The 72,089-nt window shown below is 36.2% G+C and overlaps 1 protein-coding gene across 4 annotated transcripts; it reads left to right on the plus strand.

Annotated features, from left to right (window-relative positions):
- Window positions 1-29,795: 29,795 nt before the first annotated feature.
- On the plus strand, window positions 29,796-57,832 carry LOC131150399 (uncharacterized). 4 transcript variants are annotated; one of them, XM_058101103.1, is made up of 6 exons: window positions 29,796-30,266; window positions 42,009-42,197; window positions 43,480-43,596; window positions 43,752-43,901; window positions 56,458-56,516; window positions 57,405-57,832. In XM_058101103.1, the coding sequence occupies exons 1-6, from the start codon at window positions 30,012-30,014 to the stop codon at window positions 57,538-57,540; spliced, it is 906 nt and encodes a 301-aa protein (XP_057957086.1). In that variant the 5' UTR covers window positions 29,796-30,011; the 3' UTR covers window positions 57,541-57,832. The 4 variants fall into 4 exon arrangements, with proteins under 4 accessions (XP_057957086.1, XP_057957087.1, XP_057957089.1 ...); XM_058101104.1 differs by having other exon boundaries at window positions 29,798-30,266; window positions 57,300-57,832; XM_058101106.1 differs by lacking the exon at window positions 29,796-30,266 and adding an exon at window positions 39,954-40,009 and having other exon boundaries at window positions 41,981-42,197; window positions 57,300-57,832.
- Window positions 57,833-72,089: the final 14,257 nt, after the last annotated feature.

The raw sequence follows: 72,089 nt of genomic DNA on the forward strand, positions 1-72,089 counted from the left end.
GGAGTGTGAATTAAAAGTAAAACTCTCCGATACCATAAATACCATAACCCACTTTAATAAGGGAAAATCGGGTGATTCTATTAATAATGAAAATTAACCATACAGCGGAAGGAAAACACTTCAATCACATTACCATAGTTCTAACTATTCCCAAGTACACATATACAACTATCTGTCAATATATTACAACCCAAAAATTACAAACATAATAGCTGGTGTCTTACCAACTCGGTCTACCACTCCCAAAAGTCTACTCCTAGCCTTGTTGTAAGCTAGGCACTATTTCCTGTAGGACCTAAAAATGAGATGGATAATGGGGTGAGACACTTCTCAGTAAGACGAACTAAGTTATTATCAGTGTGTGGCCAACATGAGTTTTCATGCGAACATACTTCTTTCATTATTTAACTGTATTTGGAATGACATTTTAAAATTGTACTGAACTGTATATCTGAAAATACATAATTTCTTAATAATATACTATTGGCTCAATATAGTCCATTCATAGTAAATTTGCCCATATATGCATAAAAGAAACACCCTGTACTCTAAAACTAGCATCGTCATGCTTTTTCATCGACATGCTTTCCTAATGACATGCTTCCCCCCACAACGGTTTATGTGGCCCGAAGGTTGGACTTAGCATATGACCGACCGACCATAGTTAAGTCAGAAAAAGGTAGTAAGTATGATTATGCGTATCCTATACCCGAAACTATGTTAGGAGGGTCACCCGGAACTGCATCGAGAGGGGTCCCCCGGAACTGCCTTGGGAGTAGTACTATACCCATGCCACAAATCGACTATCCTACATCACACTTTCATCCCAGTGTGATTGCACTCACTGGCCAAAACATAGCTACAATACCGTGCTCATCATAACATCTGATGTCTCAGGGTTCTTAAATCACATATGGCAATTTACATAATAACAACTATAATTATGAATTCATTTTCATAAACTGCATAAAACATTAGCTGATCATTATTCTAAAAAATAACTGTCATACACTATCACGGTATAAAACCAGCATATCATAAACCAGCATTCAACCGTCATAACAAATCTTAGCTTATAACCGCCATATTACATCTCGGCTGATAGCCGTCATATCATACTGTATCATAACTGTATAAATATTCTGTTCATCTATGTCATTTTAAACTGTTCTCATGGTACACAATTTTTATCTGATAAATCATAAATATAAATAATTGTCTGGGAAACATACAAGTTACTGAAAATAAAGGTGTGAACATCTCCAGGGTTTAATTTAACTCAAACTATATATTTTACTGAAAATAGGAGATGTTCAATTCATTTACGTTAGTTTTCCTCAAAAACATATAAAAGTCAAAACAACCATTTTCGTATGCTTGATTCATTCAGAAAATCATGGATATTGTTTCTATACACACATACTTCAATTCAAACAGTTCATATTTCAAAAATAACTGACATAACCTAATGTCCTTACCTATTCTTGAAGGAAACTGCCTAAAACCTTTAGAACACAAAACCCTATCCGCTTGAATCTGTCAAAGATTAACGGACTACATACCGAGAAGAGAAGGAGAAAGGATCGTGGAGCACCCAAAAGTGATCTAGGAGGCTTAGGAGGGAGAGAGTGATGAGAGAGAGAGAGAGAGAGAGAGAGAGAGAGAGAGAGAGAGAGAGAGAGTAAGTGAGCATGGAATGAAAAAATAATATAAGAACTTAACTTATAGAATCTAGCCCGTATGAAACGGTCGACGGTTTGGCAACTTGCCAAACCAAAAACGCCCTTATTGTAATGACCTCAAAATTACTACCATTTATATACATATATACATATATATACTATTACTTTGATACCCATTGTAATAACCCTGAAAATAGCTATACAAGATTAGTGGGGTGACTCCCAAAAAAAATTAAAAAAATTTAAAAAATAAAAAAGTAAAATAAAATTAATTAATTAGATTTAAAAAAAGAAAAAAATAATAACAAAAAAATAATTAAAATTTATTTTTATTTTTATTAATAAAATATATTAGTATTAATATTAATTAAATATATTATTATTATTATTATTATTATTATTATTATTATTATTATTATCCTGAAGCTTAGAAGCTTCAAGATCTTCTCCTTCTTCTTTTCTTTTCTTTTCTTTCTTCTGCCTGCGCGACAGACTCTCTTTCTCTCTCCTCTCATTCTCTCTCCCTCTCTCCTCGATTTCGTAGCAGATTTTCGCCTGATCCAAAATCGGAAGATACCGTTGCACTCCATTCTCCATTGCCGTCATTTCCATCGAAGCGGATCGGTGGTAAGAGCGGCGTAAACGTATCTCCTAGGGTAAGTCAATTTCTCATTTTTCTTTAATTTTTTGCAAATTATAAGCTCAATTGACAAATAGACACCACCACGAGAATCTAAGGATGATTCTCTACAAGTTTAGCGAGACGGAATTCTCGTGGGGTCGTCGTGGGCAAAACCTCAAATTTAGGGTACGGGGGTTATTAAGGGGCTTATTTTCAATTAATTAGGATTAATTTAAAAATGCTAAAATGTTGAGCATCTGGAGTTGAAGTAGGATTTCTAGAATTTAGGGATCGGGTGAGCGCCGCGAGTGTAATTTTGGGACCTGCAAACAAAATTCAAAAAATTAAGTGGGGCTGTTAAATGTTAGTTTAAATATTAATTTGAGGTATATGGAGCCTAGGGAAGGTTAGATGGGTATTATTTTGGAGAAATAGATTAATGAATCTGGAAAAAATGCAAATTGCAGGAGTTGAATTTCGAGCGCTAAGGGCGTAGGATTTGGGGTTCTAGCGAGACTTTTAGTAAATCAGGTAAGGGAAATAAATTATAGTAGTATTTTTAGAATTACTATTTGAGTTAATATGTGAAAACGAGCATATGATATTTTGTCTGAAAATTATTATGATATAAATATCAGATAAATTGTGTGGTATTTGAGTAATTTTAAATTGTGATATTTTGGAGTGTGAAATATAATGATGAGTAATTTTTAAGAAAATATTGAAATGAGAATTATTGATGTGATTGGTGAAAAATAATGAAATATGATATTTATATGTGAGTTGAAATGTTTTTCCTGAAAGATGAGATTTTGTGAATTTCTGATATTGGAAAATAATGAAATGTGGTATTTATTTGTGAGTGGAAATTATTTGCATGAGAAATAAGTTTGTACAAATTATTGATATGAGTATTTTGGGGAAAATGTGAAAAACATGTGAAATATGATATATGTTATTATGAGATGATGAAATGTGCACAGAAAATGGTAAGAATATTTATATTGAACTGAATTGTGATATACTGGAATATGATTGATGAAATGTCAATACCGCATAATGATTGCGAGTATGTGGTAGTAAACCCTGTTGGATGGTTATGATATTGAGCACGGTACCGTTGCTAGTGGTGTTAGTGCAACCACATAGACTCTTGGAGTGTGTGGCGTGACAGTCGACTGAGCCATTTTGTAGGGTTGTGGGCTCCCTGAGTCCAGATCAGGGCTATAGGCTGGCTAGTCGTACTACAGATGCGATATGTGATATGATATTTGATCCAACCGGGTCGGCCAACCGCGGTTAGATCTAACCTTCGGGCCGCACAACCTTGACCATGGGGGGAAGCATGACATGGATAGAAAGATCCTCAAGGTGGCTATGAGTTACAAACACGATGTTGGTATTTGATACCAAGGATACTCATGAGCCGGAAAGTAAAATGAAAATGGAAAGTGAAAGAATGATAAAATTGGCTAAAATGAGAAATGAAAGAAAGAATGAAAATTGAGAAATAAAGAATGATAAAATTGAGAAATGGAACCGTGTGAGTTAATAATATAAATAATTGAGGCGAAGTGAAACTCTCCGCCTGAGGGCTTACTGAGTAAGGTGAGTGCCCTGATAGGTATCAGATGTGGCCATACCCGGCTGCATAACGTGTTAGGGCAGAGGGAAGCTACTTGTATGGGCGAATAATCTTCCCCATTCTCAGGAACTTCACAGGTAAAAATGTGTTGGGATGATTGATTTTGAGAAATGATTTTAAAGCTTATAAAAGCTTGTGTTGTATATCTATATGACTATGAGAATATATTTGTCAGTGTATTTTCTTAGATGTAATGTTATTTTGAAAAGTAAAGTGTATTATAATTGTACTCATATGGCCACACAATGTAAATAATTTATTCCTTCTTACAATGTGTCTCACCCAAATTATCTAAATTTTTCAGGGAACATGGATAGATCAGGCGATAGTCTGTGACCATTGGGAGCTGAGACCCTGATACACAGGGTGAGTTTCTGGACTAGGGGAGGTGTAATTCTCCTAGTGTTGAGTAGTTTTTGAGTTTGTGATAATGATGTATATGTGCGTATGTAGATACTCTGGGTATTGTATTCTGAATGATGTAAATACACTGTCTTCCGCTATTAGGTTTTATAAATAAAATGACTTTTTACTCGGTACCTAATGTAGGTCGGGTCGTACGAATGATAGTAGAATTGATGACGTGGCCGATTTATGAATGAATATTTATTTATTATTGATCGAAAAAAAAATTGTATGAAAAAATCGGGGCATCGCACCCATTATATTATTTACTATAATATCTCGGACCCAAGGTGATACCGAGGATAACTGTTCAAAAAATGTACCTCCTAAGCAGCAGAAAACATGAAAATACATTAACCTTATTTACAATACCAAAATTTCAGTAATTTCCAAAATATTCATATACATCTCCCAAAAACAAACACAATGCCCTAGGGGCATGCCCAAAAATACGACTCCTAGCTCAAAAACTTACCCTATAGTTAGGGCAAAACAAAGGTTCTTTTTATCTCAGAGCACGCTCCGCACGCCTATCTAGAACGCCTGAAATATTTGAAATACTAGGGTGAGACACCTCTCAGTAAGATGGAATAAATTACATCCAGTGTGTGGCAAATGAGTTTCTCATTAATAACATAATTATTAATTTAACAGTAATTGTGATAACATTTAAATGTAATTCAAATTATAACTCACACCTATGCCTTTTAAAAAAAAATCTTTCTATTTGAACATACTTATACTGTAATAGGTAGATCTTGTTCTCTATAAAACTATATACATATATTTATATAACTGTGAAAGCTTCCCTGAATGGATAACTGTATGCATGAATTAAACTTGCATGCTCGGGCTGTGCGGCCCGTGGGCGGGACTTAACACTAGCTGGCCTACCAGGCTAAGTCAAACTATAACCTCTGTAGTACGATTGGCCTCTTCAACCTGGACCGTCTATCAGGGAGCCTGCATCTCTCCTCTAGGAACAATCGACTGTTCATTTCCACACTCTATCTAAGATGTGTGGTTGCACTCTATGCTGTGTTTACTACGATACCGTGCTCTGTAATCTGTACTTCCAGCGCCCCAACCCTTACGTGGGCCCGAGGTGCTACTTTAGTGACGTCTAAGTACCTAATACCATCATATCATACACGATATGCAGCGGAATAAATGAAACAATCTCAATATACTATTACTGGAGTCTAAATCAACATATATATCAAGATTTTGTCAATACACAAATTACATCCCAAAAATGAGTTCACATACTCGGTCTATATGACCAGTGATACAAGCCCGAAGGCATACTATAATAACTACTCACATTCGAGTTCTTGAGGAAACTCACAAAAAGTAACTAAACTAATCTCCACTCCTTAAATCCCGCTAAACTCGATCTTTGGGATTCCTTGAAAAGATATGTTGTACAATAGGGTGAGACACCTCTTAGTAAGGAAGATTAGGTTAATGACAGTGTGTGTCGCAGCATGCTTTTCAGTGTATACTAGAATCATACTTCTCTCTTTTACTGAACATAGTATGCCTACTCATTTCTCTTTTCTCATAACATATATCAATATTGGAAAACATTTACATCATTACATAAATGTACAGATATGCATAAAAGATACTCTTTATAACTACTTACCATGTATAAACCCCTGTGGTCAGGTTTGTGGGGCCCGAAGGCTGGACAAAAATTCAGGGGATTAACCTATGCCAAGTCAACTCACTCCCTGCATTACACCGACGACAAACTTCCACAAATCACTTGCGAGTCCGATTTCCCCACCACTTCCTAGAAGGGTACTTCCTCTACCAAGGGTAATCAGCTAGGACCACCCAGCACCACACGCTCATAGATGTGGGCGCACGTGGTCATATGGTGAAACTTTCTCTCTAGAAACGGTACCGCGCTCGCAACACTGGGTTCATAGGTTTTTGAAAGCATATCATGCAATTTAAGTAAATAAAACTATACTTTAAAACTCATTTCACAAAACCCAGCCACTCGTCGTTTAACACCACTCGAGCCTCTGCCCTCTCATAAAGTAAAATTTCGGGCCTCGACCTCTCTGTTACAACTTAGCCGTTTAATACAAACTCCAACCTCAAAATAAACTCTATTACTTATAAAACCGACCTTAGTCATTTAATACAAACTCGACCTCGGCCCTCACATAAGTTCCTGCATTTCTCAAAACAATTCCAGTATTTTCGCAAACAGTTCAGTATTCCACAAACATATCCATCCTAGTATTTCCATAATTATCAAAATAATATTCACCTGTATAGCCCGTAGGCAACCATGAAAACATTGTATAAATGGTTTGTAGAAACAAATCGATCTTTCCACCGTTCATTTCTACTCAAAATGTCATATAGTATATCCTAGTTTAAAAACAAGCTTTTTGAATGATTGGTTTTCAAAAGAACAACTGAAAACACAAGCATACTCACACCATAAACATTTCTATCAGTTCAAAAATGATAAAACATTGCATTAAACATAATCCCCTTACTTGATTTTGAAACAAAAACCGAAATGCTCGAAAACCAAATCCTGACCCTTTTCACCAAATTAAAAATCTAATCCGCTAGAACTGTAGATCCTAGCTCCCTGATCCTCGCAGTATCTTTTGATTATTGAAACAAACGGCGAAGGGCGAAGAACTGTAGAGAGAGAGAGAGAGAGAGAGAGAGAGAGAGAGAATTTTGGGTTTCTTAACCTTTAAGCAATGAAAAATGATATTTATAGGCCTTTTGACTCGGTCAGACTCATCGAAGAATTGGTCCCTTGTTGACGAGCCATAGGATGTTGTTCGTCGCCGAACCTCCTCCCTTGTTGACGAACCCAAGCCTGATATTTTTCCTGTCGACCAGGATCTCTTCGTTGACGAGACTCTGAATTTCAGCGACAAAGTACTGAAGGGCTTTTTTATACTTTTCTTATTTTTATGGGATCGGGTCTCTACAATCTCCCCTTATAAGAATTTCATCCTCAAAATTTGCTAACTGATACCGAACATACTCTAACTTACAACTCAATTCTACAGAAAAGTCGGTAGCCACCCATATAGCGGCTCTGACCCAAGTTTATTGCATACCCTCGCTTATGGCAGAGGAATACCGTGGATACATCATGAGGTCTCATTACATCACACTCTTATACTAACCTCTCTCTCAAATACACGAAAGTAACTAGTAACCACACAACCTACCTTACTTGTCTAGAGCTAACCCTCTCTGAAGAGTTGTGGGTACTTTTGGCGTATCTCTACCTCTAACTCCCAAGAAGCCTCCTCTACTGTGTGGTTCCGCCACAGTACTTTCACTAAAGGTATCTCTTTAGTACACAACTGTTGTACCTTCTGATCCAGAATCTGAACCAGTACCTCCTCATATGATAATGTGTCCCCCATCTCTAGAGGTTCATAACTGAGCATATGTGAAGGGTCTGGCGCGTACTTCCTCAATATGGATACGTGAAACACGTCATGAACTCTGGATAGCGCTAGGGACAACGCCACCCGGTAAGCAACTGGACTTATCCTCTCTAGAATCTCAAATGGCCCGATGTACTGAGGGCTCAACTTCCCTTTCTTCCCAAACCTTATCACCCATTTCATCGGGGCAATCTTCAGGAATATCTTATCCTCGATCTCAAACTCTAACTCCTGTTGGCGAGTATTCGCATAACTCTTCTGCCGACTCTGAGCTGCTCTAACCTTTTTTCTGATAAGCTCAACCTTTGTGGAGGCTTGCTAGATCAGTTCCGGTCTCAACACCTGCCACTTTCCTACCTCATCATAGTATAACGAAGATCGACACCGACAACCATACAATGCTTCATATGGTGTCATCTCTATATTGGCCTAGTAGCTATTATTATATGCAAACTCTATGAGTGGTAGATACCAAATCCAACTGCCCCCAAAGTTTAGCACACACGCCCACAACATATCTTGTAAGGTCTGAACGGTCCGCTCTGATTGTCCATCCGTCTGCGGGTGAAACGATGTGCTAAAAATGAGCTACAATCCCAAGGCATCCGGCAAACCCTTCCAGAATCGAGAGGTAAAGCATGGGTCTCGGTATGAAACTATAGAAACAGGGACGCCATGAAGCCGCACTATCTTCTGCACATATAACTCTGCCAACTTATTCATGGAATAGCTGACTCTAATAGGAATGAAATGTGCAATCTTCGTGAGCCGATCCACTATAACCCAGATGGCATTTTGCCCATGCAGCGCTGCAGGTAGCCTCGATATAAAATCCATCGAGATGTGCTCCCACTTCCACTTGGGAATGTCAAGTGGCTGTAGTGGTCCTGCTGGCCTCTAATGTTCTGCCTTAACCTACCGACAGGTCAGGCATTACTCCATAAATCTAGCAATTTCCCTCTTCATGTTACTCCACCAGAATGATTCTCGCAAGTCTTTATACATCTTTGTACTTCTTGGATAAATAGTATAGAGAGAGCGATGAGCCTCCTCTGGAATGACCCATTTAATATTGGCGTCATTCAGTACACAAATTCGGGTATGGAGTCTCAACATCCCATCAGCAGAGACATTGAAATCTGGTTTCAATCCATTCTGCACTCCTTCCCTGACCTCTACCAGTTCTGCGTCTTCCTTCTGTGCTGTTTTGATTCTCTTTCACAAGGTTGGCTAAAGAACTAAACTAGCGATAAACGCCTGTGGATCTTCATCCACCAACTCTACCCTCAACCTCCCCAGATCCATTATGATCTAATGTTGTAGGACAACTGCTGAAATTGACGCGCTCATTGACTTCTAGCTCAAAGCGTCAGCCACCACATTAGGTTTTCCTGGGGGTAACTAATGGTACAGTCGTAGTCTTTAATCAGCTCGAGCCATCTACGTTGCCTCATATTCAGCTCCTGGGTGAAGAAGTATTCGAGGCTCTCATAGTCAGTAAAGATCTCGCACTTTTCACCGTAAAGGTAGTGCCGCCAGATCTTCAGTGCAAACACCACTGCTGCCAATTCTAAATCATGCATAGAGTAGTTCTTCCCGTACTCCTTGAGTTAGAGAGAAGCATAAGCGATAACTTTACCCTACCGCATCAAAACACACCCGAGTCCTTTTTGGGATGTGTCACTATAAATCACGTAACTACCATTGTAACGACCTCAAAATTCTTATCATTTTTTTAAATATATACAATAAACATTCCTATGCAGCGGAAATACAAATCATAAAACCATTTATACATAAACTGTACAATACCAGAATTCAAAATATACAGACCATACAAAAATGTCCCTCCAGTGTCATCTATCCAAAAACATACACCACTGTGACAAAAACTCACCCTATAACCAGGGTGATCTGAGCTATACTCTATTCGCGAGCCTGATCTGCTCGCCTCACTGGCTCACCTGAAAAATGTTAGAGTAATGGGGTGAGTCGATGCTCAGTAAGTGGAAATATGCTATCACTAGTGTGTGGCAACTAAGTTAAGGATGCTCTTAAAAATAATAACTGAACTGCAATGAAATAAATCATCTGTAAAACATATCTTTCTTTCACAATTTAAAACATATTGTATCATTTATTTTTCTACTTTTCATACTGGTAATATCATACTATACTCATCATATATTGTAAAATTGTAAACATATATATATATATATACTTTTATCCCTAGGACTCTGTACGTCATGATTTGACCTCTCATGACAGGGTTGTGCGGCCCGTAGGCGGGACTCTATCTGGTTGGCCCTCCAGATAAGTCATCATACTCTACACTACCTCAGCCCAGCCATACTGCATCCTCTCCTAAGCTCGGGACTGGCTACTACCTCGTCAAACCGGCCCCCTCAACCCAATGTACCGGGGAGCTGCATACTCTTCGAGCACGGCTGACGGTGCCCACATACTATCTGAGATATGTGGTTGCACTCTATCTGTATCTAGCAACGGTACCATGCTCTATAATCTGTATCTGTCTGTGTATCTTTCCTCAGGGATCTGATTCTATATACATATATACATATATACTCTTTTACTGTTTTTATCATGTTTCCAAAATTACCGTAACGCTATCTTTATGTACTATATATATATACTGTAAAACTGTATACTATATCTGTAGCATCTTAATGCTACCTTTGTATCTCTGTCTGTATATTACGGTAATAGGAAACATGGCATACTAAATTCTGTATAAAGCTGTGGTATAAATACCGATATGAATATTACTAAATACATGTATATGTATATGTATATATATATATATATATATATATATGTATGTATATCTCTATTTCAAGAAACTATTCTTATAAAACTGTAAATGCATGTACATTCTCTATATAATCTCTGTGAATATATATACATATATATCTACATCTGTATATTCTGTATAATTTCGTATATTAAGAAAAACCATATAAATTGTACGTACTGTCTACTTCCATGCATTCCGTATAGTATGATATATATATATATATATATATATATACATTATTAAAGCTATATAAATTGCTTCATTTCATGAAAATCACTTAGGCCACACAATCATTTAAACTTATATTCTAAAACAAATACTGTTTCAAACTTACATTCTGAAAATTCTGTATAGTAAAATGGTGTAGTTATGCATCTATAAAATCTCTAATATCATTACAAAAACTCCTAGCATAGCATATTTCCCTTAGCTCAACTTTGAAAAGCCCTTATAAAAATCTAGCTCTATACCCGTAGGATTCCTAACTCAACATCCTGAAAACACAATGTTTCAGAATAAAACATCAGTATTTCCTAGTTTACATCATTTCCTATAACTGCCAGAAAGTCAAAAACTCAATAAAAGACCTTACCCTAAATTTGGGATGAAATCCAACTTCGTTTGCTCGACGATCCGCTCCGACAAACTTGTAGAAAATTCCACCAGGAGCGTCGTGGTAGCTTCGGATCGTCGATTCGGCGATTGGTGGGGCTGGAAAAGAAGAGAGAAGGAGAGAGAGTCGTAGGAGAGAGAGAGAGAGAGAGAAAGAGAGAGAGGCGCAGTGAAAATGAGAAATATCTCGTCATTCCACTATTTATAGGGTCAGGTTCGTCGACGAGACACGTCACCTCATCGACGAGCCCTTCACAAAATTCGTCGACGAGACCCTATGTTCGTCGACGAAATTCAAAGCAACCTAAACTGTCTCTCGGTACTTTCTCGTTGACGAAGTCTTGTGTTCTTCGACGAAATACTTAAAGACTTCGTCGAAGAAACCCTGTGTTCGTCGACAAAACTTGGCAACTTCCCTTCTATTTTTGCTTTCATTTCTCTCTCTCTTAATATTTAAATATTATTATTGTTCCGGGTCGTTACAACCATTCCCTGATGGAATGGTCAACACTGGGGTCGTGACTAGAAGTTGCTTCAATTCCTGAAAGCTCTGCTCACAATCACAAGTCCATTCAAACCTTCTATTCTTTTTCATAAGATGTGTTAACGAACCTGACAACCTAGAAAAGCCCTCAATAAAACGGCGGTAGTACCCTACCAGACCTAAGAAACTTCTAACCTTATGAACGTTCTCGGTCTCGCCCAGTTTACTACTACCTCTACTTTGCCCGTGTCTACTAATACTCCTTCTTTGGACAGTACATGTCCCAAAAATACAACCTACTCAAGCCAGAATTTGCATTTCCTAAATTTAGCAAACAACTTCTTCTCTCTAAGTACCTAAAGTACTAGCCTCAAATGAGTTTCGTGCTCTACATGACTCCTTGAATAGATCAGGATGTCATCTATAAATATTATCACAAACTGATCCAAGTACTTGTGGAATACTCGGTTCATCAGGTCCATGAATGCTGCAGGTGCATTCGTCAAACCAAACGGCATAATAAAAAATTCATGATGGCCGTACCGAGTTCAAAAGGTCATCTTCGATATGTCATCTGACCTCACCTTCAGTTGGTGATACCCGGATCGCAAATCGATCTTAAAGAAAACCCAAGTTCCCTTCAATTGGTCAAACAGGTCATCAATATGTGGTAACAGGTATTTGTTCTTTATAGTTACCTTGTTTATCTCTCTGTAGTCGATGCACATCCTCATCGACCCATCCTTCTTCTCTACGAACAACACTGGTGCTCCCCAAGGTGATACACTCGGTCTAATGAAGCCGTTATCTAGAAATTCTTGCAATTGCTCCTTTAACTCCTTTAGCTCTGCTGGAGCCATTTTATACGGCGCCTTGGAGATTGGTGTCGTCCCTAGTGCTATCTCAATAGCGAACTCCATTTTCTGATCTGGAGGCAACCTTGGTAAGTCCTTGGTAAAGACATCGGGAAACTCCCGTATCACTGGAATATCCACCAACTTCAGTCCTTCCTTTGGTATTACTTTCACACATGTCAGATACCCTTGGCAATCGTCCAAAAGTAACTTCTTTGCCTGCACCGCTGAGAGAATCTGTGGTGCAGAGTGCACACACGACCCTACAAATTTAAACTCTTCCTCCCTTGGAGGTCTAAACACTACCTCCTTCTTTTGGCACTCTATGCTCGCATAACTGGATGCTAAGTAGTCCATCCCTAAGATAATATCGAATCCCTATATCTCCAGAACAATGAGACTAGTAGACAACTTCTTCCCCTAAATCTCTGTCGGATGGTATTTAACCACCTTACTGCACACAATAACCGACCCCGTCGACGTAGCCACTCCTAACTTAACCCCTAACAACTGGATCTCAATGCCACATACTCTAGCAAATCTCCGAGATACAAATAAGTGGGTCGCACTTGAGTCAAATAGTACAATAGCATTATGTGACATAAATAAAATTGTACCTATCACCACATTGTCGACGTTCTCTGCATTGCCCGATGTCAAAGAGTACACCTGCGCTTGCGCGGTGCCCCTTTGATGACCTCCACTAGTTGCCTAACTACTTCCTCCATACTGCTGCTGCAAAGGTGCGTGGTTTAGTACCGCACAACAATCCCGTATTCGGTGCCCCATACTACCACACTGGTAGCAACCCGAAAAAACCAGCCCTGCACTCGTTTGTATGCATCTTATTACATTTAGGGCAGTTAGGTCGCCAGGAATTCCCCTAAGGAATTTGAGGTTCTGACACTTGTTGTTGGCCCGATGAACTGCCCGACCGCTTCCAATGGCTCTGACTAGTACTGGACTGATAAGTCTAAGATAAAGGCCTCTTCTTCTGACTTGCCTCTCTTTTCCCTTCCTGTATGTTGGCTTCAGCCGCCATGGCTCTGTCTACCAGCTTTGTAAAGCCCTGGACCATCAACGCCGCCACTTGCAAGTGTTTGGCGTGCCTCAGTCCTCTCTCGAACATTCAAGCCTTCCGCGGCTCATTCGAGACCATATGTGGAGCAAATCGGAATAACTCCACAAATCTAGCTGCATACTGCTGCACCACTATGGATCCCTGTGTCAAACGTAGGAACTCCTCCACCTTTACCTCTTTGGTGGCAACGGGGAGGTATCTATTGAAGAAGACCTCCTTAAATCGGCTCCAGGTAACCGATACGTACCCTGGACACTGCTCCTTTACCAGTTTTTCCGATCGCCACCATCTCTTTGTCTCCCCCACCAGTTTGAAGGCAAAAAAGCATACCTTCTGTTCCTCCGTGCACTCCAACACTTCCAACAGCTCCTTCATCTCCTGTACCCAGTCCTTCGCCGCAATTAGGTTCGGTCCTTCTGAGAATGCCGGCGAATTCATCCGCAAGAATTGCTAGAACGTGCAACCTCTATCAGGCACTGGCTGGCTCCATTCCCCGGAATCTCTCTGAGACTCCCTCTTGGCCTGCCGTGCCCTATTACGCAGTATGGACAAAGCCTCAACATCATCACTGCTGGAGGTATCCACGTGATTGTTCCCTTTAGTCATGACTCCCTTTCCTCTAGAATCCATCCTGAATATAGGATATGACCCGATTTAAAAATTCCACATTTATCATGGTTAAAACAAATATGGAATGGCTAACAGATATAATACATAAGTCTATAGTTTAAAGGACCCACATGTACATTTCTACTGCAAGACTTCCAAAATACCTAGACATATGCTAATATGATGCACATACTTTCTGAGTCCAATCCTTCAACCTAGAACCAAAACCATCAATGGATTTACCATGGTTTTCCTGAAATCATCATTCCTAGAAAAGAACAGAAGATTGTTGACAGAATTCCGTTTCCAAGCCTCTAGATTAAAACCCAACCTATCTTATTCCTTCTCATTCTTAACTTATCTCAACCTATGTTCTGGTAATTAACACTAGCCGTCAAAGTCTGCAGAACCTAGCAAACCTAGGCTTTGATACCACCTATAGCGCCTCGACCCAACACGTGGGCCTAGGGTGCTACTTTAGTAACATCTGAGTACCTGATACCATCATATCATACACAATATACAACAGAATAAATGAAACAATCTCAACATACTATTACCAGAGTTTAAATCAACATATATATCAAGGTTCTGTCAATACACATATTACATCCCAAAAATGAGTTCACATACTCGGTCCATATTGTAACAACCTGAATAATAATATTATTTGAATAATAAAGAAGTAAGGGAAATTATCAGGGCTTTGTTGACGAACACAGGGGATTTTTTGACGAAGGCATAAGAGGACCTCATCGACGAAGACAAGATTCGTCGATGAGAAGATACCGAGAGAGTTTTTTTGGGATAGACTGAAATTCTTCGACGAGGAAAGGAGTTTGTCGATGAAATTATTGAAGGACTCGTCGATGAGGTGACGTGTCTCATCGACAAATCCTACCCTATAAATAGTGAGAACTTATATTTTTATCTAATTTCAGCGCCTCTCTCTCTCTCTCTCTCTCTCTCTCTCTCTCTCTCTCCTTTCTATCTCCTACGGTCTCTCTCCCTTCTCTCTTCGATTATGGCCCCATCAGTTGCCGGATCGACGATCTGAAGCCACCACGACGTTCCTAGCGGAGTTCTCTTCGAGTATGCCGGAGCGGATCGTTGGTGAAACGAAGTTGGAATTCATCCCAAATCCAGGGTAAGGTTTTTTATTCAGTTTTTGGCTTTCTGGCAGTTATAGGAAATGATGTAGGCAAAGAAATACTGATATTATGTTCTGAAAAATGTTGTTTTCAGGGTGTTGTGTAGGAAGCCCTGCGGGTGTTAGGCCAATATACCATGGGGACTTTCCAGTAGTCAGGTAAGGGAAATATGCTATGCTAGGTAATTTTTAAATGATTTCTAGTATAGAATATATATTTTTACCGGTTTATTATTCACGGTAGGACATTATACAGTTTATTAAATTATGAATATTATGTATTAAAGTATTGTGTGGCTTGAGAATATGAAAATAGTACGAAAGTATGTTTTGCAGTTTTCAGTACCATGATTATATAGTTTTCAGTATTATGATTATACAGTTCCCAGTACCATGACTTATAGATTACAGTTCAGTTCAGAAATATAGTTGACACAATTACAGTTTATTTCATTGTCATGGTTATTACAGTTATTTCATAATCATAGTAAATCAAATAGTTGTATATAGAGATATATTATATAGGAACAGACCCTGTTGGACCATATAGTTACAGAGCACGGTATCATAGCTACAGATATTTCAGTTATGAGTGCAACCACCTATTCAAATAATACGTGGTAGTAGGTCGATCGTATAGTGCCCTAGAAGTGGACAGGCTCCCCATCAGATATGGGTTGAGGAGGGCAGATCAGACCGAGGGAGTATAGTGATTTACTTTGGTCATCCATCTAGTGTAGATCCCGCCTACGGGCTGCACAACCCTGTCATGAGAGGTTAGAAGTATTTTGAATAGTAACCTAAAATATTGATATGTTAAGCAACACGAAAATGGTGGTGGTTTTTATTACTTGTACAGTATTTTCATATTCAGTTATATACGTTTATACAGAAACAGATTTTCATGGTATTGTACTCATTTGCCACACATTAGCAACAACATATTTCGTCTTATTGAGTGTTGGCTCATCCCAATTGATTTAACATTTTTCAGGTGACCCAGGTAGGCAAGCAGACCAGGCTAGCAGATAGAGGGGCTACTGTACTGCCCAATCAGTAGATAGTGAGTATGTTTTTGGAGTATTTTTGTATAGCCTCAGCCCAGTTGAGGTTATCTTGGGGAACAGTTGTACATGTATATTTTGGGAAACAAATTAGCACTCTGGTACTGTATATAACTACATATGGTTATGTTTGTTTGATTTCTGCTTCTTACTGCTTAGGTTGATGATTGGGTTTAGTCCAGTATGGTATCATAGAATTTTAAATATTATAGTACAAAAAAAAAAACCCATTTAAATAGCAGGTTGTTACACATATGACCAGCGATACAAGCCCGAAGGCATACTATAATAACTACTCATATCCGAGTTCTTGAAAACACTCACAAAAAGTAACTAAACTAATCTCCACTCCCTGGATCCCAATAAACTCGATTTCTGGGATTCCCTGAAAAAGATATGTTGTACAACGGGGTGAGACACCTCTCGGTAAGGAAGATTAGGTTAATGATAATGTGTGTGGCAGCATGCTTTTCAGTGTATATTAGAATCATACTTCTCTCTTTTACTGAATATAGTATGCCTACTCATTTCTCTTTTCTCATAACATATATCAATACTGGAAAACATTTACATCATTACATAAATGTACAAATAAGCATAAAAGATACACCTTGGAACTACTCGCATTGTATAAACCCTCGTGGTCAGGGTTGTGCGGCCTAAAGGCTAGACAAAAATCTGGGGGATCAACCCAAGCCAAGTCAACTCACTACCTGCATTACGCTGATGGCAAGCTTCTACAAATCATTTGCCGGTCCGATTGCCCCACCACTTCCTAGAAGGGTACTTCCTCTACCAAGGGCAATCAGCTAAAACCACCCAACACCACACGCTCATAGATGTGGGCGCACGCACTCAGATCTTTCTCTCTAGCAACGGTATCATGCTCACAACACTGGGTTCACAGGTTTCCTAAAGCATATTGTGCAATTTAAGTAAATAAAACTATACATTAAAACTCATTTCACAAAACTCGGCCACTCGCCGTTTAACACCGCATGCGCCTCCACCCTTTTATGAAGTAAAATTTTAGGCTTTGGCCCCTCTGTTACAACTCAGCCATTTAATACAAACTCCAACCTCAAAATAAACTCCGTTACTTATAAAACCCAGCCTCGGTCTAAAATTAGGATAGCTTCCCGAGAGGGGGGTGAATTGGAATTTTAAAATTATTTCAATTTTAATTCTTTATTTTATATCAACAATCACAACAAGTAAATATAAAAACAATTCAACCACAACCAATCAAAAACTTAATCTTTGTCTCAATAGCCCTGTAATGAATTGTAAAGCACACTGAATTTATGTAAGCCCTGTATTTATTCCAAACTCACAATTCTTCTTTGTGTTTAGCTTTTAAACAAACTTTCAGATTAATAAGTTTAGGTTGATCAACCAACGTAGTCCCTTTCGATTTCCGCAATCAATGCTGATCAAGCCAAAAACAAATTATCCTCCGGTCTATTTAACAACTATACACTCAGAATCAACAATATAAAAACATACACGTAGGTTATATGTATTGCTAAAAAAGTAAAGAGTAAGGAAGAAGAAAGACAAAAGATTTCACTAGGTTCCGCTTATACACAGCCTACGTCCTCGCCTTTGGCAAACCACCAAAGGATTCACTAGTTCAGTTCCGTTGATGGGCGGAACAATACCGATTACAAACACTCTTTCCGTTAGGCTAGAGCCTACCTCTCCAAACGATATTCCCTCGTTTGTTCCAATGATTCTACAGCCCTGAATCGTCTATGAATAAGAACCAAGATAAAGAAGATTTTGTGTACAAGAAAACACTCTCACAGCAGAGTAGGTTAGCACAACATTCAGCACAATAATACTTCAAAGTAATTCAAATATAAAAGAATACTCAATATATATCACCAAGTATCTTCCAAAACTTGAAAGATTTCGACTTTGAAAGCTTTACTTCGGAGTTTGAATCAGTAGCAATTCAGTAATTGAACACAAGAGAGTTTGAGAGCCTTTGAGAACTTTGATTGCTTGAAAAATTTCTTGGTGTATCAAACCTTTGAAGTTTGGGGCTATTTATAGATGTTTAAATGTAATTCCTTACCCCCAAAGTTTCCTTGAAGTAGTTTCCAAGTTTTTCAAAATAATAGTCCAAAAACTTCATTTAAAAATCTTCCCATTGAGAGTTTTTAAGCCAATGTTGGAGTGGCAGTTGCCTGCCATGACTTGGCAGTCACCTATTATAGAACAAACTCACAACACAGAACACTAGCAGTCACCTACCAGAACTAAGGCAGTCACCTGGCATTACCACCCAGGCGCCTGGCATGTTCAGGCAGTCGCTTGGCATTACCACCCAGGCGCCTGGCATGTTCAGGCAGTCGCCTGTCATGCTACTATCTCTTTGAAAAATTCTTCACTTAATTTGGTAGTCGCCTGCCACAATAGGACAGTCGCCTGGCCCTTCTATTTTTCAAAAACTTTTCTTTTTCAAAACCCTTTCTTTTTATTGATTATAAAAGTTTTCTTTAGGGTTTTCTCAAAAATATATTTTTGAATTTCTTGAGAGCTTCAAATCAATTTATACTTGAAATTAACTTGAAGTACTTACATTCAGAATATCCTTAAAAAAAATTCAATCCTTTTATCTTCAATCTTGTTCTTCCATCATCTTTGAGTTTTCGATCTTTTCTTTGAGCTTTCACCGAGTTATCTTTAATGCTCATGCTCTTCAAAATCTCTTTTTAGTCCATAAGCTTTATCATCCTCTTGAGCTTTGTCACTTCCTTTAAGCTTTTCCTTTTTCGTGAAAAACTTTCACTTGAACCACATTAAATATATCATGATTTGTTATCATCAAAATAAGAATTGTAAGTCTTATTAGGCTAACAATCTCCCCCTTTTTGATGATGACAAATCGAGAGAAAAAATAATAAGAATTAATACTCATGGCTCCCCATTTCAACAAGCATGATACATTAGAGCAAAAATAATAAGAATGAATACTCATGGCTCCCCTTTTGAACAAGCATGATACATTTTCATAGGTATATACAAGATATGATCCATAAATGATCCATCCATTCATAGTTTTACATACAAAATATGATCCATATCCATACAAGTTTTACAAATCATGGCATCACACATTTTTGCACTCCCTTCTCTCAAACATCTCCCCCTTTGGACATCAATCAAAAAGGAGAAGAGATAATAAAAAAATAGAGAAGTGCTGCAATACATAGTACTTATAGAGCATAAAGAACATACTATTCGGTAAAGCATTAAAACTTGAAAAGATAATACATAGATGAAACACATCAATCAGAGGCTTCCATAGATCCAATTTCATCGTCTTCTTCTTCTTCTTCACCAGATTCATCATCACTTGATGGAGTAGAGCTGATATCCATTGGAGATTTGCCTTTAGAGGAGCTGGCCAAATGTTTTTCAATCTTGTCAACTCTCTGAACAAGGCTTGAACAATGAGTTTCTACATTAGAAACCTTCTCCCTTAGAGTACCAAGTTCAGATTGCATTCCATCACTAAAGGTCGTATAGTGATTAAAAAATGGAACGAACCAAGAAGGAGTTTCAGGGTCAAGTTGAACTGAAGATGCTGGTATGGAAGACTGAGGTGGTGGTGCAGATGATACATGACGATGTCCCTTATAAAACCATCCTTGAGGAGAGTTTTTATATCCCATACGTTTAAGAATAGTATCAGAAAAGATATCGTAATGGGTTTTTCTAGTGAAGTTAAATGATGGTGTAAGAACATTGAAATAAGCAAAGATCATATTTAACATTCCAGCATATGGTAGAACAACACGAGGAGCATCAACTTTCATAATAATTCATTTGATAATTAAGCTTGGAAGATCCAACTTTATCCCTTTAAGAATACACCACATTATAAAACAATACAAGAATGAAATATGATCATGAGAACCAGAACGTGGTAGGATATTGTATGTAATGAGTTTGTGTAGAATTAGGGCTTGTAGATTGAGCTGTTTGTAAAGAGGTGGATGCCCAAAATTAACAGGTGTATCAGTCATAACTAGAGGCAAAAATTCCTTTGGAGTGAATCCCTGGGACATAATCCATTGTTTCTCAACAATGTGGACCTCAAAATCTCCTGGCTTGATTCGATGAATTTTTCCCAAAGATATGGGAGTAAGATGAATATTTTACCCAAGAAGATTTGTTTTGATCCCATTTTCACATCTTTCCATATTTGCATAGAAAATCCAAACCACGTTGGGATAATATCCTTTAGCTTGATATGTAATAAACCGATCCCATCCAATATTCTTAAAAAGTTCCATAATTTTAGGAAAATCCGTATTGAAGAATGTATCATCAAGAACTTTACTTAAATTGGGTTCGGCTGAAGCAATTTGGTTCCGATAAAGTTGCTTAGCATGTGGAGTTACTAACCATTTCTCTGCTTCATCATTATTGATCCTTGTCGAAGACGAAGATCCCTTGATACCAACTGATTTTGCCCGTGGCATGTTTGTATGGAAGAGAAAAACAGAGAAACCCTAGGTTATTATTGCGATTTGGTGAGGAGGGAAGGTTAGAGGCTTGGTTTCAAGCTGATTTGGACGAGGTGTTTGTATGGAAAAGAGTAGGAAAGAAAATTTTCCGAGAGAAATATGAAGGAGTAGGCGCCTGGTGGAAGTTAAAATGACTTAAGAAGGGTTTTAAACCCTACCCTCCATGAGGCAGTCACCTGCTAGAATGAGGCAAGCGCCTGTCAATGTATAATGTGAAAAGTTAGTAGCCTAGCAGTCTCCTGGCACTTTGGTGGCAGTCACCTGCCAAGCAGAAAAATAGTTAGTTCACTTCACGACTATGTAACTACCCAATTCTCTTCTAATGAATATGAATCGCTCTTCAAATAGAGGTTTTGTGAATATATCCGCTAATTGGTCATTTGTATTTACAAATTCTAGCATTATATCTTCGTTTTGCACATGATCTCTCAAGAAATGATGTCTTATGTCAATATGTTTTGTTTTTTGAGTGAGATACCAGATTTTTTGAAAAATTAATGGCACTTGTGTTGTCACATTTTATAGGAATAGTTTGATATTGAATTTTGAAATCTTTTAGTTGTTATTTCATATACAATGTTTGAGCACAGCAACTTCCTGCTGCTATATATTCTGCTTCTGTTGTGGATAATGCTACAGAGTTTTGTTTCTTTGAAGACCATGAAACTAAAGAGTGTCCTAGAAAATGACACATTCCACTTGTGCTTATTCTATCTATTTTACATCCAGCAAAGTCTGCATCTGAATAGCTAATCATTTCAAATTCAATTTCCTTTGGATACCATAAACCTAGTTCAAGTGTGCCTAATAGATATCTATGGATTCTTTTGACTGCTGTTTGATGTGATTCCTTAGGAGCTAATTGGAACCTAGCACACATACATACGCTAAACATAATATTCGATCTACTTGCTGTCAAATAAAGTAAGCTTCCTATCATACCTCGATAATGCTTAGTATCTACTTGTTTCCCTTTTTCATCTTTGTCAAGACTAGTTGAAGTACTCATAGGAGTTCCTATAGGTTTGCTTTCTTCCATATCAAACTTTTTTAACATATCTTTAATATATTTGGTTTGATTTATGAAAGTTTCATTTTTTGCTTGTTTGATTTGTAATCCTAGAAAGTAATTTAACTCTCTCATCATACTCATCTCAAATTCTTCTTGCATAGACTTAGCAAATTCATTATGTAAATCCTCATTAGTTGCTCCAAAAATAAAATCATCAACATAAATTTGTATTATAAGCATGTCTTTGTTTTTGGTTTTTATAAACAAAGTACTATCTATCTTTCCCCTTGAAAAATTGTTTTGAATTAGAAACTTGCTTAGCCTTTCATACCAAGCTCTAAGAGCTTGTTTTAAACCATATAAAGCTTTAGTTAACTTAAATACATGATCTGAATTTTTTGAATTTTCAAAACTTGGAGGTTCTTTTACATATACTTCTTCATTTATATATCCATTTAAGAAAGCACTTTTTACATCCATTTGATATAATTTGAAGTCCTTATAGGCTGCATAAGCTAAGAGCATCCTAATTGCTTTCATTCTTGCTACGGGGGCAAAGGTTTCATCATAATCGATACCTTCTTCTTGATTATATCCTTGTGCTACTAGCCTAACTTTATTTCTTACAACAACTCCATTTTCATCTTTTTTATTTCTAAACACCCATTTAGTTCTTATGATTGATTTGTCTTTGGGTTAGGTATAAGTTCTCATACTTGATTTCTTTCAAATTGATTTAGTTCCTCTTGCATAGCTATAATCCAAGATTCATCTTTTAAAGCTTCTTTAATATTCTTGGGTTCTTCTTGAGATAAAAAGGCATAATGGTTGCAAATATTTTTCAATGAGGCTCGAGTGGTTATTCCTTTTGAAGTATCTCCAAGTATTTGTTCTTTTGGATGAATTTTAGAATATTTCCATTCTTTAGGTAGTTCTAGATTTTCTACAATGTTTTCATTTGAAGTCTCATTAAAATTTTCTTCCTTTATTTCAAGATCTTCTTATTTTTGTGGCATATCTTCTTTTTCATCATTCTTAATTTTATTTTCATAAATGTTTGATTCATCAAATGTTATGTGTATTGATTCAATGATAGTAAGAGTTCTCCTATTATAAACCCTATAGGCTTTGCTATTTGTAGAGTAGCCTAAAAAGATACCTTCATCAGATTTTACATCAAACTTTTCTAAATCATCTTTAGTGTTAAGGACGAAACATTTGCATCCGAATACATGAAAGTAAGAGATATTAGGCTTTCTTCCTTTCCATAATTCATATGGTGTTTTATCTATACTTGATCTTATAGATACCCTATTTATAATATAACATGTTGTGCTTACAGCTTCAGCCCAAAAGTATTTTGGTAAGTTATTTTCGTTTATCATTGTTCTTGCCATTTCTTATAGGGTTCCATTTATTCTTTCTATAACTCCATTTTGTTGTAGAGTTCTAAGTGCTGAGAAATTATGGTTTATACCATATTCATTACAGAATTTATCAACCTCTTTGTTTCTAAACTCCCTACCTTGGTCACTTCTAAAACTTGTTACATTATAGCCTTTCTTATTTTGTAATTTCTTACATAAGGTGATTAGCATGTCACAAGCTTCATCTTTATTAGTTAGGAATAATACCTAAGTAAATCTTGAAAAATCATCCACTATTATAAAAGCATATTGTTTTCCTCCTAGGCTTACGGTTCTAGTTGGGCCGAATAAGTCTAGGTGTAATAGTTCTAGTGGTCTTTTAGTAGATATTTACTTTTTCTTTTTAAAGCTGGTTTTAACTTGCTTTCCCTTTTAGCATGCGTCACATATCTTGTCTTCTATGAATTTGGTATTTGGTAATCCTTTTACAAGATTTTTCTTTGATAATTTGGATAATAAGTCCATGCTAGCATGTCCTAATTTCCTATGTCATAGCCAACTTATGTCATTCATGGTTGCCAAACAAGTTACGTTTTGTTTTGTTAGATTCTCAAGATTTATACAATAAACATTATTTATCCTAAAAGCTATAAATAAGATTTTATTTTCTTTGGAATTCTGAATAACACATTTTTCTTTCTTAAAGGTTATTTCAAACCCTTTGTCACTCAATTGGCTTATGCTTAAAAGATTGTGTTTTAAACCTTCTACCAATAATACATTATCAATAGTAATAAAAGGTTCTTTACCTATTCTTCCGATGCCAATGATCTTACCTTTGGCATTATCGCCGAAGGTGACATATCCTCCATCTTTTTGTTTTAGTGATGAAAACTTGGTTTTATCGCCGGTCATGTGTCTTGAACACCCGCTGTCCAAGTACCACTTGTCCGTTGATGATGTTGTCCTAAAACATTCATGTGTCTTGAACACCTGCTGTCCAAGTACCACTTGTCCGTTGATGATGTTGTCCTAAAACATACCTACAATGAAGGATTGATTATGTTAGTTTTTGGAACCCAAATCCTTTTTAACTTTCTTTGTTTTGTTGTTCGATCCATTATTGACTTTCTATTCTCCTTGTATTTTAACATACTTCCTTTTTAGTGGGCAATCAAACATTACATGACCTTTGGTCTTACACATATAGCAAGTAGTGTGTTCATGTTTGTTGTGTGAGGAAGTGCTAGCATAGTGCTTGGCTTCCTTTACAAAATATCCCATGTATAATTTCTTATTCTTTTTGTTTGTTTTACCATTGTAACCGATTCCTTCTTTATTCCCATGTAGCCTTTGTTGTCTAATCATTTTTTCAAAATTATCTTTCCCTTTTGTAAAATTATATATAATTTGCTCTTTATCTTCTACTAATTTCTTTAGTTCATTTATTTCTTGATCCTTTCTATTCAAGTTTTCTTTATGGGTTTTGTCTAATTCTTGAGTTACTTTACTTACTTCTTCCTTTAACTTCTCAATACAAGAATATTTTTCTTTTTCAATGGTTTTAAATGATTCAAGTTGCTTCAAAAGTTCTTTATTTTGATCTTTCAAGGTTATATTTCTTTTGGAAATTTTTATAAATCATTTATGTAAGGAAAATAATTCAGCTTGTAATTCTTTGTATGAGGGCATACTATCACATGACTCGTCATAAGATTCATTGCTAGATTCGGTTGAAGAGTAGTAGGAATTTACCTCTTCATCATTCGCCATGAAGCAAACGTTTGCCATCTCTTGTCCACTTGATTCGTTTTCAGCTTCGCTGGAGCTTGAGTCATCTCAAGTAGCTTTCATAGCTTCCTTCTTTTTCTTCTTGTCTTTCTTGAGCAAAGGGCAGTTCGATTTGATATGTCCTGGTTTCTTATAATGATAGCATATAAGAGGTTTATTTTTACTTTTATTTTCTTTTCTACTTGATTCTACCTTTTCAATTTTTCTTTTGTTGAACTTCTTAGGAAATCTTTTATTCCTTCTATAAAACTTTCCTAATCTCTTCGTGATGAATGCTAATTCTTATTTATCTAAGTCACTTGATTCACTTTCTTCTTCACTTGAACTGTGGCTTGATGCTTTTAGTGCAATAGATTTCTTATGCTTTGGTTCAGGATTTTTTTTCTTTTAGAGCCATTTCATAGGTAAGAAGTGATCCTATGAGTTCATTTAAGGAGGTGGTCTTAAGGTTTCTTCCTTCGGTAATTGTTGTAGCCTTAGGTTCCCATATGGAGGGAAGGCCTCTCAAAATTTTCCTAATCATTTCGTAGGTGGTATAAGTTTTTCCTAAGGCACTTAAGGAATTAATTATGTGGGTGAATCTTGTGTACATACTTGATATGGATTCATCTGAATTCATTTTGAATGCTTCATATTCGCTTGTTAACATATCTATTCTATTGTCCCTAACATCAATAGTTCCTTCATATGTAACTTCTAATTTGTCCCATATTTCTTTAACTGTTTTACAAGCCATGACCCTATTGAATTCGTTAGCGTCTAAAGCCCAATACAAAACATTTATAGCACTCGAGTTTATTTGAAGCATTATATAATCTGAATCAATCATATCCTTTTTCTCTTTTGGAATATGTTTTCCATATATTATTTTGGTGGGAACAAGGTCTCCATCCACAACTACTTCCCATGCTTTCCAATCCATGTGTTGGAGGTAGATTTACATTCTCTTTTTCCAAAAGGTGTAGTTGTGTCCACAAAAAGATTGGTGGACGAGTTGAGGATTGACCCTCTCCAAAAGGAGCTACTTTTATGTTAGCCATTTAGATCTTTTTATAGCTTCTTGTTAGGAATTTGCTATAATTAGGCTCTGGTACCAATTGAAATTAGGATAGCTTCCCAAGAAGGGGGGTGAATTGGAATTTTAAAATTATTTCAATTTTAATTCTTTATTTTATATCAACAATCACAACAAGTAAATATAAAAACAATTCAACCACAACCAATCAAAAACTCAATCTTTGTCTCAAAAGCCCTGTAATGAATTGTAAAGCACACTGAATTTATGTAAGCCCTGTATTTATTCCAAACTCACAATTCTTCTTTGTGTGTAGCTTTTAAACAAATTTTCATATTAATAAGTTTAGGTTGATCAACCAACGTAGTTCATTTCGGTTTCCGCAATCAATGTTGATCAAGCCAAAAACAAATTATCCTCTGGTCTATTTAACAACTATACACTCAGAATCAACAATATAAAAACATACACACAGGTTATATGTATTGTTGAAAAAGTAAAGAGTAAGGAAGAAGAGAGACACAAGATTTTACAAAGTTTCGCTTATACCTAACCTATGTCCTCGCCTTTGGCAAACCACCAAAGGATTCACTAGTTCAGTTCCGTTGATGGGCGGAACAATACCGATTACAAACACTTTTTTTGTTAGGCTAGAGCCTGCCTCTTCAAACGATATTCCCTTGTTTGGTCCAACGATTTTATAGCCCTGAATCGTCTATGAATAAGAACCATGATAAAGAAGATTTTGTGTACAAGAAAACACTCTCACAGCAGAGTAGGTTAGTACAACATTCAGCACAATAATACTTCAAAGTAATTCAAATTTAAAAGAATTTGAAGCTTAATACTCAATATAAATTACCAAGTATCTTCCAAAACTTGAAAGATTCTGACTTTGAAAGCTTTACTTCGGAGTTTGAATTAGTAGCAATTCAGTAGTTGAACGCAAGAGAGTTTGAGAGCCATTGAGAACTTTGATTGCTTGAAAAATTTCTTGGTGTATCAAACCTTTGAAGTTTGGGGCTATTTATAGATGTGTAAATGTAATTCCTTACCTCCAAAGTTTCCTTGATGTAGTTTCTAAGTTTTTCAAAATAATAGTGTCCAAAAACTTTATTTAAAAAATCTTCCCATTGAGAGTTTTTAAGCCAATGTTTGAGTGGTAGTCGCCTACCACGACTTGGCAGTCGCTTGTCATAGAACAAACTCACTACACAGAACACTGGCAGTCACCTGCCAGAACTAAGGCAGTCACCTGGCATGACCACCCAAGCGCCTGACATGTTTAGGCAGTCGCCTGTCATGCTACTATCTCTTTGAAAAATCTTTCACTTAATTTGGCAGTCGCCTGCCACAATAGGACAGTCGCCTGGCCCTTCTGGTTTTCAAAAACTTTTCTTTTCAAAACCCTTTCTTTTCATTGATTATAAAAGTTTTCTTTAGAGTTTTCTCAAAAATATATATTTGAATTTCTTGAGGGCTTCAAATCAATTTATACTTGAAATTAACTTGAAGTACTTATATTCAGAATATCCTTAAAAAAAATTTAATCCTTTGATCTTCAATCTTGTTCTTCCATCATCTTTGAGTTTTCAATCTTTTCTTTGAACTTTCACCAGGTTATCTTTAATCCTCATGCTCTTCAAAATCTCTTTTTAATCCATAAGCTTTATCATCCTCTTAAACTTTGTCAATTCCTTTAAGCTTTGCCTTTTTCCTAAAAAACTTTCACTTGAACCACATTAAACATATCATGATTTGTTATCATCGAAATAAGAATTGTAAGTCTTATTAGGCCAACACGATCATTTAATACAAACTCAATCTCAACCCTCTCATAAGTTCCTGCATTTCTCAAAACAATTCTAGTATTTTTGCAAACAGATCAGTACTGCACAAACATATCCATCATGGTATTTCCATAATTCTCAAAATAATATTCACCTACCACACAGTTTTCAATATTAAAAACATAGCTCGTAGGCAACTATGAAAACACTGTATAAATGGTTTGTAGAAACAAACCGATCTTTCCACTGTTCATGTCTACTTAAAATATCATATAGTATATCCTAGTTTAAAAGCAAGCTTTTTGAATGGTTGGTTTTCAAAAGAATAACTGAAAACATAAACATACTCACACCATAAACATTTCTATCTGTTAAAAAACAATAAAACACTGGCATAATCCCCTTACTTGATTTCGAAACAGTAATCGAAATGCTCGAGAACCAAATCCTGACTCTTTTCACCAAATTGAAAATCCAATCCGTTAGAATTGTAGATCCTAACTCCCTAATCCTCGCAGTATCTTTCGATTGTCAAAACGGGTGACGAACGACGAAGGACTGTAAAGAGAGAGAGTGAACTCACCGGTTCTAGAGAGAGAGAGAGAAAAAAAAAAAATTTTGGGTTTAACCTTGAAGCAATGAAAAATGATATTTATAAGCCTTTTGACTCGGTCAGGCTCGTCGACAAATTGGTCCCTCGTCAACGAGCCATAAGAGGTTGTTCGTTGTCGAACCTCCTCCCTCATCGACGAGCCATAGGAGGTTGTTCGTCGCCGAACCTCCTCCCTCGTCGACGAACCCAAGCCTGATATTTTTCCTGTCGTTTAGGATCTATTCGTCGACGAGAACATTGGCCTCGTCGACGAGGTCTACAAAATCCTCTTTTTTATACTTTTCTTATTTTTACGGGTTCTGATCTCTACAATCTTCCATTCTTATAAGAATTTTATCCTCGAAATTTGCTAACTGATACCAAATGTATTCTAATTTACAACTTAGTTCTACAGAAAAGTCGGCAGCCACCCACATAACGGCTCCGACCTAAGTTTATTACATACCCTCGCTTATGGTGGAGGAATACCGTGGATACAACATAAGGTCTCATTACATAACACTCTTATACTAACCTCTCTCTCAAATACACGAAAGTAACTAGTAACCACACAACCTACCTTACCTATCTGGAACTAACCCTCTCTAAAGAGTTGTGGGTACTTTTGGCGTATCTCAGCCTTTAACTACCAAGAAGCCTCTTCTACTGCGTGGTTTCGCCACAGTACTTTCACTAAAGGTATTTCTTTAGTACGCAACTGTTGTACCTTCTTATCCAGAATTTGAACTGGTACCTCCTCATATAATAATGTGTCCCCGATTTCCAAAGTTCATAACTGAGCACGTGCGAAGGGTTTGATGCGTACTTTTTCAGCACGGATACGTGAAACATGTCATGAACTTTGGATAGTGTTGGGGGCAACACCATCCGGTAAGCAACTGGACCTATCGTCCAGAATCTCAAATGGCCCGATATATTGAGGGCTCAACTTCCTTTTTTTTTCAAACCTTATCACCCCTTTCATCAGGGCAATCTTCAGGAATATTTTATGCCCGATCTCAAACTCTAACTTCCGTCGATGAGTATTCGCATGACTCTTCTACCAATTAGTGAGGAGTAATGAAGCACACACATCGGGTTGCTGCTCCTTGCTAGTTGTAATAATAAAGAAAACTTGGAAAAGGAAACAAAAAGAAAAGCAAATGAAAAGGCAGCATTTTCCTCGGCACATATAGCTGCTCCCAGCTAGTTGTAATAATAAAGAAAACTCGGAAAAGGAAACAAAAAGAAAAGCAAATGAAAAGGCAGCATTTTCCTCGGCACACATAGCTGCCCCCACGCTCTCTCTCTCTCTCTCTCTCCTCAAGGAAAAATAATCAAAAGATTGTGAAAAGGAAAAAGAAGGGCATAGAAAGGAGGGGAAAAGCTGCCCGGAAGAATTGAGGTGGGTGGGAAGACTAAAGGGTAAGAAGAATGACAATACCCTTGAGGCTTCTGTTGCCTCTCAGTCTCACCACCGCACCCTTTTGCTGTTCTTCATCTTCTCCACACTTTCTTCCCTCTAAATCCTCAATCAGTTTCCAATTGGGAAACCCTAATCACGCATCCTCTTATCCCAATCCCTTCAACCCTAAGCCTCCTTCCGCTTTTTCGTTTTCTTCTCATCTTGTGTATGTTGGAAAAAGAACGTCTTCCCACAACCACTCCAGTTTCTCATTTTCACATAAGGTATCTCTATCTCTATCTCTATCTCTATCTCTATCTCTCTCTCTCTCCCTCTATATATATATATATATATATTATAATCTCCAACAATATTATGTAACGAGTGTATTTTTTCAGATATATTTGTGGCATATTATAAAGCTCGATGCTTGTTCTGGATAAATACTTTTTGAAACTTACAACATGAACAAAAATGTCATTTGATGCAGCTGTGTTTGAGCTTGCAATATTTTTAGGTCACCTAAGTCTCAGTTTTCAATCTATTTTCAGAATATATGTATGAGATGTTTGTTTTTATAACATCTGGACTCTGGAGAATATGAACTTCAACAAGGATGTGAAAAATGCAATGTTTTCCTTCTAAATATATGCTGTTGCGTCCAATCCCACAGAACTGCTAAAGTTGGAGCATATTTGTTGTTTGTTGGAGCTTTTTGACCTATGAAAAAAGGGCTTGGATGACATTCTTTGATTCCTTATTAGTCATGTGAGAGTGGTTTTAAAATTCTACCTTGGCAGAGTTGGTTGGAAAATGTGGTACACATTAGTAGATGGAGAAAACTAAAAACTGGATCCTTGAGCTGGAATGTAACCAAGAGCACATTTTACCTGGGTTCTTTTGCCTTCCACAAATGTTTTTAAAATTGTATATGTGGATATATATTTTGATTATTTTCATATTTGATTGATAAGGGATTGGTGAGAGGGCTTAGCATGGGTAGGCAGGGGGTTATCGTCTTACACCTTCAATTTGCAGATGACACTGCTTTTTTTAGATGATCATAGAGAATCTTGTATGTTCTTACTCTCCTTCATCTTTTTGAGTGAATTATGATTAATTTGGGGAAGAGTGGGATCTATTAATCTTAGTTCTAATAGGTCTAGGAAGTTGGCATGTTTAGCTGGGCATGGTATTCTGGAGTGGCCGTAAACTTATTTGGGTGGCCTTTGAGTTGTAATCCTAGGTTGGTGGGTTTTTGGGATTTAGTGGTGGAAGATTGCTTTATTTTCCCTAGATGGTCATGCTTCTTTCATTTAGTCTCGTATTTCTTTAGTCTTTATTACTTGTCTATCTTTAGAATTCCTATTGGGCAGCTAGGAAAAATTGAGGAAGTAATGAGAGATTCCTTCAATCTAGGGTTGGAGAGTAGAGGGATCAATTGGTTAGTTGGGAGACTATGTGTAGGTCTAAGTCGGAAAAGGGTCCCTATCTTGGTAAGTTGGTGTCTAAGAATACTACTTTAATGGTTAAATGGCTGGCAATTTCCAAAGAGTAGACTTCTCTTTGGCATCAAGTTTCTTAGAGTAAATTTGGCATGCATGTGAATGTGTTGGATGCAAACAGGGGAATAAGATTTTCTTTTGAGAGCCCTCGGAGGTGTATTTCACAGACCTCTTTTTCTTTCCTTATACTAAACTTGTTTGGGTAATGGTTATCGAATTCGCTTTCTAGGAAGATTTTTAAGTTGGTAATACTGCAATACTGCATTCTTCATCTCATTTCCTCATCTTTATTGTTTGTCCTTGGGGTATAATGATGTTGTTTCTTCCTTTTTGATGTCTAATGGTTATATGTCTTCTTGGGATCTCCACTTCATCGAACTCTCAATGATAGGGAGGTGGGGGCTCTTTTCTTTGTTGTCGTTGTTGGAGGCTTTCAATTGTCATCCTTCTTAAATGAGGGATTCATAAGTTTTAGATTCTTTGGGTGTGTATTCTTGCAAGGAGATGGGCATTCTTGGAACGTCCATTTTGGAGAAATCTAAATGAGAGAGAGATTAATTAGATGATCCTTTTGACTGGGTTGCTCAATTCTTTTCATGTTCATTTGGGGAGTGATAATAGGGTTTGGAGCTTAGATCTTTCTGGGGAGTTTTCTTGTAAATATTTTTTCTCCTACTTGACTTGTGTTTCTGCTGCGGATCCTTTAGCTCTTTATCTGTTAGAGGTTATTTATGTCTTTTGGTATTATTATTAAGTGTGTTAGTATGTTAATTAGTGAGAGTTAGTAAGGATATTATTGTCATTATAATGTATTTGATTTGTATTATAAATAGAGGGAGAGACTCATCTTCAAGTTAGGTCATTCATTTAATAAAAATCTCAACATGGCATCATAGTATGATCTAACCTAAACCTTATCATACTCGTTCATTTCCGGAGAACACAATGCTGTTGCTGCCCTTCTCAGATCCACCTCCACCCTTCATTATTTCACAGAACCAACCACATAGCCCAAAAAAGAATGCTCTGAAGCCTACCCCCACAAAACCCCATCATCGGAAACAACCCTAAATGCCGCCATGCACCGACCAACTATCTGTAGTGCCGACTCGACGTGTTGGCACGTGAGAGAGTTTCTGGACACCTTTTTTTTTTTCCTCTGCCATGTTCTGATTTCTTCTCTAGACAATATTATATCAAGTTGTTGGGGATGTTTTTTGCCCCAAGATCCAACCTTTTTCGATCATGCACTCATGGTAATCTATTAGTTTTTGTTCGGTGTTTGTAAAGGTTTCTTTGTGAGTTTCTTGGACCAGTGGTAGTGTTCGTAAGTTAATATTGTGAGGCTGTGGCAATGCTATCTCAGTTGGTAAGTCGTTCACCTTATCCGTGGTTGTGTCAGTGCTTCACATAGTTTTTGATTGTCCCAATTAGTTGAATTGTGTCACAGTCGCTTGGCTAGATAAATCTTTTGCAATAAGTGTTGTGAGTTAATTTCTAGATTCTCCGAGGACAAGTCATTGGGATGCAGTAATTTGCATCTTAAGATATCTCAAAGGTGCACCTGGGAGAGATCTTTTATATCATGATCAAGGGCACACTTATATCGATGGATATACAAATGCAGATTGGGCTGGGTCGCTTTTCGATCGGAGATCCACAATCGGGTATTATATCTTGGTTGGTGGTAATTTGGTTTCTTGGAAGAATAAGAAACAAACTATGGTAACCAGTTCAAGTGCTAAATTAGAATATATAGCTATGGATCACACTACTTGTGAACTTGTCTAATTGAAGAACATGTTGGAAGAATTTGGTTTTTCACATTCTTAGCCTGTGAAGTTGATGTGTGATAATCAAGTTGTTCTTCATATTGCCTCCAACTTGGTCATGAGCTAACGAAACACATTGACGTTGATTGCCACTTTGTTCGGTAGAAACTTGTGCAAAGCTCATTACTATTACTACCGCTTATGTAAAGTCTGATATAGCTTGTTGATTTAGAAAGAGAAAGGAAAAGAAAAAAGAAAAGACAAGGAGAATAAGAAATCCTCCCTTTACATCAATAGAAACTAGTTATAAAGAATGCAACCTAAATAGAGAACCAAACTCAATGTAACAGGGCCAACCAATCTCACTACTAGTCTTCCATAGTGTCACGGTCCGACTATTTTCACACCGTTGTGAAGGGCCGTGCGGCACTAGCTAAAGCACTCTTGCTTAACTAGCCAGCCTATCGTTTACCAACATTCATCCACGAAGCACGTTCATTAACATTCATTTAGATAGCAGCGGAAATAGTAATCAATTCATGAAAGTCGTGGTAAGCAAGCAGTAAACATTGAAGCAAACGTAATTCATTAACAAATCCTCCGTTGACATGGTGTACTTGGTGAGGGAGGCAAGTAGGTTAAGCACGTTGACAATCGCTAGTGAGTTTTACAATGACTGATGAACACTCACCCTCCCCTAAAGAGGTTTTTATGTAATTATCATCCTGACACTAGGAAACATCAAAGTGACCGAGGAGTCATACTGCCTTATTTGGCTTACAAAGACTCTACTAACAGAAAATAACCCTACACTAGTATTTACATGATGGAAACCCATCCCAAGCACATGAGATAAGCGGTCACAGGCAAGCATAATGCCCTGAACAAGCTTAGCTCCTGACATTCTCCCCCGCTTATGCGATCGACGTCCTCGTAGACTTTTGGCGGTAGGTACACTTCAAATTTGTCCACGAACGGTTGAATATCTTCCGCAGAAATCCAACTGATTTCTTTGTCATCAAGGCATTTCCACTTCACTAGGAACTTCTGCCGCTTCTTCCTTGAGGATATGAACTTTCTGTTTGCAAGGATTTCTTCAATGTCATGTCTGTCAGGTTGCACTATCGTCAACTCTGTTCTGTTGAACTGACTTCTACTCAGGTCATTGGTGTTGGCGTTGAACGGCTTGAGGCAGCTGACATGAAACTGCGGTCTTCTCCCCTTATTTGCCCACTTCTTCATCTGTTTAGAAGCTTTCTCTAGATAGGCTTGGGCAAACTCTGCGGTCTGTCTCCCTTCACTGGTGAAGATGTATGCCCTGGGACTCTTTCGTCCGTACGGCTCGCCCACTGTGTGAGGTAATAGCAGCAGCTGGCCTGTAACAAGTTCAAAAGGGCTCTTATTGGTTGTTGAGCGCCTTTGGGCATTGTCACAGAACGGAGCCACATCAAGTAGTTGCACGCCATTCTTCTGGTTGTCATTGGCAAAATGGCACAAGTACTCATCTAGCAGCTCTTTGAATCTCTTCATCTGTTCGTATATCTGTCGGTGATAACTCGAAGAGATGTCAAGATGTAACTTGAATATCCTGAAAAATTCTGTCAAGAAGTTGTCAGTGAACATTAAATTTTGGTCACAAATAATAACTTGGGGAACACCCCAATGTTTCACAATAGTCGCAAGGAACAATTGTGTCGTCTCCTCTGCCAAACAGTACTTTGGTGCGGCCATGAAAGTACCATACTTCTTCCGCTCCCATTGTCTTTTTGGTAAGTGAGACAAGTTTTGGTATAATCAACCACATCATCCCGCGTGTGCAGCCAATAATACCTCCCCAGTAGTCCTATCATTGGAGTCATTCTCCGCGAATACCCCTCAACAAACTTCCTGCACTGTTTAATAAGGCCAAGAAAGGAACGCGACTCCTTCACTGACGTGGGGATCTTTCGTTCTTGAATCATCCTTACCTACTCCATACCCCTCCAGATACAACCTTGTTCAACCACTTAACCAAGGAATTTGTTGTTCCGCTGAGCGAAAGAGAAATTCCCCTTCTTCAAATTCAGACTATTTCCCTTCAGCCTGTTGAACACCTTACGTAGATGCTCTTCATGTTTCCTCTGAAACAACACCGATGCTCCCAATGGTGTTTTGGAAGGGCAAACGCATCCCGCTTCCAATTCATCAAGTTGTTTCCCCAACTCTACTATCTCTCGAGGCACAATCCGACATGACCCTTTAGCAGGTGGTTTCACTCCTGATAACAACTCGATCTCTTGCTCCACATTCCATCGTGAAGGCAAATTGTGAGGTAGCTTATCCGGCAACACCTCCTTATCCTCATCCAACACTGCTTGGATGGTCATAGGCTCCAACTCTTGGCCTACTTGTTTGTCTATCACCACCGTGGCTAGACGTGTCTACTCACCCTTACCCAATCCTTCATTGAGTTGTATGGCTGAAAGGGACTTCCCGTCGTCTCCTTTCGTTGCAATGACTTGCACCATGCACGAGTGATCTCCCATCAGACACAGGGAACCAGCCGAAGGCATCAGCACTGCCCTCGTCCCCCTTAGGAACCCCATTCCTAAAATGACCGGAAAGTCATCCAATGGCACCGCTGTGAAATTCGCATGACCTTCCCACTGTCCAAACTTTACAGCCACTTGCTTGGCTACTCCCAGAGTAGGCTGGGCTACAGAGTTAACTGTTTTCATGCGTCCTGTATCCTTCTCTAAGGATAAGTTGAGTCTCCATGCTTCCAACTGCGAAACAAAATTATGAGTAGCCCCGTATCCACTATAGCGTGAGTACTCTTCCCATTTATCCTCAAGTCCACAAACATTAACCCTTTTGCCCATGTAACTTTCGGTGTTTTTTCTTGCTTTTCCAATGCGCTCACCAGCCGCACTGAACCCACCCTCGGGGCATCATCCTCTTCCTCATCGTCTTCCACTGCCTGCTCTGCAATGGAAGCCTGTAAAGCATTAAGTGATGCTTTGTGAGGGCACTCAAAAACTCTCACTACACAAGTAGCATGAAATTTTACTCTTCCCCTTTCCATTGGGTGTGTTGAACCCTTGAGACGACGAAGCTTTCTTTGAGGTTGATGATTTAGAGTCGGCTCCCCCACTCTTGGGTTTGCCATTCTTGAAAGACTTTCCACTGTTTCCCTCTCTGCCAAACCGTTTGGATGAAGCGGTCTCATCACCAGTGTAGTCCGTCAAGCATTCTGCAGCAGCTTGTGCAGTTGACAAGTCTTGAATCTTTTGCCTATGAAGTTCAGTTCTTGCCCATGGTTTCATCCCCTCTAGAAAATAGAACAACTTGTCCTTCTCCGACATATCCCGAATATCCAACATCAAAGCAAAAAATTGTTTCACATATTCCCTGATCGACCCCATATGCTTGAGATCTCTCAGTTTTTTCCTTGCATTATACTCAACATTCTCAGGAAAGAATTGGGCCTTGAGCTCTCTCTTCAAGTCTGCCCAACTATCAATTACACAGCTTCCATTTTCAATTTTTCTGTACTTGGTACGCCACCACAGTTTGACATCACCAATCAAGTACATGGTCGTAGTATCCACCTTTGCCTGTTTTGAGGCCATTCTCACAATGCGAAAGTTCTGCTCCATATCAAACAAGAAGTTCTCTAACTCCTTGACATCTCGGGCACCCCCATACGTCCTGGGTTCTGGCACCTTGGTCTTGCTGACTCCCGGAGTGTTGGAGTTCCCCATAGCAAGAACCATCACATTCATCTTTGCATCCAGATTTGCCATCCGGGCCTGCAAAGTTTTCACAGTGTGGTGAAAGTCCTCTGACATTTCACTTGTCAAACTTGCTTGATGCTGCTGTGATCCCATCACTTCATCAACAAGTCCCCTCAGTTGGGCCATCTCGTTGGCCATATTGTTGGTTGTCTCTTCAACCTATGCTTCCAGTGCACTGATTCTTTCAGCGTTGTTTGGTGCCATGGTCACTTACCAAAGCTTCCCAAATCCAACAACGAAGGCAATCGAATTCACGTAGCAACTCAACCTTGGGCTCTCACCAAGTGTCACCGACTTGGCTTTGATACCAAATGTCACGGTCCGACTATTTTCACACCGTTGTGAAGGGCCGTGCGGTGCTAGCTAAAACACTCTTGCTTAATTAGCCAATCTATCGTTTACCAACATTCATCCACGAAGCACGATCATTAACATTCATTCAGATAGTAGCGGAAATAGTAATCAATTCATGAAAGCCGTGGTAAGCAAACAGTAAACATTGAAGCAAACGTAATTCATTAACAAATCCTACGTTGACATGGTGTACTTAGCGAGGGAGACAAGTAGGCTAAGCACGTTGACAATTGCTAGTGAGTTTTACAATGACTGATGAACACTCACCCTCCTCTAAAGAGGTTTTTATGTAATTATCATCCTGATACTAGGAAACATCAAAGTGACCGAGGAGTCATACTGCCTTATTTGGCTTACAAAGACTCTACTAGCAGAAAATAACCCTACACTAGTATTTACATGATGGAAACCCATCCCAAGCACATAAGATAAGCGGTCACAGGCAAGCATAATGCCCTGAACAAGCTTAGCTCGTGACACATAGCCATGACAAAAAACCATTTTCTAACATCCACAATGACAAAAAAACCATCTTCTCTCTGTTTTTTTTTTTTTGGTTGGCATTGTGCTTTTTCTTGGAGAAAATTTGGAATAATTGGCTAACATTGAGTTTGTCTAGAGTTGGTGGAGGATTTGTTGGTCACATTTTTTTTAGGGTTGGTGGGAGTAAAGATGCCTTTGCATTGTGGAGGCATGTAGTTTTCGTGGTGCTGTGGGAATGGGATGGAATGTGCACAAATTTACATGGGAAAAAGTTGACTACCTCTTTGTTGTGGGATAGGATTCATTATCCTTGATTAGGACTTTTTCCTCTAGTTGCTTTGAAGAGTGTGTTTTTTAGATCTACAGTGGATTGTCAAGCATTGTTATTTTTATTTTTATCTATTTTACTTCTCTTTGCCTTTTTATTTTATTGGATTACCTCTTATTCTCCTTATGTTATATTTTCTATTTTCTAATGAAATTCTCGTTTTTTTTTTTTGAAAAAAATGTAAAATACATCAATTTTTAGCATTTAAGGGCTGATACATGATTTACAAGTGTGGTTCTATCCCCCTCAACACCCCCCCGGGATCACCCCCAGCACATACATAATAACAAAAGAAGGAAGGGAAGTGAAGTGAATGCTTGTAATTGTTTGGAACATTGTAAAGGCTCAATTGAGACTCGCCTCAAGACGAGGCATGCCCAAACACCTTGAGACTCCATCTATAATACCAAATCCCAAAATAGCCAATTTATTATACACCAAGACTTATGCATTTGTACCAAGCAATCCTTTTGTGCCTTTTTAGTAGAAGCTTCCACATCTTGGGTAAGTGAACTTAAGTTAGATTTGGCTGGAAATTTTAACCACTTGTTTATGTGAAAGGAATTTCTTAGTATGAGTTGATCTCTAAAACTCTGGAACCGTATTTTTTCGAAAATATCTTTGAATTATATCATGAAAATAATTTGAACTTTGAATGTTATAGCTCTCACTTGGCAATGTTTACTTTTTGAATTCACGTTAGTATTTTTTGAATGACCAACATGTAGTTTACAATAGTTTGTTCGACAGACACCTAACAACGTGGTAATGAAGAAAGAAATGACTATAAACTCCATAAAAAAGCCTTCGTCTTTGAAGGAATTTTAGCTTTCCACACTTGATTAGCAGGAGGGAATGAATGAAAAGATTGGTTTATATGAGAATAAAATGATTTACAAGATAACATATGAATTATCTAACACCAAATCCTAAGATCCCTACAGTAAACAACAACAAACTAAGCCTTAAATATCACTTGGCATGGTCGGCTACATGAATTCTTTTCTGCCAATTTACACGATTGTGGGCAATTTCCTCAAGACAATTTGAGGGTACTTTTAAATCCTAATTCTCTAACTCATTCCAAATCCTAACATCCCTGCAATGAGCATATCTAAAGGAATCTAACAAACTTAGGAGTAGCACTGCAAATGGGCCGAGCTTTGCCATGCTCAAGCTTGTTCATTAAAATTTTAACTGAGCTCGAGCTTAGGCCATGGTTTAAAATACTTGCTCAAGCTCGTTTATTATGCAAATGAATGAGCTCATGAGCACTTACCAAGCCGAGCTACTGAGATGCTCAATAGCAGTTTGGTTCTTTTGGAACCTCTTATTTTAGAGACAAGGGACCTTGAGCATTAGCCCTATTGCTAAATCAAGGTTATGGAGTTTGACTAAATAATCCTATGCACTAACAGTCCCTACTTAAGCTTATTACAGTCCATCAAGCCTAATTCAGCCTTATTAAACTGGCCCATAAATGATTCTAATTCAAGCCTATTAGATGAGCCCAAACCAAGCCGTTCATGATCCGAAACAAGCCAAGTCATGTTCAGGTTCAACTTGTTTATTAAAACAAGATTGGTCTTGAGATTGCTCATTTATATGATGAATGGGCTTGGCTTGTTTCAGATCATGAACGGCTCAACTTGTTTATTAAACAAGTCACGAGATTGGGCTTGAGAATTGCTCATTTATATGATGAATGAGCCTGTACGAGCTCTTACTGAGTTGAGCTTTGGTTCATTTGCAGTCCTACCTTGGAGTAAAGAAATTTTATCTACTTCCTTAACATTTAGGAGCTATTTGGTATAATCTCTCTCTCTCTCTCTCTCTCTCTCTCTCTCTCTGCTTCCTTAACATTTAGGAGCTGTATGGTATCATCTCTCTCTCACTCACTCTCTCTCTTGTTTCTATACAAGAAACAAGTTATTATATTGTGTTTTTTTATGGTACTAATTTTCTGTTTTTGTTGTGAATTTTTGCAAGCCAGGAAAAAAAAGCATAAAGATTTTATGGTTTTCAATTGTTATTGCTACAATACTTCCAACTCTGTAATTGATTCTTGTGGATTAAATTGTTCATTCTATACAAATTTTGATTGAAATTAAAGTAAAATGACCATGTAAATATAAAATATAATTAAAATAAAAGTGTCCATGGAATTTTCAAAAAATTGAAAAAATAATAAAAATCAATTTTAAAAGCATTGTCAATTGTTATTTACAATAGGATTTTTCTGGGTTGTACTCTTTTGCAATTCTATTATTTTAATCATATTTCAAAATTATTATTTGATTCAGAGGCAAAAATGAATTGAGTTCTATTAGGTTTTAAATTTTTTAAGATAGATTTTAACCAAAATGAAAATCCCAAGAGAAAACAAAACCATCCATAATGTGGAAAGAATATATAGTTGCATCAGGACAGAAAGGAAGATAACAGAAGGGAAAACGACTTAAATGAAGGTTAATGCATAAATGCATGCTTCTTGGGGTACATATGTATAAAAGGGCAGGGCAGTGCACAGTGCAGGAGTCCATGACACTTGCCAATGGGGGTTTGGTTAGGGTGTCTAATGTGTGCTGCCTTACCCTCTTCTGAGTTGTGATATTTACTTCAATTGGGCAACCTTACTGATGTGTGAAAATCGGCTCTCAGCAGCACTCATAGGATTACAATTAGTTTTGTATGTTGATCTCTCACTGTAGAGTTGCTCCCCACCAATTGGACTCAATTTGTCTGTGATGTTTTGTGCCTTTTTTTTTCCTGGAAGCAAAGCCTCTGGCTTTGTTGTTTCTTTTTTTAAATCTTAGTAGAATTTTCTGATGAACCCCATCAAAGGAACACCAATATGATGACATAGAAACATTTTCTAAAAACTGGCTGGAGTATGCCAATTAATTAATTATAAAAATACATATCTAGGCATATTTAGTATTGGTGTTTTCCTTTTAGATGCAAATCATTGCGGTAAAGTAAATTTATGATGAATTATAGGAATCATTAATTCACATTCTACAAATAAAATTTAATCTACATTTATTGTGAGCACTCATATTTTATAATTTCACACCACACACCTATAAAAGTACTGTCTGATATATAAAATAATCATTAAAGCATCTGTGTGACTAATTTACAAAAAGCAAGAAGCAACATGAATAAACAGCATGAAAAACACTGGTCCTAGACAAGTAATAGTTTAGAGAGAGAAAAAAAAGGCTGTGTCGAAAATTGTGTTGGGCTATGTTTGGAAAATAAAGTTAATTAATTTACTTTCCCTTTTTTTTTTTTTAAAAAATTATTCTTGTACATTCTGCCCTTTTTAATAAAATTTCCTTTTTTTTATTAAAAAAATGTGTTAAGACAAGGTCGAATGAGCGTCTGTGTCCAACGCATGTGGGACACTGACACTTGGAGGTTCTTGCAGTTTGGTGCTTGCTTGAAGATGGGCCTCAATCTTTCTGCATGTGCATGATGGCCAAAATTTCTGGAGATAATGGATGATAACTACCACATGCTTTTAGAATATCTGTGAATTATGATTGTTTTTAATTTTTAAAAGATTTTTTGCCATGTTGTACAACTGGGCTGACCAAACAAATTTGAGCTCTTGTAAGCTTGTGTGTTTGCGGAATGAATTGGTTCAACATGTGAATTTTACATTTTCAGACCATTTTGTGCATCATGTTTTATCCTCATTTGAGCTTGTCCTTGTTTGTGGTTTGATTTCCACTCTTTATGTTTGGTTGGATTTCACTAATGATTTACTACCAGGGCCTCTGTTTTTTCTGTGCTGGTATAGTTGCTTTGTATGAGGAGAGATCAAAATGTGGATGGTTGGAGGAATGAAGGGGAAAATGGAGTGCGCATGTATGGTTCTGATGAAGAGATTGCTACTCAAGTTCCAACACAAGCCCAAACTGTTGTAGAAGGGTCTGGCCAAGTGCTTGTATCAGAATTCAAGAGTGTTCCTGATGTAGATTATTTACAGGTGTGTTTTCTTGATCAAATTTAGTATGATCTTGTCATGAGTTTTCGTCTAGTGCTTGATTTTGAACACTGGACCAGTTCTTCAGTTAACTGCCCCACTCAAGCTATGTACATAGCATTAACTAGACCATTATAGAGACCTCTTACTAGTCTACTGATATGTCCTGAACCTTTATGAGCAGTTCTACTTCCTCTCCTTGCTTTTTTTGTTTTGTTTTGTGATTACATGTAGAAGAGTAGGAGATAGACTACTTGGTAATTACTTAAGATCTCTACATGGTAAATTAGAGTGATTGGATTCATTTTAAAAATAGGATGGCTGGATAATTTTGGACCATTTGGTGATAGCATTTCATTTTTTTTTTTCTTTGGATGAATTCTTCTTAAAGCACTTTATCCATGCTTAATGTGGAGCTGCTCACCGGTTTATTTGGTACAGTTTTCAACAAAACTGATGCTAAACCAATTGTAATTGTTTGCTGTTCTACGAACCGACTGCAAACAAAATTATTATTATGATGATGATGATGATAATAAGCTGATGTTTGATCATCCGTGATTCAGTTATGTAAAATTTTCAATTGTTAACATTTTTAACTAGAATTCTAAAGCAAAAACTATTAAGGCCATGGAAATGGACCAAAATTATAGCCCAAGAATTTGGGCTACTGAAGGACCCACGTCAAGGGTTTGAGTTAGTTGAGCGGAGAGTAAGTGGGGGTTGGGGTAGGGAGGGAGTATTTATAAATAAGGAACACTCTTTTGAGTTCCCAATGGTGGACATGAGGAATCCCTTGTCTCTCCATGTTGAGAACTCGGAGAATGGGGAAGTGTTCCCTCTCCCACGTATGCTTCCCCTTCCAATCCTGTATGTGTATTTTATCGCTACATGAGAAATGTAAACTTACGTACGAATGTGTAGGATGTATTCTAATGGGTATACAAAGATTGAAGGGAGAAATATAAACTTATTTAAATTAAAATAATATTTCAACAATTTAGTTTTTTTGGTTTGGTTTATAAAACTTGATACTTGATAACAAAAAGTAAGAAAACAATCAGCAAAAAATCAAAATATTGAACAGGAAACGGATTTTTTTTTTTTGGTTTGGTTTGGGTCTGTCCGTTTACATTTTTTTTTTGTTTTTGCCAAGTACAAGTAGAACACCCTTGGCTTAAATACTAGTTGAAACTTGCAAGTATCTTCATTCTTCTTCTTCCCTAGGAAATTGTGATTGGTATCAAGAAAACTTAATTCTGTCAACATATATAATTTGTTGCAGGAGTTATTAGCCATTCAACAACAAGGACCCAGGTCTATTGGCTTTTTTGGGACACGGAATATGGGATTCATGCATCAAGAGCTCATTGAGATTCTCAGCTATGCTATGGTTATAACTGTATGTTTTCTGCAACTTTAAACTGTCACATTTATATCACATTGCAAAAGTTATGGACCATACTCAGCTTTTATCATTTTAGGTCTCATTGCTTTCTTGCTGATCGTGAGTTGATATTTGCCATTTTCCTGAAATTTATGCATTTATAATTGCAGAAAAACCACATTTTTACATCAGGAGCATCTGGCACTAATGCAGCTGTAATCAGAGGTGCTTTAAGAGCGGAGAAACCAGAGCTTCTCACTGTAATATTGCCTCAAAGTTTGAAGATGCAACCTCCCGAGAGCCAGGAATTACTGTCTAAGGTAAGTTTGCCTACTGTGTGCAAGGTTAGGCTGCTCATAATCTGACCTTCCCCAGTCCTGAAGCATTAGTGGGAATCGGATGAGGTCTAGGATATTGTGATCAATCTTTGAAATTCTGTTTTTGAATTTTGGTAGGGGTGGGGGGAAAGAGGGGAGGGAAGAGTTTGTTGGTTGTTGGGGTTACTACATAGGTTTTCTCGGCATGCAGCAATATTGCTGGCTTCTCTGTTGGCATAGGGACAATCTCTTGTAATTAGCACAATAATTTGGCAGCGGGGGAGATAGAGATGGTTAATTATAGGTGTTTCTAGAATATTAAAATAACAAGATTTATCTAATGTTCACATTTTTTTTTTCACACTTTTTTCTACTTTTTGATGTTTAAAAGATTTTAGTTATGTTAAGATTAGTTGGCCGAGTCAGATTCTTAGAGGCTGCACCTGCTGCTTCGGTCTTCTATAAACATTTGATTTGTTGCCCCAATAGTTGGTTATTAATTTCCTATTAAAATGATTGTGAATCATGCATGTTGCTTAGAAGGGATTAGTACTAGACATAATGACATAGTTCAAGAAAGTTCAACAACATTTGATGTTCTTGAGAATTGATAAATTTGTAATTTTTTATATAAATATGTAAATATATATATTTTACATAATTTTTCTCTTATTACAAACAAAACCCCCTATTTCAACAACAACAAGAAGAAGCCTCAACTCTCATTAGGTGGGGTCAAATGCATGTATCCTTTTTCCACTAATTCACACGATCGAGAGCATTTTCCTTAGCCAACTTAAAAGCTATTAAATCTTTCCTCACTATCTCATTCTATGTTATTTTAGGTCTGCCTCTACCCTTTCTAATACCAATAACAATAACTAGCTCACTCCTTCTCACTAGTGCACTACTTAGCTTGCATTTCAAATACCCAAACCATCTAAGCTACCCCCCTTATCTTCTAGAAGTGCTGTGCTTAACTTATTGTGAATATGTTCATTCCTTAATTTATCCTGTAATGCTATATCATTTATCCTTTTTAGAATTCTTATTTCAACTACTATTACTTTTTGGTCTGATCCATAAAGCATGGCTGGTTTTATTGCCCTTATATAGAACTCTCCTTTTAATTTGAGGGTATTCTATGATCACATAGCACGCCTAAAGAGCTCCTCCATTTTACCCATGTTGCTTTAACTCTATGTATTACATCCCCAATTTCTCCTTCTTATGGATCTAAGATATCGAAATCTACTAGTGCTATTGTATTCTTGATTTATCGAGTTTAATTTTATCTACAACCTTCCTTCTTATATAGTTATAATTACATCTCATATATTTTGTCTTATTTCTATTTATTGTAAAAGCTCTAGACCCTAAAGTTGTTCTTTGTAGTTCTAACTTAGATTCTACTCCACTCCTACTTTCATCAATCAAAACAATATCATTTACAAACAACATAAACCATGGGATCTTGTTTTGGATATTTCTAGTGAGTTCATCAATCACTAAAGCAAAAAGATAAGAGTTCAAAGAAGAACCTTGGTGTACACCTATTGTGAATGGAAATTCTCTAAATTTTCCTCCTCCGGTCCTAACACTAGTCATCACTCTATCATACATAACCTTAATGACATCAGTATATCTACTGCATGCTCATCTTTTCTAGGACCCACTCTATAACTTCCCTAGGTATAGGCTTTCTCTAGGTCAATAAAAACCATATGCAAGTCCTTTTCCAACCCCCCCCCCCCCCTAAGCTTTTCCATTATTCTTAAAAGATAGCTTTTGTTGTCAATCTCCTAGGCGTAGAACTAAATTGATTCTTTGAGACCTTCATTTTTATTTTTATTTTTCAATTACCCTTTTCCACAATTTCATCGTATAATTCATAAGTTTAATTTTGAAATGTTTATTGCAATAGTTATTAGGCACAACGGTAAGGTTTTCGTTGTGTGACTAGGAGGTCACGGGTTCGAGGTGTGGAAACAACCTCTTGTGAAAATGTAAGATAAGGTTGCGTACTATAGACCCATTGTGGTTTGCCCCTTTGTAGGACCCCGCATATGTGGGATCTTTGTGCACTGGGCTGCCCTTTTTTTTACGTTTGTTTTTTTTATATAGGTAATTAAGGCGTTTTTTCTCCATTCCTCTGGCATTTTCTTGGTTTTTATAGCAATATTGAATATATCAGTGACTCTAATTTTGCAAATAAATCTCAATTTTTTTGTCTTTTTCTCATTTGTCACTTCTAAGTTTAAGCTTTCTATTTGGTTTTCATTAAACAACTTATTAAATCATCTTTGCCACATCTCGTTAATGCCTTTTTCTTGAACCAAGACATTATCGTTTTCATCCTATTTATCAAACTTTAAACTCAGGGTGCGTCCCTCCATAAAATTTTTATACAATTGTGTTACTTTCCTAGGTTAAATATAGAACTACGACATCTTGACATGTCCATTCCCTTATGATCCATGTTGCCCATATATTCAAAATAAGAAAAATACTTTTGATTTAAAATGACTTGGGCATGTCTTTATGTGAGGTTAGTCGTTTTGTGTCCAAAAAAAGTTGCTAATATAGGGGCCATTTGGTATCACTACAAAATTACGGAAGCAAAAACCTGATACAATGACTAAAAACCAAAAATAGAAGAACAAGCATGGAATTTGAGGGAAGTTCTTTCTCTTGCAAAACTTACCTAATCTTCATGCCACTTCCATTGAATGCCATGGCTGTGGTTAGAGATGTATCAAGAGGTTGGCAAATGTTCAATCTAGATCATGGTTTTAAATCACAGTCGTGGATAACATTGCATAACAATTGTGGGTGTCGTGGGATGCAGGAGATGCGGGTGTTATATAATGGGGTGCAGGCGTAGCGACGATGAATTTTTTGACGCATGCCAAAATTGAAGAATAAGCAATCCTTTAGTACAAGATTTTTAATGAATTTTGACTGCTTTTATTCAACCTACAAATACTTTTTAATAGGAAATTTGAATTTTATATTAATATTAGTGTGCTGTTTACAGAAAAAGTTATATATATATATATATATATATATATATATTATAGTTTGCTCTACTTTAATAGGTGAAAAAATGTAGAAATGTAATTGAAATGGAGAACCAATTAATTAGAGACATAAATTGACTAAATGAGTCGATATAGATATACTTGAATACCATATTACAACATAACCATATGTCACCACCAAAAAGAATGACGTGGAGGCTTTTCATAATCTCCATCTCTATTTTGAGACTAGGACTGGGAATTATTTCTCCACCCTAGTGGAAATACATAGCTGAATAAATCCATGTTCATGTCATTTTGCTGTTGCTCTCGAAAATCTATTGGTGACGAAAATCCAACAGATATAGGAGGTGCATAATCTCCTCCTTGACCATATCTTGAATTATATCCATAAGTTGGGGCTGGGATTGGCTCTAGCTAGTGAGTAGAAGAAGGCTCACTAGACCCTAAGCCCCTAGGATAAGGATGATATGCATCATATGGATCACAATGCTAAGTTGGTGGATATACTGGATGATTACCGCTATCATGAGATCCATATGATTGTGATAATGAATCATCTAAACCAAAGTCAACAAAATTATGAATCACACCATATGAATCTTCAACAGAGTCACAATCTCGATGCTGGCGACTTCTTCTAGTCTGTGCTCTATGACTCCTACTAGGGCCATCACTAGTAGCACTCCTCCTAGGCTGTGAAGATTGGTACTCAGGAGGAATACCCAAATCATAATTTTTAAGTATATCATGTTATTCATAACGATCAAAAGGATGTGTCACCTACAAATAATGTCCCTGTATCTCATACCCATAATCATATTCTGCACCACCATTGCCACGACCACCACCCCCAACCCTAGTACCAATACCAACATCATCATCACTTGGTGGGTTCAGTCCTAGGTTATTATCGTTTTGTGTATGTTCAAGACTTGAACTCGAATCATGCACATTTATTAGTGGTTGATCACCTTCTTTTGTAGTACCACCAACCTCTTCATCTAACCAATTTGAGTTGCTTTGACCATTTAGTAATGGTGCCTCTATCTTCTCTAACCATGGACTCAAAAGGATTATCTTCTTCAAAAATATAATCCAAATTGATGGGGTTAAAGCTATCTTCCACTTCCTACTGGCTTCTCCTAATTGTGTATCTTAACTTTAGCCTAATGTTGGAATCCACGAAAATAAGTTTTGTAGTCTAATGTACTTCAATCTATTCCTTTTTTTATGTGGATGAAGCTAAAGGTGCTCCACGGTTCGAAGTTGATGTGATTTGACTTAGAACTCTAATTGCTATTCTTTGGAGTTCAGGAGCACACATGCCATAGTGGATCCACCATTCCAATTTGCATTGAATAATTGAAGAAAAATATGTCAATATAGTGTATCTTAGAAAATTTAAATTTTAACATAAAAATGATAGAATAGATCCATTCATCCATTATTTAGCTATATTTAGTACGATTTGTTTGTTTCACTGCCCTTTGAGCTAATGGGGTTCCAAATGTCTTTTGTCCATCTTGATTAATAGCTCGGATTTGAGTATCTATGTCGGGTACCAACTTGGTTATCACCTTTTTAACCTCATCAATGACTTTTCTAGCAACTTCAGGAGATGTTAGCGAACTATAAAAAAAATTGGGGGTTCAACAAATAATTTTAATTAAATTCATAAACATATTAATCAATAATAGTGTTTTAATGCAAGTATGCAATTATGCAAAAATGTAACAATATAATAGTTTGCATAATTTAAAAGTTAAAAAGATGAGAAAGTGTATTTTTACATTTTATTTACGCTTACCAACCCCATGCAAGTCTTGATACAGTTGAAAAGTCCATTGGTTATCAATTATTTTTCAATAATCTTTGTAGAATTGACAATCTTTCTGAATAGCCAGCGTCGCCCTATCAATTGACTTATATATAAAATCCATGGTTGGTTTTTTATCACCATCAAATAATTTAAGAACTTTCATCAAGGGTTCCTGCACTTTAATTATGTTAGAGGTTTTTTTGCCAAAGCTCTTTCCCTAAGATAATTTCCTTTGCATCATATGGTGGGCGTGACTTGCCATCCCAAACTTTGACTTTTCCAAGCATCAGATATGAACATTTCCCTCAATGCTTGTGTATGCCCAACAATGGTATCCAAGGCAAGAAAGTTGGTGGCAAATCGAGTGATGATAGGATAAAGCAATTATCTATTATTTGTGAATTTATTCATAAAATTCATTGTCCATGTGTGATTTATAAATAAAAGAGGTTATTGTTTTTTCATCTTCTAGGACCTTATTTACAGTACTTTTCTTACTAATATTTTTAAGAATAAGGCCTATACAATGAGCTACGAATGATGTCCTGTAGATATTGGGTTTCTTTTGCACTATTAATTTCTGTTCTGCATTATTAGTCACCAGGACAACATTTTCCTCTCCAATCACTTCAACTACCTCGTCCATTAATTTGAAATGAAATTATAGATTTAATAATTATGACTAGTTAATTAAAAATGTACAAGTCTATAAAACTATTTACATTGACAATTAAAATTAGAAAATTATTTGAAATAATATTTAGCTATTCAACTTGACAAATTTGAGACATTAACGGACTTGTGGAATATGGTGCCTCTATTACAATAAATTAAAAAGTTTATTATGTGTTTTCTAGTTGGCCTTGACCAACCATCACACATAATGGCTACACCTCTCTTTTTCCAAATGTCAGTAAAAGAAGATACATAATCTTTCATTTCTCGATACTCTTGCACCAAATAAATTTCAAAGACCTCATAGAGTGATGGGGCCTTCACTCCTTTTCCATCATTTGCAACAATATCAAACATCGGTTGCATAAATGGAGAGTTAGTTACATTTGCTGGAATTCGATTATAAATTAGGAATTTTCGCACTGCTTTACATAATTTGCTCCTTAATTGTTTAGAAGTTTGGTGTTTATTTTTTGGTTGCTTGGCACTTCTACTTCTTTCTAGAGTAGGATCCATCACCCATAGTCTAGCTTCAGGGGCATCTAGGTTAATCCATTGTCGCTCACTACCTCTAGCTTCTCGAACACTCTGTGATTGAGCTTTGCCAAAATCACAAACACTACCACTACCAGAGTCACCCCCTGTTCATGATAATTACCACTTTTGCCAGTTCTTGCCCTAAATCTTTGCCTCATCCCATGCTCGTTTGCTTTCTTGTCGAGCAAATCTCATTCTTTTCTCATTTGAATCTTCTTCATCGCTTAAATTTTCAAAATCTCCTCTAATTGGAGCTTGTAGTTCTGTTGAATAATTGGGCAAATAGAAGACCTAACTTCAATGGCAGGTATCCCCCCTATTTATAATATATGTTAAGTACAATACCAATGACCATAATACCCTTAGTAATTCACACTTATTACTAACATAACTCTTAACACATAGTAATAATGCAAATGATTAAATAACCATTAATACTTCCCCTCTAGCTGGAGCATATATATCATATGCTTCTAGCTTGTTACTAATGAATTTCATGAGAGCACCACCCAAGGTTTTAGTGAACAAATCTGCAAGTTGAAACTTAGACTTCACATGAGTGGTTGTAATGAACTTTTGTACAAGTTTCTCATAAATAAAGTGGCAATCAACTTCAATGTGCTTTGTCCACTCATGGAAGATCAGGTTGGAGGCAATATAAATAGCAAATCGATTATAACACATCTTTTCCATAGGTTGAGAATGTGGAAAACCTAGTTCTTTCAACATTTTTTTTAACCAAACAAGTTCACATGTAGCGTGCGCCATTGCCTTATACTCTGACTCAGCACTTGACCTAGCCACCATTGTTTGTTTCTTACTTTTCCAAGATACCAAATTACCACCAACAAAGATACGGTACCCAGTTGTGAATCTTCGGTCGAAAGATGATCTGGACAAATTTGCATTTGTATATCCTTGAATATGAGTGTGAATCCGATCCTTATATAAAAGACCTCCCCCTGGTGAACTTTTGAGATATCTCAAAATGAAAATTATTGCATCCCAGTGACTTGTTTTTGGGGAATTAAGAAATTGACTCACAACGCTTGTTGCGAAGGATATATCTAGTTGAGTGATTGTGAGACAATTCAACTTTCCAAAAAGTCTCTGGTATTGACCTAGGTTAGGCAAAAAATCACCCATATTTGACACTAACTATTGATCAAGAACATACTTCCTTTGTGACAAGACTTTTCCTGTACAGGATCTTGATACTTCTATACCCCAGAAGTACTTCAATAGTCGCAAGTCCTTGGTTTGAAATTTACTATGTAGGAAAAGCTTTAGGTCCTAGATGCCTTGATCATCGAGTGATCTACTGCACTTCGTCAGAGGCCAAACTCAAGTATTACAATAATAAATTAGCCAAACCATGCTTTGGGAGATTGTTTTAATCCATATAATGATTTCTTAAGCTGATGCACTGAGCTTGACTCCCTCTGAGTGACAAACCCAAGTGGTTGCTCCATATATACCCCTCATGAAGATCACCATGTAGGAATTCATTTTTCACATCTAACTGATATAGAAGCCAATGACAAGTAGTGGGTAAAGAGATGAACAAATGTAGCAACTGGAGAGACTATGTCTGAATCATCTAAACCGTACACCTAAGTATATCCTTTAGGAAAAAGGTGGGCCTTCAAACGAGTCATAGAACCATCAGATTGACTTTCACGTTGTACACCCAATGATAACTAACCGCAAACTTATCAGGAGGAAGAGTTGCCAAATACCAAGTATCATTATCATGTAGTGCACTCATCTCTTCAACCATTGTAGTCCTCCACTCAAAAAGGGATAAGGTTTCAAAAATAGATTTTGTAAAAGCAACAAAAGACAAAGTACTAATGAAATAGTAATATGGGGGTGACAAGAAATCATAACAAACAAAATTAGAGATTAGATGGGTACAAGTGCGTTTACCTTTCCGAACAACTATAGGAAGATCAACATCATGGGAACTAAGATCATCTGATAAGGGAACTAGAGATGTAGTAGTAGAAGCTGGAGGAGGCTCTCCTCCCTTGAGTCACCTGTGTATACCTATAAACTGGGATAATCCAAGCGATGAGAAGGACTCAAACTGGATGAAGATGTAGGAGGATTGGGCATAGATACTAGGTTTGGACCTAGAAGGCAAGGCAAAGGAAGTGACTCATCAAGGTCAACAGAACTCAAGGAATCAGAGTAGTAAAGTGTGAACTCAAATAAGGTGATATTAGTAGAGACAAAGAATCGATGTAAAGTAGGACTATAACATCGATATCCTTTTTGAGTATAGGAATAGCCCAGAAAGATACATTTGATAGCATGAGGATCCAACCTATCCATTCCTCGAGTTAACTAATGGACAAAGGACACACAAATGAATATACGAGGAGGAAGGGAGAACAAAGGAGCCTTAGGGAAGATAATTGAATATGGGATTTTACCGCCAAGGATAGAGGATGACATTTTATTGATGAGGGAGCAAGCTATGAGCACAACATCACTCTAAAAAACTTTGGAGACATTCATTTGATACAATAGGATACAAGTGACTTCAAGAATATGTTTGCTTTTTTGATCTACAATCACATTGTCATGGAGTGCGGACACAAGAGGACTGATGGATCATACAAGCATTAGTCATATAGGTAATGAATTCGGTACTAAAGTACTCTTTAGCATTATCACTACGAAGTATCCTGATTAGTACATCAAATTGAGTTTTCATTTGAGAATAGATGACACAAAAGATACTAAACAACTCAGAACGATATTTCATTAAATGTAAACGAGTCATTTTGGAGTTATCAACAAATATAACAAAGTGCCGAAAGCCAACTTCGATGTGACACGACTAGGACCCCAAATATCGGAATGGACTAGCATGAAAGGACTAAGCACCTATTTATTGACTAGGGAAGCAAAGGGAACACGATGATATTTTCCCAATTGACAAGACTCACACTCAAGATCAGACAGAACTCAATGTAGGAACTAGCTGTTTCAACTTGTTTGAGTATGGATGACCAAGGCAAACAATGGATTTGAAGTAATGTAGTTGCAACTGTTTAGGCGATGGGAGGAGAAAGCAACTCAAAGTAGTAAAGCCCATGAGCGTCACGTCCTGTTCCAATTGTCTTCCTCGTCTTCAAATCTTGAATAACCACAGAATTAGGAAAGAAAGTGACAGAATAATTTAGTGATTTTGTAAGCTTACTAATTGACAATAGATTGAAAGGGATTTAGGAATGTATAAAACAGGAGAAAGAGAAATGGAAGGGGTAGAATTTACTATTCCTATTCCTTTAACAGCAATAGCGGACCCATCAGCAATGGTAACTTGAGGTAGATTTTTAGGATACTGGAGGTCAAAAAAGAAGTTGGGTGCACATATTATATGGTTAGTGGCAGCAGAATAGATAACTCAAGGACTAGTGGGAAAGATACTAGATGACATACAGATTGTAGGATCACCTTTGTATGCAAAAAGTGCAATGTGATAAGATGCTTGTTGAGACAATTGATACTGTAGAAACCTTGAATACTCCTCTAATATGCAGTTCACTCAAACAAGTGACTAATGTAGGAACCATATTTTTGGGATTTGCAAACTTCACCCAACACTTACAAACTTAGACCATTGATAACAAGATGAATTGTTGGAACAATCGGAACAACCATGAACAAGGTGAATCAGCATGAATGAGTCACAAATACACCAGTACAAGGCTGCCACAGCCCCTAGAAACCAACACACAACACTGGAACAGTTGGAGAGACGAACCACAAAAACTACTACAGACGAATGACCAACAAACTTGTATAACATTGCCACAGCCTCACAAAAACAGCTTATGAACACTACAAGAAACCAACACACAGCACTAGAACAATTGGAGAGGTGAACCATCAAAACTACCACAGACTTATATAACAGTGCCACTGCCTCAAAAAACAGCTTATGAACACTACCACTGCTCTAAGAGAGTCACCAATGACCTTTACCAATACTGAGCAACAACTCACGAATTACCATGAGTGCACGGTCAAAACAAAGATTGGATCTTTGAGCAAAACACATGCCCAACAGCTTGATATTTTGGTATATGGAAGGAATTAGAACATTGAAAATAAAACACACCAATTTCCATTGTTTCAGACCCAATAAACTCAATAACCATTGATAAACAGCTTCACGAAGCATCAAACAACCCTTCCTTGGGTCACCAGCAATTAAAAAAGGTGAGATCCTTGGACAAAAACATCACGAAAAACTCCATCAACATGTTCATAGAGGGATTTGATCACTGCTGGATGATTTCAGGTAAAAAACATGCCTGCTGGATGATTTCAGGTCAACAACCATTCCTTGGGTCATGAGCAATTAAAAAAGGTGAGATCTTTGGACAAAAACATCACGAAAAACTCCATCAACATGTTCATAGAGGGCTTTGATCACTGCTGGATGATTTCAGGTCAAAAACATGCCTGAAAGTAGCTTCAACAGAAATTGAAAAGTGGCAATGTTGACAAATGCCTTGTAGGCATCTATTTCTTCACTATAGGAAAACAAAACAAGAAATAGAAATGATATCAAGCAATCCCATAGCTAAAGTGACCAAATGACCATGTTTCCTAGGGCACTAGCCCCTTGTTTGGTTTGTGGAATGAAATTGAAGCAGGAAAGGAATTGACGAAGGAATGAAATCAATGCGAGAATGAAATTGCTTTTGGAATATAATTACTGCATTTGGTTAGTAACATGGAATGACCAGGAGGAATCTCAGTTTCAATTTCGTTCAAATATTTCACATTTAGTATTCTTGAATGGCTTCTGTGGTGGAATAAAAAAGAATCCTTTTTTTTTTGTAAGTACCCTAATGCATAATTATCTAATTTTTTGATTATTATGTTATAATAGTGATTAATATTAGTGCTATTATTATTGTTTTATTGTTGCTATTATTATTTTTATACCATCCTTAAAATAATAATAATTATTGTCTTATTTATATCATTATTATTGTTTTTGTTGTTGTTATTATTATTTTCATGATAATAGATATTGTTATTATAATTAATATTAGTTATTATTTTATTTTAATTTTTATATTGATTATTGTCCTTAAAATAAGAATAATTATTATCGCCTTTTTATTATTATCGTCATTATTATTTTTATAGTAATAAATTTTATTTTTATTTTAATTATTATTAGTTGCTATTATTTTTATTATAATAATAATTAGTATTATTATAATTTTTTTTATAATAAATATTATCCTTAAAATAGTTATTATTTTGGTTTTTTTTATCATTAATATTTTTTTGTTATTCTTATTATTTTTTTAATAATAAATATTATTGTTATTTTAATTATTATTAGTTACTATTTTTATTATTTTGTGATAATTATTATTTTGAAAATTATTATTATTATTATTATTATTATCCATTGCTATTTTTATTATAGTAGTACAATAATTAGTGTCATTACTAATTTTTGTTTTTATAAATATTTTTTGTTATAAAATGAGCTTGATGCCATAGAGTGAAAATGGATTCTAGCCCATTTGGACTGAAATCACGATTCCAACCTTTGCAAAAATTGCATTCTGGCTGATATGTGATTCCGCCTTGATTCTGCAAACTAAATGCAGGACTACAATTTCATTCCAGGCCTCATTGTGCAAACTAAACCGTTGGTGGGATAGGTGTTGAAAAATGCACTTGCATAAACAAAGCGGAGCAGTAATTCCTAAGATGTGTGTTTCATGTGCTACTTAAGGTCATGCAAGAGGGACAAATCCCTGGCCACCTTCTGGGTTGTCATTCTAGCCCCTAAGCCCCAAACGAAACAAAGAAACAACTTTTTTGAGGTGTTGCATTGCCTATTTATTTTACAAAATCCACAAAATCCAATTGATTAAAATGCCTGACATTTACTGTCAGATCTCTTAAATGGGTGTAGACAAGTTGCCATTGACAACATTTGTGTTTTGCATGGGATCAACTCCCTATATGCCTGTGATACTCGTGTTTTTTCTTTTTTTTTCAAATGCATTGTTCTTTCCCATGGAGGAGCATTCAAATTCACTTTTCAGGGGAAGAAAACTCATTGGTCTTTTGGTTTGGGATAGGATTCAATATTTGGCTTCTTTATGGGGTTATTGCTGCAGGTTGTTTCAAGGGGATGTGTTTTGGGGATTTACAGCGTGATTGGCTGGCAATATTTGCATTAATTGTTATATATTTTTTTTAGTTTTTCTGATTCGCAGGAGGACTTCTTGATTCTCCTTTTCTGTACATGCTTTGTTCCTTAATAATATTTTTTCTTTTTCTATATGTAAAAAAGGAAAAAGATGGTGATTATTGGTATTGCTTTTGGACAAGCTTCAAACAAGGATTGTGGATATATATAGCTTCTTATGCATGCTGATTTTTTTCACTATAATATTTATTGTTCATTTATTTTTCCCTTCTTTTGCAGGTGAAGAATGTGATAGAGAAGCCTTACAATGATCATTTACCATTGATAGAAGCCAGCAGGTTAGTCAGATTCCCTTGCATTTTTGTATACATTGGCAAACATTTCGTAACTTAAGACTAAAAACAATGGATTGCACACTTGAAAGCACACGCTTGCACCTCTTTTCTTTTTTGGTGTCGTCCACTGGAACCTGCCCCATTAGATAAGGGGATTCTGACTAAGGAGCTTGACTGCATTTGATAACGCAGTTTGTGACAAGATCCAGTTTATGGTTTGTTGCTGATTATGGACTTCCTGAGAGGACGTAGCACTGGGGAAAATGTTGTCATGGTTCTAGAAAATGTCATGTTGAATTAGTCTTTTGGGGTTTGGTTGGAACGAAGATTTTCTTGGGGGAAAGGAGAAAGAAGGGAAATTAATAAGGAAATTCATATTTTATTATATTTTGTCTTTATATCAAATACTATTAAAAACAAAAAATTATTTTAATATGATTAAAAATTAAAGAAAAAGATCAAGTGTTAATGATGTGTAAAATTAATTTTTTCTATTTATTTTAAAATTTTTTTCGTCACATAAATTGACGGAAAAAGTTTCATGTAGCAGACCTCACATAATAAGGCTTCAGGCCTGATTTTTTGTTGTTTATTTTTAAAATTTTGTCTCACTTTTCTTGATAATCAAATATAAATTATTAGATTCCTTCATATTTTCATATCCTTTCCTCTACGATCCAAGTTCAATACGAGGCCCCCATAAAATTTGAAAAATTTTCCATTTGCCTTGCCCCTCTATGTATATATGGTAACCATGTATGTGAATCCTCATTTTGTATATGGAAGGTTATAAAATTTCAAAGCTTGAACACGCCACGCTCAGATTAGAAGTGCGGGGTCATGGGGATTCATCATTCGTCCTATATTGTTTATTTTTTGGTTGAAGTGCAGGCTATGTAACATGGACATCATTTCACATGTACAACAAGTTATTTGCTTCGCCTTCCATGACAGCAAGCTGCTTATGGAAACCTGTCAAGAAGCAAGAAATCTTCGGAAGATTGTGACATTGTTCTACCTCGACTAAGGAGAATTATATTTTATTTTTTCACTTGTCCATACATTATTTTTAGAGTTGGTCTCTTATTCTTGTTTGTAAATTAGGAGATGAAGAGATTGTTCATCTTTCCTCCCGGAAAGAAAAGAAAGGGGGCACATTTGCTCTTTTTTGGGAAGATTTAGCTCTTAATTGTTGTCAAATCTATTTCTAGCATCAGTCGGGCTGAATAATGTACCGATGCAAATGATGAGTTATGCATTATACATGTGTACAATACATAAATAAGCTAGTGGGAAAGAATTTTTTTTTTTGTCGACTACATGCTCACCATCACATTTTTTATTTTATGTTATTTTATTACGTCTGGTGTCTTGGCTTTGCCGGCACATCTAGTTGACACTCCAGCTGATACTTTCGTTGATTAGACACACTCTAGCACTTTGATGGCGATAAAGGTACTCGGACTATTCTCACGCTCACGCAACAAGGTCCCTCTCACTTCATAAGGGTAAATATAGGATTTGTTCGTTTGGGCAGGAATTGAACTTGGGACTTAAACTAACAAGTGCCCATCCAAGCCCGTCTTGCCACCTGAACCATATTGCTTCTACTGAAGCATGCATTATGTACTTATGTCCGTTCTCATTGGTTCTCAATTCACTTAAATTTTTTTTTTTTTCAGAAAAGTTGTTCTAAAAAGATAGTATTTGCGAACGAGCACAAATAAAAAGTTGTTCTCATGGGACATTTTTGTTTTCTTAAGAATGTGCAAGATGAAAATAAGATTTATTGATCCACAGTAGAGATCCATTACAAAATGAAATAAAAAATAAAAGGAATCTGCCCCATGTCTGCTGTCTCTCCCTCTTGTATCAATTAGTTACTTTCCATCTTTGAATAAATTTATCAAATTAGTTAAAGTCAATTCTGTTATTATTTACATAAATTTACTTCAATCATATGATAAAAAATTATATTTAAATTAGTAGAGGATAAATGAGTATCTTAAATTGTATGAGCCATTGCATGGAAAATGAGTAAATTGTGAGGCTATTAAACATGTATGCCAAACGAGTTTAACAAATAGTACTAATCTTAAATTATGGACTACTATAATAATTTATTATTTATTTGTTCAATTGCAAAAAAAAAAAAAAAAAAAAAAAGGCTCTTATAATTTTATTTAATTTTTCATTTAAAATTATTAGAAATTAAGACTGACTTTTTAGAGACTATCCTTTTATTTTACTTGCACCAAACAAACGGATTGACGACCTTCCCCCCCTGATGCGCCTCCCTTAGATGTTTGGATGCGATCATGACTTATATATTGCCGAGTTAGACTTTTGGCCAACCTGCCTCCTAGGATCCATCTTAGGATCCTTCACCCAGGACACAGTTTTACTGCATCAACTGGGAACATCAACCTAGTGTATCTACCAGAATTCAAATCCACGATGCTCTTACTAGATTGCCCAACAGCTTTACCCACCATGCCATACCTGTGGAGGCATGTTTTACCTTTTTTTAACTTTTATATATATATATATATTGTGTGTGTGTGTGTGGGTATGTGTGTATCTATACTATAATATTAAAAGATGTAGATGTGGCTTTATAGTCATCCAAATCTCAAATCCAATTTTTCCATAATTTTAAAAATTTTAAAATATTATACTAATTTTTGATTGGTTGTTGTTTAAGATTCCAAATTATGATTTGTTCAATTATATTTTTCAAAATTTTGATTTTAAAGGGAATTTTAATTGGTTAAAATTTATTGCTTTAAAATGCAATTATTTATGAGGTGTAAATCTCTCTCTCTCTCTCTCTCTCTCTCTCTCTCTCATAAAATAGAGTAAAAAATTAAGAAGAAATTGTAAAAAAAAAAAAAAAGTCTTATGTCAAATTTTGATCTAGACCTATCCCCACCCCCATTCAAGATGCACTATTAGGAGTTTCATCAATTGACATGATCACTGCAAAGTAAGATTTAGGAGATATTAGCATTTTAGGACATAACACATTACTTGGTGATTATGTCTTGTCTTACCATTGACTTATTAGATGATAAAAATATTTAGGTCCTAAGGGAGCATTAATGGACACCCTTATTAGTAGGTTTTTTTTTTTGGGTGAGATTGAATACAAGATGCACATATCTTTTTCAAAAAAGAAAAAAAAAAGGATATGATCTATCTTGCATTTCTTTTTGAATATGTTGATTAGGAAATTTTAATATATATATATATATATATGTAAAAAATTTTATATTACCAAGTTGTAGCATTGGTTTTGCATCATTGGATAGTTTATGGACAATGAATAATTGGATTAATTTTATCTTAATTGAGTTTTTTTTTTTTTTTTTATACATGTTGGATTAAAATAGTAGAGGAATAATTTTTTTTAATTTTGCATCATTGGATAGTTTATGAATAATGAATGATTGATTTAATTTTATCTTAATTAAGTATTTTTTTATATACGTGTTGGATTATAATTGTAGAGGAATAATTTTTATACTAGTCGATTACAACATGTTATATTAATGTTCATACCGCTCTATTTCTCCAAAAGGATGTTATTATTACATCACATGTAGTATTGTTTAATTTCTTTTTAGTTAATTAAAATTTTTAATATTTTTTAATTCAATTTTTTGTATATAAATTTCAATTTGACTTAAATTATAGTTTTCTTTTGTTAACTTTCACTATGAGAAAAATAAAATTCAATATTTTTCATCATCGTATTTTTTCAGTTGTTATCTTTGTAATTATTTCTCTATTTTTTCAAAAAAATTATTGATATGTTTGTTAGAAAAAAAAAAATGTAAAGAGAACATAAATAAAATTAAATAAATATTTCATTCATGCTTAATTTTTTATTTAATTTGAGTGAAAAAATAGAGACTTGATGTGACTTAAAATATAAAAGGGATAATGTCTTATAAATATAAGTTATATACTTTAACTAACTTCAACTATTGTATTTTTTCAATGTTCATAATATTTTTGAATTATGTAACTAATGTTAATTAATAATTTATAAGATACTAACTCAATTATTATATGTTGTTACAAAAATTAAACTATTAACATGTCAAGAAGATTCAAAATACAAACTATTTTATTTATAGATAATTTTTCTTAGACATACTAACTATTTTATTTATAGATAGTTTCTAAAGTATTAATTTTTTTATTTAATATCTCATAAATCAGTTCATGTATTAAAGTGATTACAAAAATCATTGATTCAGTCATTATTAAATTATTAATTTATTATTAATATTGATCAAATATTAAATTAAAATTTTAATTAAAAAACTAGTCCATTTATTAATGATAATTAAAATTATTAATTCAATAAGAGATTATGAAAAATATTAATTCAATTATTACAACACCAATTTAAGAAATAAATTACAAAATTATAATAGAAATCAATGGATAAGAATAAATTGATAAATTTAATTATTATTAACAATTACAAAAACATTAATTTAATTGTTATAAGAGGCTACACAAAATAAATTATAAATTTATGAGAATGTTTTAAAAATTAATTTATTTATTTATCAGGATTTTTAAAATATTAATTTTTTAAATATAATTTTCACAATTAATTTATTTATTAATAGTGGTTATGGAATTATTACTTCAATTAATTTTTATCACTTCAATTAATAGTAGTATTTAAAAATTTAAATTGCAAATGTATATTAAAAAATGTCCAATTCCGTTTTTATTGGTATGGAAAATATTATTAACATAAGTACTATTTTTGTGCATAAATTCATTAGTACTCTTACCATTGCATATAACTCCTTAAGTATGAAATTATTAAGAATTCAAAAATAATAATATCTAATAACATTCCATAGCATAAATGAACAAAAATACATTAATAAATTAAATTAAGATAAGTACTTTATTTAATTATTATCAGATATTACAAAAGTTAAATTAAAAATTTATGAAGAGATTTTAAAATATTAATTATTTTATTAACATGTGAATATGTCACGCCCCGAACTCGAACAAGTCTGGGGTGCGACTTTCGATAAAACATGCTGTAATTGATGCAATAAATATAAAGTAGCGGAAGAAATTTGAAAACCTCGAATATTTTATACCAAAATACTAAACAAGTGTATATACATGATATCTCCAATATTTACATTCTGTAAAATATACAAACACATTTAACTAGTACTACACAAATATTAGTTCTACACTGCATTCTCTAATCCCGCCCAAATGTTTGTTATGTCTGATTCCCAGTATGTTCTGTATAATTATCTGTAATATGGAATAATGATTGGGGTGAGATAATGCTTAGCGTTGTAGTGTAAAAATTCATTCAATATTTAAAACTCAATATCGTAACTGTTAAAGACATAATTAAAACAACTACAAATCTTTTATAAATTATTTTCATCTAAATAGTTGTATGCATATATCTATATATTTTTACTTCTCTTTATACTTTTTCAATATCTCATCATTTAGCCCTACTAAACGGGGATCTGTTCACATATATATAAATATGTATCAACGTGTAGTCCCTTTATGCCCAGGTATATATATATATATATATATATATATGCTTACTTTTCATTCAAATTATCATTTAGGTCTAATAAATTACTTTAATCACATAAATATATAAATATGTAAAAAAAAAAACTCCTTTTGGCCTATGTGTAATAATTCTAAAAAAATTATTAAATTAAATTAAATTAATAATAATAATTAATATAATATAATAATATATAATAAAATAATATATATATATATATATATAGAAAGATAATTAGAGATGGCCCCCAATTCAACGCCTCTATCTCACTCTCTCTCTCTCTTCTTTTATTTATTTATATATTTTATTTCTTATTCTTTAAGAAATTCTTAAAATTACAAAAATATCATTTTTCCAATTCTCTATAATTAGGAGATCTCATTCACTTTTCAAAAAAAAAAATTCAAAGGAATTGAAGGATAATGAGGAAAAAGACTTAGTGGGGGACGATGAATTTTTAAATATTTAAAATTCTCACTTTTCCATTCTTTCTCAACTCACTTTAGGAATTAGTCTTAAATCGTATTAAAGGAATAGATTAGTGTAGGTTTGCTGAATTATATCAGTCATTTTTTTTAATTCAAATATAACTGATATAAATTATCTTACGGGGATTGGATTATAACAGTTTTTACTTAAATAAATCTAATTTACGTTATTGTATGGGGATTGAAAAATAGTCGTTTTTACTTAAATAAACTCGATTTAAATTATCGTACGGAGATTGAATTATAATTGTTTTTACTTAAATAATCATGATTTAAATTGTCGTACGGGGATTGGATTATATCCATTTTCACTTAAATAAACCCGATTTAAATTAAAAAACGGGGATTGGGTTATATAAGTTTTTACTTAAATAACTCACTTTAAATTAAAATGTGGTAATTGGATTATATCATAGTACATGGTTTTAATTATATATATATATATATATATATATATATACGTATTTATATTTTCAGTCTATATATATACTATTTATATTCACAATTTTTTTGTATTTTAAATAAAGTGTTTTAATCCACTTGGATAATTTACGACGTTATAAAATTATATTAACAACAAATAATTATTAACACGCAAAATTGTGTGGCCCGAGCCTATTTTATTGCATAAATGAGTAAGGATGAAATTTTTAAGATGTTATAATTATTACTTGTTTTATAATGATGAGATTTCTGTTTTTATTGAATAAATTGTAATTATATGTTTTAAGAATCTTGATGACTTGAATGTTATGAAAGCTCGATACCATAGCTTATAATGAGTGCAACCACATTATTGTGTAAGTGTTGGTCTATGGCAAGTAAAATTTCTTCCTAGTGCACACTTGAGTTGGATTAGGACTTGATAGAAAAAATCATACATATCAATGATGATGTTGATTTAGTTTTGTTGGTCAACAAGTTAAATTTAGTTTTCGGACTGCACAACTCAATCATGGAGGTAAACATGACACCCATAGGCCAAAAGAGGTTTTATTTTATTTTATACATTTTTATATATTTATGTGATTAGGGTCATTTATTAAGCCTAAATGATGATTTAGATGAAAAGTATGCATATATATATACACATGGGCATAAAGGGCTTACATGATGATACAAATTTATATATATGTGTGTGTGTGTGTGTGTGTGTGTGTATGAATAGAGCAGCCCCGTTTAGTAGGACTGAATGATGAGATATTGGAAAAGTATAAAAGGAAGTAAAAATATATGGATATATGCATACGTGTCACGCCTCGAACCCAGTAATGGGACCTAGGGATGAATTAATAAACTAATCTGTCACTGTATCATATAAAACCAACGATACATCACAATCAATGAGGGTCCGATCCCGTGGGGTTCCCAGGCACCCTATACACATTCATATACATAACAGATACATAGTGGAAAAACGATCTTTCTATACCTATTCTGTACCATACCAGAGTCTATACAAAAAGAGTTTAGGCTCAATAAAATACAACACAAACCTAGGTGTAAGCCAAACCACAAAAGACATCCCAGTACAGTCCTAGTACTTACCCAAGTACCTCTCGCAGTACACCGAACGCTATGCTCCCAACACAAGGACGCTAGTTCCGGTTACTCGAAGGACCTGAAAAATATGTACGTATAGCAGGGGTGAGACACCTCTCAATAAGGAAGAATCAAGTTATATCGATGTGTGACATATGAGTGTTATCATGACATACTAACATGCATAGTTAAATAGTTAAAATAGTTAAAACAGTTCTAGTATTTTCACAAAACAAGCAATGCAATCTGGTGTTGTCACACGCTAAGGTCGAAGCCAGACTGTCTGGTGGTATCTTACACCCTTTGGCAAACGCCGACAGTCTGGTGATATTTCACATCCTTCGGCAAATGCCGGTGCCCCCGGTAACCTAGCATAGCATCAGTCCACAGTGTTGAACTGGTGTAGATCTGGTGTTTTCACACCTTTCAACAAAAGCCGACCAATCTAGTGGTATTGCGCACTCTTCGGCAAAAGTCGAATTTTAAAACCTGGAACAATTCAAAACTCCGTCCCTATTTCATCTCATCAAAACACAACTCATGCATGTTCATATAACCAAACAATTCCACACCCATTTGGTAATCTAAAATCATGATTTTCCAAAATATACAGTTTAAACAAGTCAAGACATGACCATCCCTATAACACAATATATATCACAATATATTTACGGTTTTCCAAAAAAACTGGGGATGCAATCCAACGCCCCCTTTTCCCAAAACTGTAACATGAAAAACCCATAATTTTACCTGTTAGATTTTCCCAAATGAGTAACCAAAACACACATAGGACCGTGAACTACAATTTTACTGAGTCCGATTTAAAAAACAACCGACATAAACAGAATCCCCTTACCTTTCCCTGAAAATCCAAACCCGAGCTTTACAGCCTCTAAACCGCACCCCGAGTTCCCAAAACCTACAAACCACAGTACAAAATATACTCACAATTCTATTCTCTACAAAACTACTAGAACAAAATTGAAAACCGAGCCTTACCTCAATTTCGAGCCAAAACCCAAAAACGCTTGAAACGAAGATTCGATCCGTAAATATTGTAGAGAATCCTTCCCTGATCCTCGTGGTAACATTGTATCGATGATTCTTGCAACGTACGACGAAGAAATCTAGAGAGAGAGAGAGAGTATTTCGAGTTCCTTGAGAGATAGAGAGAGAATTTGAGATTTCTCAGCTGAGAAGTAATGAAAATGGATATTTATAGCCCTTTGACTCGGCCCTCTTGTCGATGAGATGATGTCTTCGTCGACGAGGCACTAAAGATAATTCGTTGACGAGACGGTGACCTCGTCGACGAGCTTGAGATTTCTGGATTCCCGAAACCTCTCGGCTTCTCCTCGTCGACGAGCCCTTGTATTTCATCGCCGAGAAATCCAAGGCCTTCGTCGACAAACTCTGGCTTCGTCGACGAAGCCTGCTCAATTACCATTTTACCCTTCTCTTTATAAATTAAATCCATATATCACAATTCGGGTTCTTACAACCTCCCCTCCTTACAAAAATTTAGTCCTCGAAATTTGCAATCTCTCATTCATGAACTCATTCGTACAGTCAAATACACACTCGACTCTAAAAGAAAACTAGCAACTACTACAATACAGCCCCATCACAACATATACATACCCTTACTTATGGCGAAGGAATACCATGGTTACATACATAAACCGTCTCAGGAGTTCACAATAACAAACACTCTCAACGACTAACCACCTATCCCAATACAAAGTAGAGTAATGCACACATACTCAGAACAACTGTGAATACTTCTAGCGTATCTTCGCTTCCAGTTCCCAAGAAGCTTCCTCAACCTCGTGATTCCGCCACAATACATTTACTAACAGTATATCCTTGGTACGTAACTTCTGAACTTTACAGTCCATAATCTGAACAGGTACCTCCTCATAAGCTAAAGTATCCCCAATCTCCAAGTTCTCATAACATATAACATGCGACGGATCTAACACGTACCTCCTCAACATGGATAAGTGAAACACATCGTGGATCCTCAAAAGTGCTGGGGGTAGTGCAATCCTGTAGACTACCGGACCCACTCGCTCAAGAACCTTGAATGGTCCGATAAACCTCGCGCTCAGCTTGTCTTTCTTTCCAAATCTCATCACCCCTTTCATCAGAGCGATCCTCAGAAATACCTTACCCCCCACCTCGAATTCTAACTCACGGCGGTGAACATCTGCGTAACTCTTTTACTGACTCTGAGCTAATTCAATCCTATCCCGAATCAAACCACATTCTCAGATGCTTGCTACACAAGTTCAGGTCCTAATACCTGAGGTTCACCAACCTCATCCTAATATAGAGGAGATCGACACCTTCGACCATACAAAGTCTCGAACGGTGCCATCTTGATACTCGCCTGGAAGCTATTATTATAGGCGAACTCTACCAATGGCATAAACTCTATCCAGCTACCACCGAAGTCTAACACACAAGCCCGTAACATATCCTCCAAGATTTGTTTTGTTCTCTCCAAATGTCCATTAATTTGGGGGTGGAATGCTGTATTGAAAGTAAGCTTCGTCCCTAGTGCTTCCAAAAAGCTCGTCTAGAATCGAGAGGTAAACCTCGGGCCTTGATCTTACACAATGGACACCAGTACTCTATGCATTCTAACAATCTTATGCACGTATATGTCTGCTAGCCTTCTCAAAGGATAGCTAACCTTCATCGGTAAGAAGTGAGCAGATTTCATCAACCTGTCCACAATCACCCAGATAGCATTCTGCTCGTGAAGTGCTGGCTACAATCCAATCACAAAGTCCATGGAAATATGCTCCCACGTCCACTTCGGAATAGCTAAGGGTTGTAACGGCCCTACCGGCCACTGATGTTCAGCCTTTACCTGTTGACACTCAGACACTACTTCACAAACTGAGCAATCTACCTTTTCATACCACTCCATCAAAAGGTCTCGCACAAATCCCAATACATCTTCATACTACCCAGATGTACCGTGTACAACAAATGATGCACTTCCTCCAGAATCACCCTTTTGATCCCGTCATCATTCAGAAGACATAACCTGGTCCCAAACCTCAACACACCTCCCTCAGAGATGTTGAATTTTGTAGCCAACCCCTGTTGTACCTTCTCCACAACCTCCATCAACTCTGCATCACTAGCCTGTGTGACTTTACTACGCTTAAATAAAGTTGGCTGGATCACCAAGCTCGCAAGGAAAGCCTGATGATCACCAAGCACTAACTTTATACCCAAGCTCTCCAGATCCCGTATGATGTGATGCTAAACTACAACTGCAGATACAGCTGCATGTTTCGACTTCCAACTCAATGCATCGGCTACCATATTAGCTTTCCCCGAGTGATAACTGATGGTGTAATTGTAGTCCTTAATCAACTCAAGCCATTGTCTTTGCCTCATGTTCAACTTCTTCTGCACGAAAAAATACCTGAGGCTTTTGTGGTTAGTGAAAATTTCACATTGCACACCATACAAGTAGTGTCGCCAGATCTTTAGTGCATATACAACAACAACTAATTCTAGATCATGCGTAGGGTAATTCATCTCATATTCCTTAAGTTTTCGAGAAGCATATACTATTACCTTACCCTGCTGCATGAGCACACACCCCAAAGATTTTAGAGGCGCATCGCTATAAATCACAAAACTGGCATCCCCAGAAGGAATGGTCAAAACTGGAGCAGTAACCAGTTGGTGCTTCAACTCCTGAAAACACTGCTCACAATCACTGGTCCATTCAAACTTCACCCCCTTCCTGGTTAATCGAGTTAGAGGTCCAAACAACTTAGAGAATCCCTCTACGAACCGACGATAATAACCCGCTAGTCCTAGAAAACTCTGAACCTCCTACACTCTTCGACCTCACCCAATTGACCACAGCTTTGATCTTACTAGGATCAACTAAGATACCATTCCCAGACACCACATGGCCTAAGAATGCAACTTGATTCAACTAGAATTCACACTTATTCAGTTTAGCATAGTTTTTTCTCCTGCAGAATCTGTAACACTAACCTTAAATGGTTTTCGTGCTCTTTCGAAATCCTCGAGTATACCAAAATATCATCAATAAACACCACTACAAACTGGTCCAGGTACTCATGGAAAACCCTATTTGTAATAACCCCAAAAAGGGTTATAGAAGATTAGTGGATAGATTTTTAAAAAAATAATAATAATAAATAAATAAATAAATAAAAATAAAAATAAATTAAAATTAAAAAAAATAAATTAAAATTAAAAAAAAACTAATTAAAAAATATATATTAATTAATTAATTAATTAATTGGATATTAAAAAAAAGAAAAAATAATAATAATTAAAATTTATTTTTTTATTTTTTTAAATAAAATATATTATTTTTAATATTAATTAAATATATATATTTATTATTATTATTATTATTATAAATCTAACATCCTGAAGCTTCTTTGAAGCTTTAGGATGAAACTTTTTTTTAATAAAAAAATATTTGGTTCTTCTCTGCAACCACCCCCCCCCACCTTTCTTCTTCTTCTTTATCTTCTTTTCTTTCTTTCTTTTCTTTCATTTTCTCTACGCAGCATTGAACTTACTCTCTCTCTCCTCACGTTCTCTCTCCCTCTCTCCTCGATTTCGTGATGGATTTTCGTCCGATTGAAAATCCGAAGATACCACTAGACTCCATTCGCCGCTGCCGTCATTTCTACCGGAGCGGATCGGTGGTAGGAGCGGCGTAAGCATATTCCCTAGGGTAAGCCATTTCCCCCTTTTTCTTTAATTTCTTGCAAAATATAAGCCCAATTGGCGAACGGACACCACCATGAGAATCTAGGGATGATTCTTTACAAGTCTAGTGGGACGAAATTCTCGTGGGGGTGTCGGGCCAAAACTCCAAATTTGGGGTGCGGCGATTATTAAGGGGCTTATTTTTAATTAATTAGAATTAATTTAGAAATGCTAAAATATTGAGCATTTTGGGTTGAAGTAGAATTTATGGAATTTAAGGCCCGAGTGAGCATCGCGGGTGTAATTTTGGGACCCGCAGGCAAAATTTAGAAAATTAAGTGGGGGTGTTAAATAATAGTTTAAATATTAATTTGAGGTATATAGAGTCTAGGGAAGGCTAGATGGGTATTATTTTGGAGAAATAGATTAATTAATTTGGGAAAAATGTAAATTACAGGAGTTGAATTTCAGACGCCAAGGGCGTAGAATTTGGGATTCTAGGGAGACTCTCAGTAAGTCAGGTAAGGGAAATAAATTATAGCAGTGTTTTTAGAATTATTATTTGAATGAATATGTGAAATTGAGCATATGATATTTTGTCTGAAAATTATTATGATATAAATATCATATAATGTAATATGGTATTATTATATGAGTAGAAATGTTTTGCCTGGAAAATTGGATTTTGTGAATTATTGATATTGAAAAATAATGAAATGTGGTATTTATTTGTGAGTGGAAATTATTTGCATGAGAAATGAGTATTTTGGGAAAATGTGAAAAATACATAAAATATGATATATGATATTACGAGATGATGAAATGTGCACAGAAAATGATGAAAATATTTATATTGAACTGAATTATGATATACTGGAATATAATTGATGAATTGCCAATACCGCATAATGATTGCGGGTATGTGGTGGTAAACCCTGTTGGATGGTTATGATATTTAGCACGGTACCGTTGCGAGTGGTGTTAGTGCAACCACACGGACTCTTGGAGCGTGTGGCGTGACAGTCGACTGTGCCATTGTGTAGGGTTGTTGGGCCCCCTGAGTCTGGATCAGGGTATTAGGCCGGCCAGTCGTACTACAGACGCGATATGTGATATGATATTTGATCTAACTGGGTCAGCCAACCGCGGTTAGATCCAGCCTTTGGGCCGCACAACCTTGACCATGGGGGGAAGCATGGCGTGTATAGAAAGATCCTCAGGGTGGCCATGAGTTACATACGCGATGTTAGTATTTGATACCGAGGATACTCATGAGCCGGAAAGTAAAGTGGAAATGAAAAGTGAAAGAATGATAAAATTGGCTAAAATGAGAAATGAAAGAAAGAATGGAAATTGAGAAATAAAGAATGATAAAATTGAGAAATGGAACAGTGTGAGTTAATAATATAAATAATTAAGGCGAAGTGAAACTCTCCGCCTGAGGGCTTACTGAGTAAGGTGAGTGCCCTGATGGGTATCAGATGTGGCTATACCCGGCTGCATAACGTGTTAGGGCAGAGGGAAGCTACCTGTATGGGCGGGTAATCTTCCCTATTCTCAGGAACTTCGCGTGTAAATATGTGTTGGAAATCATTGAATTTGATAAATGATTTTTAAGCTTATAAAAGCTTGTGTTGTATATCTATATGATTATGTGTATGTGAATATCAGTGTATTTTCTCAAATGAAATGGTGATTTGAAAAGTAAAGTGTATTATAATTGTACTCATTTGGTCACACACTGTAAATAATCTATTCGTTCTTACTGAGATGTGTCTCACCCAAATTATCTAAATTTTTCAGGGAATAGAGATAGGCTAGGTGGTAGAGCTCCGTGATCATAGGGAGTTGGGACCCTGAGATACAGGGTAAGTTTTGACTAGGGAGGTGTGGTTTTCTAGGATTGTATTATTTTTGGGTATGAGATAGTGTTGTGTATTTATGTACGTTGATACTTTGAGTATTGTATTCTGACTGATGTGTATATACTGTCTTCCACTGTTAGGTTGTTTAATAAAATACTTTTTACCCAGTACCCAATGCGGGTTGGGTCGTATGAATGGTACTAGGATTGTTGACGTGGCCGATTTGTGGATGTTGTGGAGTTATGACGTGATTATTTATTTATTAAAAAAAATTATACGAAAATCGAGGCGTCACAGTTTGGTATCAGAGCCTAGGTTGCTAGGTTCTATAGACTTTAGTAGACAGCGGAATACAATACCTGAGTATAGGAGTGGATTTTAAGAGAAATAGGAAATGGGTAGATTGAAATGTGAGTTAGTGGTTGTTAGAGGATGAGGTGAGAATTTAGGATTCTATCTTGCGGCCTAGAGGCAGGAGTACCGAGGTTGTTTCTGTGTTTTTCTTGGGGTGACGATTTCAGGAAAACCATGGATACTACCGCTGGGTCTTGTTTCTGAGTGGTAGGACTGAATCTTAAATGGGGATTAAAGATGTGGATAGAAGAATAATTTATGAGTTATTGTAGTGTATGGGTTGCGTGATAGTGATTGTATGCTAAGATTAGTTGTTTCCTTTGTAGGATGGATCGGGGAAACAGTAACACGAATGCGGGAGGTGATGGAGCAGGACCTTCTAGTATGGGTGGTACAGACCCTGACGTAGTGTTACGCAGCGTCACTCAGCAGGTGATGGCTGAGATGGCCAGGAGCTCGGGGGAGTGAAGCTGCACGATCGAGCAGTTCACACGTATGCGACCCCCATTTTTTGCTGGAGGAGCGGACCCATTGGTAGCAGAGAACTGGGTTCAGGACATAGAAGACATTCTGGCAGTCCTATCATGTACATATGAGCAAAAAGTATTATTTGCTACCTTTAAATTGATCGGGGAGGCAAAGCACTGGTGGAGGTCAGTGAGAGTACTGGAGGAGCAGAGACCTGACCCTGTAGTGATGACGTGGAGTCGCTTCAGGGAGATTTTCTTCGAGCAGTACTTTCCCGCTACAGTCAGGAGTGCAAAGGCGTCGGAGTTTCTGTATCTGATGCAGGGGTCTATGACGGTGCAATAGTACACAGCGAGGTTTGTTCATCTGTCCCGCTTCGCCCGTATATGGTGCCAGATGAGGACAGGAAGGCGAGGAAGTTTGAGGAGGGCTTGAGGTAGAACCTGTATGAGCAGGTGGTAGGTTTCCGAGCTCAGACTTTCTCGAAAATAGTGGATAGGGCTGCGGTGATTGAGAGCAGCATACAGCGAGGTGCAGCAGCCCAGAG

The sequence above is a fragment of the Malania oleifera genome, chromosome 3, assembly GCF_029873635.1.
Source record: "Malania oleifera isolate guangnan ecotype guangnan chromosome 3, ASM2987363v1, whole genome shotgun sequence".
In the NCBI taxonomy this organism is placed as follows: Eukaryota; Viridiplantae; Streptophyta; class Magnoliopsida; order Santalales; family Ximeniaceae; genus Malania; species Malania oleifera.

What these genes read in the sequence shown, in the direction of transcription:
- LOC131150399 (XM_058101103.1), top strand. Translation starts at nt 30,012, where the DNA reads ATGACAATACCCTTGAGGCTTCTGTTGCCTCTCAGTCTCACCACCGCA. An exon ending in CTGATGTAGATTATTTACAG is followed by an intron (nt 42,198 to 43,479) that starts GTGTGTTTTCTT and finishes AATTTGTTGCAG; the next exon opens with GAGTTATTAGCCATTCAACA. An exon ending in CCATTGATAGAAGCCAGCAG is followed by an intron (nt 56,517 to 57,404) that starts GTTAGTCAGATT and finishes GTTGAAGTGCAG; the next exon opens with GCTATGTAACATGGACATCA.